At 42.5% G+C, this 72089-nt stretch overlaps 1 protein-coding gene across 1 annotated transcript; it reads right to left on the bottom strand.

The window, feature by feature from the left end:
* Nucleotides 1-24306: 24306 nt before the first annotated feature.
* On the bottom strand, nucleotides 24307-58356 carry STK40 (serine/threonine kinase 40). Its single transcript, XM_075264559.1, has 11 exons — nucleotides 58204-58356; nucleotides 49523-49641; nucleotides 48326-48411; nucleotides 44730-44873; nucleotides 41382-41609; nucleotides 40720-40772; nucleotides 37212-37327; nucleotides 34633-34777; nucleotides 32166-32285; nucleotides 31599-31680; nucleotides 24307-28891 (listed from the first exon to the last, which is right to left on the bottom strand). Exons 2-11 carry the CDS (start codon nucleotides 49632-49634, stop codon nucleotides 28646-28648), a joined length of 1332 nt encoding a protein of 443 aa, XP_075120660.1. The 5' UTR covers nucleotides 49635-49641; nucleotides 58204-58356; the 3' UTR covers nucleotides 24307-28645.
* Between the last annotated feature and the right edge of the window lie 13733 nt (nucleotides 58357-72089).

The following is a 72089-nucleotide window of genomic DNA, read 5'->3' as shown; positions in this document are numbered from 1 at the left end:
CACCCTGGAATGACACTGGGACAGCAGGGGAAGCATGTCTGGGGGCATAAAAGTCACTTTATTTCATGGAAATCCCTGTCAGTTTGCGATTTTCGCAAGCTAACTTTTCCCCATAGAAATGCATTGGCCAGTGCTGATTGGCCAGAGTACGGAACTCGACCAATCAGCGCTGGCTCTGCTGGAGGAGGCGGAGTCTAAGATTGCTCCACACCAGTCTCCATTCAGGTCCGACCTTAGACTCCGCCTCCTCCGGCAGAGCCAGCGCTGATTGGCCGAAGGCTGGCCAATGCATTCCTATGCGAATGCAGACTTAGCAGTGCTGAGTCAGTTTTGCTCAACTACACATCTGATGCACACTCGGCACTGCTACATCAGATGTAGCAATCTGATGTAGCAGAGCCGAGGGTGCACTAGAACCCCTGTGCAAACTCAGTTCACGCTAATAGAATGCATTGGCCAGCGCTGATTGGCCAATGCATTCTATTAGCCCGATGAAGTAGAGCTGAATGTGTGTGCTAAGCACACACATTCAGCACTGCTTCATCAAGCCAATACAATGCATTAGCCAGTGCTGATTGGCCAGAGTACGGAATTCGGCCAATCAGCGCTGGCTCTGCTGGAGGAGGCGGAGTCTAAGGTCGGACCTGAATGGAGACTGGTGTGGAGCGATCTTAGACTCCGCCTCCTCCAGCAGAGCCAGCGCTGATTGGCTGAATTCCGTACTCTGGCCAATCAGCACTGGCTAATGCATTGTATTGGCTTGATGAAGCAGTGCTGAATGTGTGTGCTTAGCACACACATTCAGCTCTACTTCATCGGGCTAATAGAATGCATTGGCCAGCGCTGATTGGCCGAATTCCGTACTCTGGCCAATCAGTGCTGGCCAATGCATTCTATTAGCTTGATGAAGCAGAGTGTGCACAAGGGTTCAAGCGCACCCTCGGCTCTGATGTAGCAGAGCCGAGGCTGCACAAGGGTTCAAGCGCACCCTCGGCTCTGATGTAGGAGAGCCGAGGGTGCACTTGAACCCTTGTGCAGCCTCGGCTCTGCTACATCAGAGCCGAGGGTGCGCTTGAACCCTTGTGCACACTCTGCTTCATCAAGCTAATAGAATGCATTGGCCAGCGCTGATTGGCCAATGTATTCTATTAGCCTGATGAAGTAGAGCTGAATGTGTGTGCTAAGCACACACATTCAGCTCTACTTCATCGGGCTAATAGAATGCATTGGCCAGCGCTGATTGGCCGAATTCCGTACTCTGGCCAATCAGTGCTGGCCAATGCATTCTATTAGCTTGATGAAGCAGAGTGTGCACAAGGGTTCAAGCGCACCCTCGGCTCTGATGTAGCAGAGCCGAGGCTGCACAAGGGTTCAAGCGCACCCTCGGCTCTGATGTAGGAGAGCCGAGGGTGCACTTGAACCCTTGTGCAGCCTCGGCTCTGCTACATCAGAGCCGAGGGTGCGCTTGAACCCTTGTGCACACTCTGCTTCATCAAGCTAATAGAATGCATTGGCCAGCGCTGATTGGCCAATGTATTCTATTAGCCTGTTGAAGTAGAGCTGAATGTGTGTGCTAAGCACACACATTCAGCTCTACTTCATCGGGCTAATAGAATGCATTGGCCAGCGCTGATTGGCCAGAGTACGGAACTCGACCAATCAGCGCTGGCTCTGCTGGAGGAGGCGGAGTCTAAGATCGCTCCACACCAGTCTCCATTCAGGTCCGACCTTAGACTCCGCCTCCTCCAGCAGAGCCAGCGCTGATTGGCCGAATTCCGTACTCTGGCCAATCAGCACTGGCTAATGCATTGTATTGGCGTGATGAAGCAGTGCTGAATGTGTGTGCTTAGCACACACATTCAGCTCTACTTCATCGGGCTAATAGAATGCATTGGCCAATCAGCGCTGGCCAATGCATTCTATTAGCGTGAACTGAGTTTGCACAGGGGTTCTAGTGCACCCTCGGCTCTGCTACATCAGATTGCTACATCTGATGTAGCAGTGCCGAGTGTGCATCAGATGTGTAGTTGAGCAAAACTGACTCAGCACTGCTAAGTCTCTGCATTCGCATAGGAATGCATTGGCCAGCCTTCGGCCAATCAGCGCTGGCTCTGCCGGAGGAGGCGGAGTCTAAGGTCGGACCTGAATGGAGACTGGTGTGGAGCGATCTTAGACTCCGCCTCCTCCAGCAGAGCCAGCGCTGATTGGTCGAGTTCCGTACTCTGGCCAATCAGCGCTGGCCAATGCATTCTATTAGCCCGATGAAGTAGAGCTGAATGTGTGTGCTTAGCACACACATTCAGCTCTACTTCATCAGGCTAATAGAATACATTGGCCAATCAGCGCTGGCCAATGCATTCTATTAGCTTGATGAAGCAGAGTGTGCACAAGGGTTCAAGCGCACCCTCGGCTCTGATGTAGCAGAGCTGAGGGTGCACAAGGGTTCAAGTGCACCCTCGGCTCTCCTACATCAGAGCCGAGGGTGCGCTTGAACCCTTGTGCAGCCTCGGCTCTGCTACATCAGAGCCGAGGGTGCGCTTGAACCCTTGTGCACACTCTGCTTCATCAAGCTAATAGAATGCATTGGCCAGCACTGATTGGCCAGAGTACGGAATTCGGCCAATCAGCGCTGGCCAATGCATCCCTATGGGAAAAAGTTTATCTCACAAAAATCACAATTACACACCCGATAGAGCCCCAAAAAGTTATTTTTAATAACATTCCCCCCTAAATAAAGGTTATCCCTAGCTATCCCTGCCTGTACAGCTATCCCTGTCTCATAGTCACAAAGTTCACATTCTCATATGACCCGGATTTGAAATCCACTATTCGTCTAAAATGGAGGTCACCTGATTTCGGCAGCCAATGACTTTTTCCAATTTTTTTCAATGCCCCCAGTGTCGTAGTTCCTGTCCCACCTCCCCTGCGCTGTTATTGGTGCAAAAAAGGCGCCAGGGAAGGTGGGAGGGGAATCGAATTTTGGCGCACTTTACCACGTGGTGTTCGATTCGATTCGAACATGGCGAACACCCTGATATCCGATCGAACATGTGTTCGATAGAACACTGTTCGCTCATCTCTAAAAAACAAATCTCTACCAAACTGGAGCACACGTGTGGTGACTGCTACTCCACAGCCAAGTCCAACTGCTCAGCTTTGCATGGCTAGACCTGGCTCCCCTTCCCCCCAGGTAGCTGCTGATTATTTTGACTACCCAGGACCATTCACTGATGAGCCTCCTTGGGGTGTACTTGTTGTAGCCCATACATCACAAAGTGTGTGAAGTGTTGTGATCCAATCACCAAAACTAATTGAAAAGGATGAGAGGGTAAAAAATTCAGGGAGATGTTCCACATTTACTTCTCATACAAATCCACCCTTTATGCTATTCTTGCTCTCTGATCTTAGGGAGCGTTCACACTACCGTCATTGTCCGACAGTTAGTGTCTGCTGATAGTGTCCGTTCAAAATCTCGCACGGACATTAGGAACAGACACTAACTGTGTCCGTGACACTTTTCATTCATTTAAATGGTGATCGGGTGCGTTCTTTTGCACTCCGTGCCTGTCCTTAAGTGTCCGTTTGTAAAGATGTCCGACTTTTCAAGTGGACAGAAAAAACCTACATGTTGAAAAGTCAGACATCTTTACAAATGGACAGTTAAGGACAGGCACGGAGTGCAAAAGAACGCACCTGATCGCCATTTAAATGAATGAAAAGTGTCACGGACACAACTAGTGTCTGCTGCTAATGTCCGTGCAAGATTTTGAATGGACACTACCTGTCGGACACTGACAGTAGAGTGAACACTCCCTAACATTTTATTTGCACTCAGACTTCCCTAGAGCCATTAGTCATGTGTCAGTTTAACATACTTCTCATGTCCAAGAAGTGTGGTGGTACACAACCCCCTTACGACTCCTCACTGAAAGTATCCTCAGTATATACCTTTTATCTTGAATTTTAGGCCTGGTTCACATCTGCGTCCAGTATTCCGTTCGGGAGTCCACATAGTGACCCCCTGAACGGAAAATGAATGCATTGACCAGCAGTGAGCTTATGAAAGCACACGGACCTCATAGACTTCATGAAATACTTTCCTCTCCATATGACTAGTGCGGACACCGTGTGAAAAACACAGGACCCCTTTATAGTCTATGTGGTCCGTGTGCTTTCATAAGCTCAACACTTGTCGGTATTCCGTCCACGGGGTCTCTACGTGGACTCCATGAATGGAATACTGAACGCAGATGTGAAGTAGGCCTTAGTGCGGTTAACCTCATTCTTTACTTGCAATTGTTTCATGAAGACATTCCCCGTAACTACTCCTCTCACACATCCATATTAGGCTGTATTACAGTATAGAAATATTAGCTTGTTAGTTGTGTATATTGCTCCTATGCCAATTTATAGTGTACTGTATATAGTGCCAGCATATTTACCCACGTGACCACAGGGACTGTCAGAGGCTGTTACCATTTATCTTACGCTTTGCACCCAACCGGTCTCACAATCTAAGTTCCCTATTTCGGACACACTTGCTAATGTCTTTGTTTTTGTGCCATTCCTTCACTGTTCTATTATAAGTCTTGGTGATATTTCCCAGCTGCTCTAAGTTTTCACTGTGAACTGGAAATAGATAATCGGGTTTTAAATAAACAATGAGAAGTTTAAAAAAAAAAAGTACTTTTTGATGACCAAAAATGTGTTTACTTAACAGAGTCCAAATGCTATGTCTAAAGCCTACTGAGCTCTGTTTCTGTTCAGCCTGGAATCCCCTGGCATTGTTCCACATAGCCAAATTATGCTGAAAACAGCAGAATGTGCACTGGAACTGTTAACTCTGGATGATCTGGATTTACTGACCTGTCAAAATGTAACTTAGCGACTTGTAAAGTATGGCAGCGGAGAAATAGTGTTTACTTTCCAGGAGCGCATACCAATTGTTTTACAATAAAGAAATAAGAATTTGTTCAACTTGGCAAATCTATTTTCTATAATATATCTTTAGATCTACATTTTATTAAGGGGGTTAGGCCACTAAACAGGTTTATCCGTGGAGATATGATCACCGAGATCCTAACCAATCCTGAGAAAAAGGGTCCATTATTATTTTTACCCCTATTGTGAATGCAGTCAGACTGAATGTAGGCATGCCCCTGCTGACACAAAGCACCCCCATTCAATGGAGGTGCCGGAGATACCCTAAGTACAGCACTAGGCCATTTCCAGCTTTCCCATTATTTTTTACATTTTTGAAGTTTTGCATCAAGTAAAATAGCAGCCAAGTCATGAATCTGAAGGGGGCAATGAGGACAAGTGTCCACCTTTTAAAAAAAAAAAAATCAGCCGCTATCAAATTCAACACACTTGGTCCTGACGCCATCCAGTGTTAGGAAGAAGTATTTATCACAGGAAAGAACATTCTGATATTGCCAGGGTTAGACCCAAGTTTGTGTCAACTTCCTTACTCCTGGGCTGCTCTTCATCTCTAGGAGTTAAGTACCTAAGGCTCAGGCCCTATGTAGCATGCCGCAGGAAAAAAGCTCTACAGGGAAAAAAACGCAATGGAAACACATCAAGTATTTTCACAGAGAGTCTGCAGAGTTTCCCTTATATCTATAGAAAAAACACCAGTGTTTCCGTAGGTATGATTGACACGCTGTGAGTTCCAAAAACGCAACAAATTTGGAAAACACAGCATTTCTGCTGCGGATATTTTTCTGCAATATGTGGATGGGATTTACTAGGATCCCATCCACTTTGCAGGCATTGTAAAACTGCATTTACACCATGTGGGGCCTCAGCTCAGTCTTTTCTGGATTACATTAAGTAAGGGATTTGCTCTGTGGCCTGATTTAATTAAGGGGATTAGTCTTTAGTCTTAAATTATTTAATGAACGGGTGTCTAAATTACTTTAGGGGACTTTATTTATTTGCTGAATTTTTGGAGGATTCTGGGGCCTGAGTTTATTTAGGGGTTTCATCTGAATTTACTTAGCTGCCATATAATTGAATTAATTTAGGGGTTTAGGTTTATTTCGGAGCCTGGTCTTGGGTCTGAATTTACTTAGAGGTCTCGATTAATTGGTGTTTGGGAGTCCGATTTATTTTAGAGGTCTAAACTTCAGAAGTGAGGAGCCAAAGATCAGCAGCAAACTGCATTTGTCAGGAGAAGTCATCACAGCTGTCTAGGCCAGATGGAGAAGGAGAGGTCTACAATCATTCAGGCCATCACCTATAAGTCAATGGAATAAAAAAGAAAAAGAACTAGACACTTCTTTTGAATTAACCGAATTGCTCATGAAATTACAGTTCTGAAGCATCTTCACCACATATTGTGATGTTCCTCAGGTGTAGCCCAAAACAATACATTGAGCTTCATGGAAAGTCTCTGTGTAGACCAAGCCTAGTTGAGACCTTGTTGTTACCATTTTCTTTGTCAACAGCTTTGGACGTGTATGGACATGAATTCTTGAAAAGGGGAACAGAACACAAAAGTCAATTATTTCTGCATTTTCAGAAGAAATGACAGAGCAGGGTTAGAACAAAAGATGATCCAAGTACTATGTAATTTGCAGTGTGATGAATACAGTGCAAAATATGTATGTAGCCACTTTAGGCTCAGGGCAGGATCACACCTGTGCTCGGTCTCCACTTTAGCCAATCAGGCGGGTTTCCTTCTTCTGCCCGGAGAAACTGGACAGGGGACGGAAACCCGGCAGTCTAACTTCAAACCCATTCACTTGAATGGGTTTGCAAAGTGACCGCCTGTGTGCGTCTTCTGCCTCTCCATGGTGAAACTTTTTTTTTTTTTTTTTTTTTAACCAGACAAAGTCCTGCATGTCCGACTTTGTGTCCTGTTAAAAAAAAAAAAAAGTTTAGCTGCGGAGAGGCAGAAGATGCACATGGGCAGTTACTCTGCAAACCCATTTAAGTGAATGGGTTTGAAAACCGACTGCCGGGTTTCTGTCCCTGTCCTGTTTCTCGGGGCAGAAGACAGAAACCCGCCAGATTGGCTAAAGCGGAGATCGGGCGCAGGTGTGAACCCCCATCACTGTGTTGTGACATTATTGATATTGTGCTTGGATAGACATGGCATGCAGTCATCCCTGATTGAAAAGGTCCTTCTGTCCTTCACTGCGGTGTGGGCGTATAGGAGAGAAAAAGAGCGCTCATAGGGTAATAACATTGCAGATAAATGCATATCAGTGATCCACAAAATCCTTGTGTATGGGTACTCACTTATTGTAAGATTAAATCAGCGAAATTAATCATATAGATTCCCTTGTCCATTGCGCAGCCAAAATGACATGTCTCCTGTATTCTATTAGGCCGTATAAAGTTTTGAGGATATCAAATGTTTATCTTTTTTTTCTTTACATTTTAACTCCTTTAAAAAAAACATCCAAAAGTTTGCAAAAAAAAAAAAAAAAAAAGGTCTTGGAGTTGCCATATTCTGACACCTGTAGTTTTTTTTAGACTTCTGTGTATGAGGATGCATTCAGCATTTTTTTGTTGCGGGGCCAGATGTACTTTTTAGTTATACCATTTTGGGTAATGTCTGATGTTTTCATTGCTCTTTATTAAAATTTTTAAGGGTAATGCAATATTTGGGACTTTCCTTACAGTACTGTTGAGGCTGGTCGTAAGCCTCAATAGTTATATTCTTATGGTAGGGACTGAGAGCCTTCAGAAGTTTCCTAGCTGCCATAGGAACAGGACAGCTCCCACGATCTCACTGTGCAGGAGCTTTCCTACAACATAGAGGGCATATTACAATACAGTGCTCACAATAAGAGCGGACTGTGATCACAGGCATTAGCTCCGGGTCTCCATCTCGCTTGTACTTTACAGCAGAAGCTTATTGCCTATGGTGGCACTACAGAAGAGTGGCCACCATCTTTAAAGGGATTCTACCATTAAACTACTTTTTTTTTCTAATTACCATGTCTGAATAGCCTTAAGAAAGGCTATTCGTCTCCTACCTTTAGACATGTTCTCTGCCGCGCCATTCCGTAGAAATACCGGTTTTAACCGGTATGCAAATGAGCTCTCCGCAGCAATGAGGGCGGGCCCCAGCGCTGAAAGGCCGATGAGCGCATCCCCATTGCTGCCCGAGAGCTCTTTCCTGCGCCGCCTCCTTGTTCTGCAGTAACTCCGCCTCTTCTGGCTTCTCTTGCTCTTGTAGTTCTATAGAGGACACCGCCGGCCGGCGGCCATTTTTGGGTAGCCGCTCTTGCAGTTCAATACAGGAGCCAGCCGGCGGACATTTTTGGGTAGCCGCTCTTGCAGTTCAATACAGGAGCCGGCCGGCGGCCATTTTTGGGTAGCCGCTCTTGCAGTTCAATACAGCAGCCAGCTGGTGGCCATTTTGGGGTGGCCTCTCTATGCTCCTCTATAGAACTACAAGAGTAAGAGAAGCCAGAAGAGGCGGAGTTGCTGCAGAACAAGGAGGCGGTGCAGGAAAGAGCTCTCGGGCAGCAATGGGGATGCGCTCATCGGCCTTTCAGCACTGGGGCCCGACCTCATTGCTGCGGAGAGCTCATTTCAATACCGGTTAAAGCCGGTATTTCTACGGAACGGCGCGGCGGAGACCACGTCTAAAGGTAGGAGACAAATAGCCTTTCTTAAGGCTATTCCGACGTGTTCATTAGAAAAAAAGGTGGTTTAACGGTAGAATCCCTTTAAAGACACGCCATCAGCCATAATAGTACAGCAGATGTCGGAAAGGGGCTAAAGGCATCATAAGGATAGGTAGTGCAGCACTGTGATCGGCAAAGCTATTGGGGTTGTAGGGGTGTCCATTGCTAAAGAGCCTGGGACTCGGAGAGTGATCAAAAGCTCCCTCTGTCACATAAAATACACCTCTATTATAGATGTCACAAGGTAGGCAGAAGTTCCATTACAGACTTTATTTTGGGCCCCAGGAGCTTTTATTTAATACTATACCAGTATGGTGGCAGCATGGTGGCTCAGTGGTTAGCACTGCAGCCTTGCAGCGCTGGAGTCCTGGGTTCAAATCCTGCCTGCGAGCCCTATATGGGACAGTAACTGTCAATGTCTGTAAAGCGCTGCGGAATATGATGGCGCTATACAAGTAAGCATAATAAATAAAGTGGTCTTCTAATATTAGATCAAACGAAGGGAATAGTAAATAAATGTGGTTTGTATGTATAAAAAGAAAAAAAAAAAGAAAGCAACCAGATTTGGCTTAGATATATAACTACATGTTTCTTACCGACACAGTAGACAATAACGAGTTCCACCCTATCTAAAATTCATAAGAGTACTTTCACAATTGAAAGACAATGCTCTCATTTCTGCGCCTAAAAAACAGTTAAGTTCGTCGGTTCAGGGTTGTTTTCGCTTGAAAACCCATTCTGAGTAATGGAATAGTCATAGAAGTTTTGCTGTGTGCTAATTTACCAAAATAGCCAACAAAGAAGAACTACTAAGCAATCACTGGGATTGGTGTTCAGTTTTTTGTGTATTTTTTGTGTATTTTTGGGTAAATTTTGTCTATGTTTGAGGGAGAACTGAGAATATTTGCTTGCCATTTAAATTAGCAGTTTATGATGACCAAGGGCTAAGTCCATCTTATAATCTTCTCCCAAAATGCTTCTGGGCCAGAGAATGATTTTATTGGAAACTCTAATCATGCAGATAATTTTACAAAGAACTAATGAAAAGCAGCTTGCAGAGACACTGTGTAGAACTATTTGTTTGCATACGCAAGGCAAATGGAATAAAACTCAGAAGTGCTATTAGACATGCCCTTGGATTTATTCTGTGGCTATCCAAAAAGTAGAAAAATCGCAGCAAAAAATAAATTGGATAGAAATTATCCAAAAACTGTGTAGAGAAAAAAAACTTTATTCACATCTACACATTACTTGAGGCCATCGTTATAGCGGCAAGGCTGTGGAGTTTGACTCATGGCAGTTTTGGGTGGAGTCATAAAATAATTCATCAATTTATTTCTAAGCCAGAGTCAGTAACTTTTTTTTTCTATTATAGACTTATTGATGTTGTATAATTGATTAATTAATTGTAAATAATGTTTTGCAAGGGGCTAAAACATAAATAAAACTATATCAATTTGGTATCGCTGGAATCATATTGACCCACACAGGTGACATTATTTTGGCTGCACATTCATTGCCGTAACAAAAAAGCCCATAAGTACTTTGTAGAAATTCAGTTTTTCTCAAAATTACACCCCATTCTGATGTTTTTTTTCCAGCTTCCCAGTACATTAAACTGAACATTACATGGTACCATTACGAAGTAAAATTTGCCCCACAAACATTAAGCCTTCATATTGCTCTGTGAAGGAAAAATAAAGTTATGGCGTTTGGAAGGCAGGGAGTCAAAAATGAAAATTGAAAAATACCTTCAGCAGGAACGGGTTAAGAAGTTGTCATCTTTGGATTGGCAGGGATTTTGCCTGTCCCTGTGTTAGGTCATAATTTTTTTTGGCTTTGCTTAGAACACATCATTGACCATCTTGCTTATTTTTTCATCTCTGCCAAATATATCACTATGTATTCTTCAACACCATTTTTCCATGATTTGTAGGCAACTACAACTGCATTTTCTCATTATTTGATGCACATTTGTAGCTAACTTTCCATCAGTGCCTTCATCAATAACTGACTATCACTCTAAAAACTAACAATTTTTAGGGTTTTTAGAATTATCCGTTGCTAAAAGCAGTCTGTACATGGTTAAAATCAGTTCCTACTGTTTTACTGGCGATAAACTACCAAATGGTAATCTGCACAGAGGCTAATATTGACATGCCTAAACAATGATTCAATGATCCTTTATGCCTTGCGGTTTTCCTTTTTTTCTTTTACTACAGTATATGTATCACATGTCTTATAATAGAGCAAATGTAATATCTAAGTAAAATTTCTTTGATAAAAATTCAGTTTTTGACCATTGCGCAGGCCAACATACAAAAAGCCTGCCTGGGGCAGACCTAGAGGAAGCCTGTGCGGTAGAGCTGGTTGTAGCAGACATGTTTTTACTGCTGCTGATGGTCGTCTCCCAATAAATCAAAGGCAATGTGCTAGATCTGCTGGCACAGTTTGCCATGAAAGTTTTACCTTGTATGGCCGAGAGGGTGTTCATTGCTGCCAGTGGCTGATGAAAAAATCCATCATATAGAAATATTTTATGTTTTTTTTTTTGTAAAGTTTTTTTTAATTGCAATAGTAAAATCAGATGACAAAGCACTTGGACGCTCACACCTGGTCAAATCCCTTGTGGACACCATAGTTTTTTTCTGAGTATTCCATATTCCCTGCACGTAGTGTAAAGTCTATCACCTGTGCATGTGTGCTTCAATAACCTTTGACATCTTATATTCATGGTAATTTATAGAAAATAAGTAGAAAATATTCTACTTGGGTCTGTTTAATAAGTAACTAGTTTTCCATTCTATACTAAGCACTTTATCCACACAAACACATTTGTCATTCTTTATATATGGGAAAGCGTACAAGCTCATTGCTGAAACCTATTGTTCAATCAGTGGTCTACCAGGTAAGTATTAACCTGCTCACATGCTCTATAAGAAAACAAAGTCTACGGCACTACAGCTTGGAATGCAACACTTAATACACTAGTATACATATTCTGCTGGCATGAATGGACCAAGACTGTATAAAAGATAATACTGTATATAAATCAATCCTGCCTATATATTTAGGTTCATGCAGCCGATGTTATGACCCATCCAGAAACACGCATAGGAAATAAACTAGAACATTTAGTTCAACACAAGTTGTCCAGTGTGCTTCATGTATATGTAAGTGGTGCACACATCAGTCCATTCCATTCACTTCTTTGGGGCTACCAGGACAGTGATATGGAACATCCCCATAAACGTGAATAGAGCAGTTGCCACTAATGCACACCAATACCCCATCCACATGAAACAATAAGGTGAAGTTGTTGCCCCATATTGTTCTAGTGTGGGAAAGTGTGGATAGTGTAAAAAAAAAAAAAAAACGGTAAAAATTTTAAATTGATAGGGGCAGGGGCACCCATTTAGTTTTAAGTTGACATTAAAGAACTTAAGACCATGACCTCCAGTGTATAGCAGTGTATTACCACAGCATTATGAAAAATATGTTAGACATAAGTATCTATGCCTCCATTTTTTGCTGCAGTCAGACAACCACAATGTATCCACATTTCAGTATCTGTAATACGGCCGGCAATCCCATCATGGCCACTGGTCTAATGCCTCAAAGTGGCAGCTTTTAGTCCTGCAGTCTGGACAAACAGATACTAAATTGTAGACAAATTACAGTTGCCTAAATGTGACCTAATTGTGAAATTGGTCTCGTTCTCTGGAGCTCCCAGTGCCCACCTTCCTAAGGGTAAGTTCATATGGGGTTTTTTTTGGTCTGGAACCGGAGGTGGAGGCGGAGGCTGCCTCAGGTTCCGATCCAAAAACCGGGTAGCCGTGAATGAAAGCCGCTGCACTGCATCAGCATCCAGCCGTGCACTCTGCTCCAGATTAGGCCCAATGAATGGGCCTAGTCAGGAGGAGGGAGTTTCTTCAGGCCGAATCACGAGGCGACTCGGCCTGAAGAATCAACATCTCACTTCTTGAGCGGCTCCCATTGACTTCAATGGGAGCCATCTTTTTCGTCATGGTTTTGAGGCGTGTGAACTTACCCTAATAGCTTAATTAAGGACGTAGAGTTTTTTGGGTCATGCCGCTAAGTGGAAACTCACCTTTAAAGTTTGTAAAAGAAATAAGTTTGTTGTGAACCATTTTGCAATATGCACTGTATGAAAAAATAAAATAAAATTCCTAATGTAAACCCTTCCACAATTAGGATTCCTAAAATGAACCCTCCTCTGTTCATGCTCCCACATTGCCCTACAGTATAAGATGCCATATCAGACTAACTTTATATGTCCAGGCACTATCTGCACATTAAAGGACACTGGTGACTGCCCATACAGCTTTTTTTTATGTGTAATGAAAGTACCGTAACCTCTATCACATAAGCGGCTTTGACACTGTATAAGAAATGCTAGACTCCCTGTCTATGATATTGGTGAAATGTTCTTTCCGCTATTATTAGAGGATGTCCTCTTGTTACTGTCCTGGGCGTAAAAAGATTAGAATTTTTTTTGTACTGCCCCTTTCATCTATTTGTACATTGTTATTAGATCTCCCCATATACATATTTCTTATAAACCTAAATTTGTTATTCTGTATTTGTACTCCAGTCCACCCACTACTTTAATGGTCTTGGTCACCCTCCTTTACTTGTTCAGTTGGGGCCCAAAATTGAGTGCAATAGTCTGTGAATAGCCATACTAGTGATTTGTGCAGAGGTATATGTTCTTGCCTATGCTTCTTTTGATGCATCCCATATTTATTTATTTTTTTTTGCTTTAGCTGCAGTTACCTGGCATTGGTCACTAAAGGTAGGCTTACTATCCACCAAAAATCCCGAAGTCTTTTTCATTGGCAATCTTGCCAAGTAATTTTTAGTATTGAGAACACACTCATACATTTTATTTTTTCAACCATCTTGTATAACTTTTAAATTTGTCTACATTAAACTTTATTGACCAAGTCTCCGCCCATGTTTCCAGCAATTCACCTGTACCGTATTTTGCGGACTATAAGGCGCACTGGACTATAAGGCGCATTACCCATGAGCCCCTTATAGTCCTGCCTAGGTCCATATATAAGGCGCACCGGACTACAAGGCGCAGAACTGTCTGGTGCGCCTTATATGATTGAAAGCGGCGGCCGGCAGACTTTGCCGGCGGCCGCTTAACCCCCCGCGTGCCAGCCGCTTCTATTCATTTCAATGGCACGCTTCCATTGAAATGAATGGAAGCGCTCGGCACACGAGGAGTTAAAGGGACTCTACCTTTAAAAGAACTTCCTTCTTGATCACGTCGGAATAGCCTTAAAAGACTATTCGTCTCTTACCTTTTTACCATAGCCAGCACCGCCTTCTTCCGCAGCTCCGTCTCTGTCTTCTTTGGGCCTCATGGATGACGCATGCGCAGTCGGCTGTAACAGGCTCTCGCAGCCAGAGCCGACTGCGCATGCGTCATCCATGAGGCCCAAAGAAGACGACACGGAAGGCGCGAACACAGCTCAGGGAGAAGGCGGCGCTGGCTATGGGAAAGGTAAGAGACGAATAGCCTTTTTAAGGCTATTCCGACGTGGTTAGGGGGAAGAAGTTCTTTTAATGGTAGAATCTAGAGTTGAGCGAGTACTGTTCGGATCGGCTGATCCGAACAGTACTCGCTCATCTCTAGTAGAATCCCTTTAAGCAGCGGCCGCCGGCAAAGTCTGCATGCCGCTTCCATACATTACAATGAGAGCGCGCTATTCAAATAGTTAGAGATGAACGAATACTATTTGAATAGCGCGCTCCCATTGCAATGTATGGAAGCGGCATGGAGACTTTGCCGGCGCTTAACTCCTCGCGTGCCGCCGCTTCAAGCCTTATATAAGGCGCACCGGACTATAAGGCGCACTTTCGATTTCTGAGGAAATCGAAGTATTTTATGTGCGCCTTATAGTCCGGAAAATACGGTAATATTCTATTATCATCCTAATTTTTGATTACTTTACAAATATAGACACCCTGCTTTGTAAATCCTCTACCAGGTCATTAATAAACATTAAAAAGAAGAGTATCCAAAACTGACCCCAGTGATCCAAAATGAGCATTTACCATTAACAAGTACCACTGAGCCAGTTGTGAACCCAAATGCATATATTTCTCCCCAGTCCCAACATTCTCATTTTGTATACTAACCTTTTAGGTAGTACTGTATCAAAAACCTTTGAAAAGCCCAGATACACCACATCTAACACATTACCCAACTGTCATCTCAATCTCAGTTTCCTTGCTTATCCTCCATCACGATCTACACTATTCTCCCTTTCTAAACCATTTATATGCACCCCATAGTCCTTAGCTTAAACACTTCTCCAACCTTCTATCCATCTTTTCCCCAGCACGGCTGCACCTTTCCCATTCCTACTGAAGAGCTTGTAGAAAACACAAAAGTTGGCCCAGGACACCAAGAACTCAATCCCCTCCTACTTACACCAACTTTTGAGCCACTTCTTTACCTGCCTAAATTCCCACTGCCTTGCCTGTGTTGCCTGTGTTACAGGTAGCATTTCAGAAAATACCACTTTTAAAGGTCCTTCCATAAACTTTCTGCCCAAGTACCTAAAATAATTTTTAGGACCTACCTCTAACCTTGTCATTAGTGCCAATGTGTAACATGACCACTGGGTCTTCACCAGTCGTTCCCAGAAATCTATCAGCCCAAACCATGATATGCTGAACCTAAGCACCCAGAAGACAATCCACTGTTTGGTATTCCCAGTCTTTAAGACCGATTGATTCATTATTCTTTACATTATTATAATGAGCCTGATTTCGATAGTAGTAAAAAAGTGTGAGCATTACACTGCGCATGGAGTCTCTATGGGCCCAGACATGTGCCCCAACAATGTATACATTTTGCTGGGAATGTTCTTAATTTTAGTGCTAAGTAGTTAAATGCCTAGAAGTGAGAGCGTAAATATATAATGCTTTACCAGAAGAAGCCTTAAAAGGAATCTGCAAGGTGTTTTTTTTCCCCACCATAAACTGGCCCCACCATGTGCAGGATGAAGTCGCTCCCCATTAGTTCCCCCTCTGTAATCCTTCTGTTGCAGACAAGTGAAGTTAGAAATGTCTGAAAGCATAAAAAGTTATATGCAAAGTAACCGTAGTAGGCACGGTGGCTGGGGAGCAGCTTTTACTACTTCGTCCTGTACATGATGGGCTCAGTTTACGGTGGAAAAACCATCAGACGGTCCCATTAAGTTGTTGGCATTTAAAGCACTAAAAATGCTCTAGTTATCGTACGCAGACAAATTACAAACTTTGCATTCAATATGTCTGACAAACATTACCTACCAAGAAACGCAGCAGTGAAGCTTTTGATGCATATAGGTTAAAAAAAGAGAGTCAGCACTATGTTTGAAATTTATCCTAAGGCCCCATTCACATCTGCTTTCGGGTTGGGGACTCTTCTCGCCACATGATTTGTGCGGAAACAGAGCGGTAACCACATGGACCCCTTTACAGTCTATGGGGTTCTTGTGGTTTCCTTAGGTAACTGCTTATTAATGCATATAGGTTTCCGTTCGGGAGGTCCCCAAACGGACTCCCTGAACAGAAACCCAAACGCAGGTGTGAACCGGGCCTAATAGTTTTCATGACTAGGTTACCATATTTTAGCTAATCCATTATGTACTGGAGTTCTGAATGTGCCACAAACATGGTGAACTTATGAGGGCACACTATCTGGATACTATTCAATATTCCAATAATTTATTTTGCCTCTTCAGAACAATAACACCACTTATCTTATTGGTTTATTAAAATGTGGAAACATCTTCATACTAAATATCCAGTTTCAGCAATGGTCGAGGATTGATTCATTTGGTACACATGGACTACCACAAAAATGTTTGAAGAGATTGATTTTTTGAGAAAAATCTTGAACTCTGTATAGTTCCTATCCAAAATTGACTATACCTCACACACCAAGAATAGAACCAAGTTTAGAAGGTCCTCAATACAGAGCTAACGTTACTGAACATGAATAGAAGATTATAAACAAGTAAATAGATAAAACGTAAACTCAAGTGAAAAGTAAAAGTGAGGGCATGTTCACACAGCGGAAGAGGAATTCATCTTCATTTTCTGCCGCCGGCATTCTCGCCACTGTCTAGCCGCGGAAGGATACTGATGCATTGTATCAGCATTACGTTGCGGCATTCTGCTGTTGTTTAGGCAAGATCCAGCAGGACTCTTATTTTTACGTGTCCTGCTGCAATCTCTGCCTTCCATCGAAAACAATGGGAGGTGGATTCGGGGGCGAAATCTGCCCCCAGATCCTCAGCAAATTTCTTTGTGTGAACACAGCCTAACAGACTGATAGAGTGAAAGGAAACCGTATACGAGGGCTGAAGATGCCTGTATAGTTGTACAGTGGAAGCACTGTCGCAGGATGTTAACTTTACCAAGAGATGGGTATTCAGGTTACTTTTGAAAATTTGAAGGGAGAGTGTCTGATGTGTTGGGAAAGAGTATGGATGATGGACTACAGAAAACCAGCACATAACACAGATGTGAACAGCAATAAGTAGCCATTAAAGAAACAGATAGGCTGTCATCACGTCCAAAGATGGGAAACACTGACAACACAAAACTTTGAGGCAGTAATATGGCCGTATTATGGATGTCAGCAGTGGCCAGCTCCTTTCCATACTTGAAGCAGACGGACCCAGAGAAGAATGTTACCACAAATAAGCCATACTTATGAAGCTTATTACTGACAGCAATGTGTACTTCTAAAAAATGAAAATCCTACACAGAATTTTGCCTGTATTTTTTAAGCAAAAGTGAGGCCATCTAGTGGCTCAATATAAAGTTACACCAGTATAAATAACACTGGTCTACAGCCAAATTGGTTCAGACACGAAAACAGTTGATCTCAACTAATTTTGGGGTGCAGAGTTTGAAAATGATGCAGTGCCAATGCAAGAGATCATGAACCATTTACTTCACACGAACAAGATTTCCTTTCCGCAATCTCCACCGAACCACACCTTATATCGCAAGGTGAACTGAACAATCTTGTTAGAGATCTAGATCTGCCCAAGAGTAAGGCAGAGCTCTTGGGTTCTAGACCAACAGCGGAATCGCTTTGCTCCAGGACCGTCAAAAGCAATTCTTCAAGGAGGTTGATCTTGTTTCATACAATAACCTCTGCAGTTTAATGGAAGCTCTCAACATCAGCTATAACCCAGATCAGTGGAGGCTATTTATCGATCCATCCAAGCTGAGTTGTCTTACTGCACAATGGCAATGCACTACCATCAGTTCCAATTGGTTATGCAGTTCAGATGAAGGAAACAAGAACATGAAACAGCTTTTGAGATGCATACACTATGATCAACATCTGTGGTGACTTGAAGGTGGTTGCGCTAGTGCTTGTCTCCAGGGTGGATACACAAAGTACTGCTGCTTCCTATGTGAATGGGACAGTCGTGCAAGATCAGACCAGTACAAAAAAAAAAAAAAAAAAGGAAGATGGGCCACTCCGACAATCACTGAAGCCGGGGACTAAAAATGTCATGTATCCAGCGCTCATTGAACCAACAAAGATTTTGCTACCTCCATTGCATATCAAGCTGGGTCTTATGAAGAACTTCATAAAAGGCAATGGATAAAAAATAAGAGGCATTTAATTATCTCATATGCAAGTTTCCAAGGCTGAGTGAAGCAAATGTACCCAATCTAAAAGCATCTTGTAATCATAATAAAGACCAATCATGATGGTAAAAACATGAGAACATATAATAATCATAAATTGTAAATATTTAAAACTTATGACAAAATAAGCCATCAATCTCTGAGTGTAGATATAAATCATAAAACAAAAAAAAAAATATGCATGGGACATCTATCTGAGGTATGAAGATTGACATGCATCATGAGTATATTAAGCCTACTAAAAACAGAGTATCACAGTTTGATTCCTTAAAACCTTTGTACCATAAACAGTCATGTTAGAAGATGACCACTCAGACATTCAGGAAGACCCTCCTCCAAAGATACTATAAAAACTGTATGGGTTATTGTCTTAGCTTCAATTGGGACTATGTGAGAAAGGTGTGCCCAGCATCTCCGCAAATCAAAGGATGGGTACATATCGGGGCATGATATATATTGGGCTCCCCATCCATTGAACCATTGCATCATTTTTTAACACAGTATTATCCCTTTTCATTTATTAAACACTTATTTTATCATATCTTGGTGTACTTATAGTCATTCTTTGGCAATCTTTGAGGTAATCTCTGCCATCACATACAAGGGACTGAGACAACATCCTTGTCCTTGAGCCATCATCTCTGTAAATGCTTTTGGGACCTGTGAGGGCCCAAAGGGCAGAACCCAAAAATGAAAATGGCATACTAAATTCTCCCATAGCCAGTGTCACTCCTAAGAATTTTTTGGTGATCCATGTGGATAGGAATGTGGTAATATGCAACATGCAGATCAAGAGTGGCCAGAAAACAACCTGGGGAAAAAAAAACGGTTTACCTCAGAGGCAATTGCTTCCATTCTGAACCTTTTTGTAAGTAAGAAACAGAACTACTTTAGAGTTGGAAATGTTTCCTTATTAGAAACAGCGTGGAAATATAGACTCATTTTTTCCTCTCAGGTACTGGAGCCAAAACCCTATGAAATAGAGATTTTACCTCCACTTCCAATGCCCACTGCTTCTCTGGATTTGCACAGATTGTCATGAATCTTTCTCCCAGAAGAGAAGAAAATGTTATCTTTAGACGCTCTCAAAACAAAAGACATAACTCAGGAGAGGTTTGAAATGTTCTCCCACCGCCTCAATTCCAGCCTGAACACAGAACCTACTGGAAGACAAAAATGCCCCACTTTGTGCCCAAGAAACCTACGGCCATAGCCTGCCACTGCAGGAAAGGATCTCCCCAAGGGAACACAGGCAAAATTCCCCCACAAGAAGCAGACCCTCAGAGAACATCCCTGTTGGCCCTCATACATAGGTACAAACCACGCCCTATCCTCTGAACAAAAGTTCAGAGCACAGCCCACCAAAAACCAACTGGACTGCACCCAGGAACTACAAAAGGGTGAATCCGGATACAGTTACAGACGAAGGAAGCATTGACTAGGCTTCAGCAGTGACTTCCATATGTAATCTATGGTGGGGCACCAAGTACGCTCTGAAATGACTCCTGTTCAAAGGAAGCAGCGGTGACACTGCTGTTAGAGGGGCCATATATTTACTGGTATACATTTAAATTATAATATATATTTTATATACACGCGCACACACAAATGAACACTACATTAAGTTCATAGATATCCGTGCCAGTTTATTTTAGGATTATTAAAGATGGTGGTAATCAAAGTCCATTTCAAACATGGCACATCATAGGCACTGGCCAGCTTGACATTTACAGTGGAATTAAAGTAACAAAACTATAGCTAAAACAAAGGACAGTCTGTATTTGTACACCTATATAAAAAAAATAAAAACCAAAAATACCCTTAGTGCAAGGAGTTGAGTAAGTTAGGACATACTAGGTTCTTTCTCAATATTATTAACTAGCCAGGATTCAATATATGGAAATATATTTGAACCATGATGGTTCTCTGTTGCATGCTGTGCATAAACTGAAACAAAACTATAAACAGAGGTGCAGTCATAGGGGTAGCAGTAGCATTTGTCACCAGGCCCAGGACCCTGAGAGGGCCTCAAAGCTCCCTCTGCTACATAAAATATACAACAATTCTAAAGGACACAAGGTAGGGGCCCCATTACAGATTCTGCACTGTGGCTCAAGAGCTTCCAGTTACACCTCTGCCTGTAAAGAAAGGCTTCTATATTAAATCAACCCGAGCATGACAAATCTGAAAGTTTATGCAAAGTATGCAGCAGAAGAGTATATCTTCAAAATTAAAAAAGAAAAAAAAAAAAAATAAGGCTAATCAGCCACATGGGAAAAAGAAACAAAACGACAACTAACTGCATGTTTTTATTTTTTTATTTAACTGAAATGGGAGGTACACCAAGTATTTTCAAAGGACTGCTGAAATCTGTTTTAAAACTGACATTTTATATCATTTCCTTTATTACTAGATTTGATTTTTTTTTCCTAAAGAAGCAATTCCAGAAAAATGTAGGTTTTGTCCCATCCGCAAAATGTAGTGCCAATAATTTGGTACAAATAACTATTTCTGATTTCTCAGCTCTGTTCCTAAGTAATATGACACACTTTCTCACCAAATTCTGCAGTGTGTGTGCACTAGAAGTCAGTCTCTTGCTTGAGATACTGACTAGGAGTTTCATATCAATATACAGCAAGACTTGTCTTCTGGTCCATAAATGTGTGGTGAACACGAGGACCAAACAGAGCCAATAAGTTAGTCAGAAAACCACTGGTAGAAAGTTTAATCTCACGAATTACTAAATATTTTTTCTGTGAGTGCTTCTTGAAAGTTTCTATCCTAGATTTTCAACTGATGGGTACTTTATAATGTATACACTTGCCAAGTTGAAAGTTTATTAACAGTTCTAGCCAGATATACTATCATGTATTTAGCATTACAGAAGTTTCTGCAAGTCTCTCAAGTCAACGTAAGGTAGGAAAACAAGAAGGTGCTAAACAAAAATAGTCAAATTCCTTAAGGCTAAGGCGCCACTGGGCGGAAATACAGCGCTGAAGCGCTGCAGGAAGATCCGCGGTGTGAACGCATTGTGTTTCTTCCCACAGCGCTTTTAACAGAAAGTTCACGGAGTCTTCCTCCACGGACTTTGTTACAATTAAGGTGCATTCACACAGAGGAAAATGGTGAGGAATTTAGTGTGGAATTTCAGCGCTGGAGGAGGAGAAAGAAAAAAAAAAAAAAAAAAAAAAAAAAAAAAAAAGCTTCCCATTGACTTCAATGGGAGGCTTTTTTTCAGCGCTGAAATTCCACACCATTTTTCTCCATGTGAATGCACCCGTGTATCTACAGGAAAGCCGCCCGCGTTTCCATAGATATAATTGACATGCTGCGATTTTCAAAACCGCTACGCCAGTCCGGACTGCGATTTTTTCCACAAAGTGGGCATGGGGTTCTTTCCGTAGATGGGCAAGAATTTCAGCAACTTTGCAAATACTGTAAAATGCAATGATTTTTACTGCAGCATTTCTGCTGTATCGCAGCGTTTCCGGCCAGTGGGGCCCCAGCCTAAAACTGTTTTCTGGGTTTCACTATAAAAATGCATACACAAAGAAGAAATAGAAAACACTGATCGCAATTCTCCTTTTACAGTCATTGATCAAGCGAGCTGACTACACACTGTGATAATGTGGGCTGACATTGATGCCCCAGTGGAACAATAGCGAGACTTTGGTACAGGAGAATTTCAATGCCAAAAATTACAAAGGTATTTTTATCTACTCATTCAGTTGTCGCTGAAATTCACTTTAACTGCAGGAATATTTACCAGCTGTCACTGGAAACAAGCACTCCTAACGTATATTTAGCTGGATAGGTATCAGTATTACTTCTACTAGCACATACCGGTCAACTAAATCTGCATACCTGCACTCCACGCGCTCTAATGGTAGTGCAAAAATATAGTTTTACTGATGATACCTTCCATGGGCTGAGCTATTTAATAGATATTGTGTGTGTTTTACCTAAAACCAGAAAAAAAAAAAAATTACATTCCATTTAAAGGGAGTCTGAAAAGTCCTTTATAGCTATATACCTCTACCGATTGGCCTTAAAGGGATTTCTATCACTAGAATCCCTTTTTTCAGTACTACCATGGCAGGATAGCTTTAAGAAAGGCTATGCTTCCTCTATCTTTAGAATTCTTCTCCGTGCCGCCATTCCAGTGATATTCCTGGTTTTCTCCGTATGCAAAGGAGTCTCCAGACAGCACAAGGGGTATCCCCTGTGCTACCTGAAGACTCTCCAACGTCGTCTTCTGTGTAAGTGCTGCCAATACAGAGCTACTGAGCATTCTCAGTATGCTCTGTAGAACTACATGATCATACTGTGCATGCGCAGTACGCTCATGTTGCCGCCACAGAAAAAATGGGCAAGGCATAAGCAGAGCCAACTGCACATGTCTTGTCAGCCATCTTTCTGTGGCTGCTACACGAGTGAACACAGTCTCGCCGGAAGACGACCCAGGAGGACGCAAGCGGCTGTAGAAGGAGGGCATCATTGTAGAGTCTTCAGGCAGCACAGTAGACAGCCCGTGTGCTGTCTGGAGACTCATTTGCGTATAGAGAAAACGGGAATATCACCGGAACGGTGGCATGGATAAGAATTCTAAAAGGTAGGGGGAAGAATAGCCTCTCAAGGCTATTCCGCAATGGTAGTACTGAAAAAAAGGGAGTCTAATGATAGAAATCCCTTTATTAGTTTAGTAAACACATGCTAAAATATGCAATTGTCAAATAGAACTTTGATGGATCGATTATGCAAATAAAATCTCATGTCATAAGGGCCCAACACCACACTTCTGGCATTGATTGATGGCTTCACCATACACACGTGTCATATTGTCCTGTCCTACTGGATGCGGACTACTCTTCCTGCTGTGAAGTACATCAATGAGGCTGTTGACCTCAGCAGGGAGAGTACAATTTCCAGGCCAGGACATTATGACTCACTCGCAAGGTTTCAATAGTGGGTTCAATCAAGGCTGCACTGGGCAGAGTTTACCAAGCAGAGCACTTGCCAGATTTCTGACCACACCCTTAGGGTACTCCTGATCTCATCTGCATAATGGATCAAAACTTCTTATTCTAGCATCATAGTTAAGTATACGAAGAGCCATTGTTTCCCAGTGACACTATTCTGAAGTGATTATAGTAGGGACAGTATGTCACTGGGATGCAGAGACTTCTAGTATACATCACTATGTTAGGAGTCCTTCTGCCAGGATATTGTACAGGAAGACAAGTTTAGCCCTCACACGGACCAAGTCTCACATCCAAGATTTGGTAGCATAAAAGCACCTCAGATGAGGGAGGGGGGGATTAGATAAACTGTATTGCTACTCTGCATTCATGTACCATACCTTGCGATATTGCTGGCTGTGAATACAACTTTAACAATGAAAATAAGGGTCTACATAAACAAGTTACTACTTTTAATTAAAATAGCTAAACAGCTTTATTAAACAAGAAGGAAAAAAAAAATTAGACATGTATTCACTCCGTATCTGAGAAGACTACAAATAAAAAATAAAGTAAAATTCCAGTCCACGATGTATTTCAGCAACACTCCATTCTCTCATTGCAATTCCCAGGTCTTCATAGTGGAAGGGAATTACCCTGCCCTCCACCAGGTAATAGACTAGCATTAACTCTGCACAAACTACAGTGCCCCAAGGTGCAGACAGTGCAACATGAATATGCAATACAATATTATGTTTCTATACCTTATATTTTAGCTATAGTTTTCTTGTTATATGTAATGTACACCTCAGAAGCCATCAAATGGTAGTTTTTAGCTTAATTTCAGACAGTAAGAAGATGCACATAGAACATTTCAAGGGATATGGTGTTGCAAGTTTTTCCACATAAAACTACATACTGCCATAGGACTATGGTCAAAGTCATTATATTGTACATAAGTTGAAGTAGGCATGCAAGCCATAACAATATATGGTCGTCTGTTATTACAATGGCGGTGTGGCCTTTTCTTTTGAATAACTAAACTCTGAACACTGTACATATTCTTATATATTAAAAGTTTAATGCAACCTTTCGCAACTATTGCTCAATACATGACAAAAAAAAAATCCTGAAAAGAAAATACATATTACTGTACAGAGATGTAGATTCATGATGTATCATATGCTCCAGGCCTCAGTCATGTTTCCAGTATCATTTCCATACCTGCATGCCATAAATGGGGTATAAACCCCTTTTATTTTTTTATTTTTTTTTTAGAATGAGAGTTTAATTTATAGACAATGATTTTAGGTACAATACTAAGCACATAAACAATATACCTGACAAAATGGCTCATCCAATACTAATCAGGGTGGTACAGCAAAATGGCATAAGATGTGGATCTTTGTGGTCATGTTGCGACAAAGCAGTGACTTTCAGAAGGTACCCACTTAGGAGATATTGCTTTGGAATAACAAAAAAAAAAAAAAAAATGTAGTGACTGAACCAGACTAATTCCTGCGGTAACATTCTAAAACCATTAACGATTACACAAAAGCAAGGAGAAGAAAAAAAAAAAAAAAAGGGTTAAACAATCAAAATTTTAGCTACCAGAGGGGCAAGTTTGCGTGACCCCAGTTTACTACTTGCACACACACACACACACACACACACACTGAAATGTTAGACTAACTTGGGGGAGGGGGATTGCTGAAAGTGGGACTCAGTTCACGACAGTAGCATAAGACCTAGCACTTCCTATATGGGTCAGGTTTAGGTCACATATGCAACAGTATATGGCGGCAAGAAAATGGCAATGGTAATGGCTCAGTCATGGAGAAACTTCTTTCAACCCTAAACTTGAGCAGTATGTGGCTGAAAAGCTAGATCAACCTATTGAGATAATTAAAAGAGAAGCACAACAGGAGGTAAAGCAGCACAACGTGTACATAGAAACATTTGCCAGCAAATCACAAATCCTATACAAGAATTTCCACATTAGAATGTGTTAATGTAGCAATGCAGAAGTAAAAACCTTTACCCATCACCACATTTCACTATAGACATACTTGTATAAGACATGGTAAGATGGTCTACAGATTGAGAGATTAGTTATGTATGAGGGAGTAAAATACTGAGATTGATAGATGTCAATTTCATAGCCGTGTCCAATTCCACACACATAAAAAGCCAAAACAAACGTTCACACATGGGACTTGTTATTAAAGGGGGGTTGAGATTATTTTTATCGTCTGACGGCTACTATAAGTCAGTTCAGTGACTGACCGCTGCTCATAAAGGGAAGGCCATCAGTAACGGTAGGACACCCTTAAAGGGATTCTACCATTAAACTACCATTTTTCTAATGAACACGTCGGAATAGCCTTAAGAAAGGCTATTCGTCTCCTACCTTTAGACGTGGTCTCCGCCGCGCCGTTCCGTAGAAATTCCGGTTTTAACCGGTATGCAAATGAGCTCTCCGCAGCAATGAGGGTGGGCCCCAGCGCTGAAACACCAATGAGCGCGTCCCCATTGCTGCCCAGAACCCTTTCCTGCGCCGCCTCCTTGTTCTGCAGCAAGTCCGCCTCTTCTTGCTTCTCTTGCTCTTGTAGTTCTATACAGGAGCATAGAGAGACCTACCCAAAATGGCCGCCGGCCATCTCCTGTATTGAACTGCAAGGGCGGCTACCCAAAATGGCCGGCTCCTGTATTGAACTGCAAGAGCAAGAGAAGCCAGAAGAGGCGGAGTTGCTGCAGAAGGAGGCGGCAGCGCAGGAAAGAGCTCTCGGGCAATGGGGATGCGCTCATCGGCCTTTCAGCGCTGGGGCCCGCCCTCATTGCTGCGGAGAGCTCATTTGCATACCGGTTAAAACCGGTATTTCTACGGAACGGCAGAGACCACGTCTAAAGGTAGGAGACGAATAGCCTTTCTTAAGGCTATTCTGACGTGTTCATTAGAAAAAAAAAGGTAGTTTAATGGTAGAATCCCTTTAAGCCTAAAGAGAAGGGATTTTGATCTGCATGTTATCTGATCAGTTTCTCCCACTCTAACATCAGACTGAATTTATGACATATCCTTTACAAAGTGTCTAATGAAACATACTGCAACTTCCCAAAATCGTCAGTGAATGGAAACTTAAAAGGCCAAGACGCAATGTAGCAGGCTCAGAGGAAAGGCACTGCAAGAAAAATCGAAGCAGAAACATTGCTGTTTTTCCCACAGCACTTTGAAGCAGAGAGTCCACAGAGGAAAACTCTGCGGGCTTTCTGTGAAATTATATCTGTAAGAGAATGCTGGCGGTCTCCCATATATAATTAACATGCTTCGATTCGTAAAGACTTTAATGTTTTGGAAATCACAGCATTTACGTTGCGGATATTTTTCTGCAATATGTATATGGGATTTGCTTTGCAGGGACTGTAAAACACTACGATTTTTGCCACACTTTTTGCATAACATGGGGACCCAGCCTATAAAGAAAATATTGGATTTATATACATATGACCTATTTTCTATTTTTACAAAAGGTTATCAATATCAGATGCATGATGTGGACTCTAACCAATCAGCTGGATACTGGATTGGGGAAGGAGGTGGGGGTCGGCGTGGCTGCATGAATAGCACAGTGTAGGGACACAGGTCTGTACTCTGCAGCGGATATAGATCCTCAGCTCCCTTTTACGTTCATCAATTTCTAAATGCCAGAAATCTCCTTTAACAGTTGATTTCGCTGAGAATTAGAAGTTGAACCCTCACTTTGTTCTCGCTCACACTTCATTACAAAGCGATGAGTATATTTTCAGCCTGTGGACATAAACCGAATAGGTTTCCATTCACCGACAAAAGATACCCTAATGTGCACACAGTACATTAGCATTCCAACAATGAATACAATCTATATATGACAATCCTTTCAACAAATTTCTTCAGAAAATGCCACATTTAAACATAAAGCCTGTATTTATTTAACCCATTCTAAACAACCACGTTACCCCAACTTGGTCCAGGAAGTGAACTTGTGAGCAGCGGTCTGTCCATGCTAACCCATGGGCCTGTTAAGGGGAAAAATCTTTGCCCACTTGGCAGTAAAGGTTTTACAGTGCACCAATGACCATATTGCACCCTTATGTCATGGGTAAGAACATAGACAGAAAACTACTCCAATGTGTGGACCTAGCCAGACAGCTAAGGGAGTGTTCACACTACCGTCGGTGTCCGACAGCTAGTGTTCACTGCTAATGTCCGTTCAAAATCTTGTGTGGACATTAACAGCAGACACTAGCTGTGTCCGTGACATTTTGCATTGATTTAAATGGACTCTTTAAAGTGACTGTAGGAGATACCCTTATGCGTAACAGCGATGTAGGATAAGAATTGGTGGAATTGTCATGATCAATATTTCAGACAGTAGATCTAGATTCAATAACTGTATTTTTAGGCACAAGGGAAATTATGTTTGACTATCAATTCAATTTCCACACAAGATGAGCATGCAGAACAATTCCTACTGTGCTTTATAATGGAACCACAGCATATATGGAAAAAAAAAAAACAAAAAACGCACAAATTCTAATAAATATGAAAACCCAAGAAGAAAAAAAAATTTGCTTGCAGGTATAGGGGATATGGGATGTTATATACCTGATGGTTATAACACAGCTTATTCTTTCTACACGGATATTGCAATCCAGCGGATATTCAATATCAAATATATATCTCTATATAAGGATATATATATTTATATATGTACACACAATATCTAGATTATACCACCCCGTTATTTAGAAGGGGGGGCTAACTTTATGAACAAATAGCAAATTAAAAATGAATCTGTTCCACAGCAGACTCCTTCTAAAGCTGCAATTCTCAACATTGTGGAACTATACTTTATATAAAAAACAAAACAAAAAAACAAAGGAGGTAGATTTAATGCCTATTTATAGATATCTCTCTCTATATATGTATATATAAAAAAAAAAAAAGGCTGATCGGAAAATAATTTTTCAAGGTGGTAGGATGCATTGGGGATAAAACAAATATGTAGTTATTGATACTTAATGCTGCAGTGAAGTGCTTGCTATGTACGCAGCTAAAAACTAAACCCTGTCAAACAGAAGATTGCTACATTAGTTGAGATTTCTTGTGCTGGAAAGTATTGCTATAGGATTTTGAAGAAGGATCAACAACAAGACTTATGTGCAATGGGAGTTTCATACTGGAATAGGAAGGAGCAAAAGGGAAGTGGGTTAGCACCATGTGACCTTTCAAAACTGAAAGGATTTATCCACAAGTTTTTTTTCGCCCCCAAAGAAAATAAATCCAAACGACATAAAAAGGGGTTAGTGAGCACTGGGAAGAGACAGGTGAGGTGGAGGAAGGTATCGCTGGGCCAAAATTGCAGCGTCCAAAGGGCTCATTGGCTGAGCATCATATCCCAGTCTTCTAATAGGGGGAAAATTGCCAAAGTGACGTTTTTGAGGAAAGTTTTTGGCTTCATGAATTGTGTTCTTCTCTTCTGCCAAAAGTAGTTGCTGCCGCATATAGTTTTCAAACTCGTACTGCGAGGACTCTTCTGTCACTTTTGCCTAATGATGGGGGGGGGAAAAAAAAAAAAAAAAAAAAAAGGATTACAATTTTTCTGCCAATATTGTTTCTATTGGTCTGAATCTTATGACTCAACGCCTCACCCACATACTAAGCATTAAACAACTGTGGGGGTTGGGTGGGGAACATGCCAAATGAAGGTTTCAGAATCTGTATATGAACAAAATTATACTCACTGGCCCAGATTTAGAATTTTACCCCGCACACCAGTATTGTGGCATAAAAAGTCACCACTGCAACCAACTCTGAAGTCTTTGCCACTTTCCGTAAAAAGGGGGCACAGCGAGAAATCTGGCGTAAATATTCCACAGGTGCACAAGCTGGCAGCGGGTGCCTCTCATTTATAAGGAGGCGTGTGCCTTGTCATATGAGGTGTACAGATCTCTCCAAGTTTAGAGGTCAGTCCTTATAAATCTGCCCTTTTGTGTTTTGACTCCTTTAATAGGAACACAATTCACATTTCTCTGTTTGATCGTGTAAAATATGCATTAAAGGGGCTCTATCACTGGGAAAAGTCATTTTTAACTAAACACATCCTTTCGTAGCCTTTAGAAAGGCTATTCCACACCTACCTTTTATATGTAAATTGCCTTAGTGGTTTTTGAATGAGTCTGTTTTTATTCATATGCTAATTAGCCTCTTGGTGCACCCCAGAAGTCTCATCGTGCACCATCTACCTATTCTTTCCTGTGTATGTGTACAGCACAGGCTGCTGCTGATGACTTCCTGCTTCCTGTTTGCACACACAGATAGGTGAGAATAGCAGAGATGAGTGCTGCTGGGAACTTCCTGTGCTGGCTGGAAGCTCATTAGCATATGAATAAAACCGGACTCATCCAAAAACCTCTAAGGCAATTTACATACAAAAGGTAGCTGTGGAATAGCCTTTCTAAAGGCTATGCATGTATGTGCTTAGTTAAAAATGACTTTTCCCAATGATAGAGCCTCTTTAACCGTTATTTTGCTGTGCATGCATGCCCAATGGTTCAGTCTCACGGTCTTACCCATGTGGCTATTGTGCAGGCCGAGCAATAGTCTCCACAGAACCAGTTTACAAACTGGTATTTAAAAGTTTTAAAGTGTAACAACATTTTCGGACAACTTTTATTTATAACTCAAACACTTCCAGAAAGTCTAATTTTGTAATATACTTTAACACATTTTGTCTTTCTGTGAAATCCTGCATTTTCTCACTCTTGCCCTTGTTTCTATATGGAGTGCAGTTTCTGCCTCTTACTGAGGGTTACTATGTATGGGAGTATAGGCTGTGAAAAAAAAAAAAAAATCCCAATGACATTAAGATTACAGTGCTATCTAAATAAATATAAATAGCACACAAATTCTCTAATAACATATGAAATAAGAGAACCACCTCTTTCATATGACACCAATAGCAAGTTTATACATTTTCTAATGCCACAGATATAACGGTGAAGTGATCCCTCCACCTCTTTTTCTCTACAAGTTACAAAGCCCAGTACCCCCGCACTCAGGAACATTCAGTGAAGGGGGAAAAAAAAAAAAAAAAAAAAAGTTAAAATGTTGTCTCCTTTCTGTAAAATCCTGCATTTTTTAATTAATGTATTTTACATACTGCATTAATACAAATGTATTAATACTAATGGGGCAACACGGTGGCTCAGTGGTTAGCACTAGAGCCCTGCAGCTCTGGAGTCCTGGGTTTGAATCCCGCCAGGAACATCATCTGCAAGGAGTTTGTATGTTCTCTGTGTTTGCGTGGATTTCTTCCCATTCTACAAAGACATTCTGATAGGAAAAAAAAATGTACATTGTGATCCCTATATGTGGCTCACAATCTTCATTTAACAAAAAAACAAAAAAAAAACCCACACATTACAAATGATACAAATACTGCCAAAAAAAAAAAAAAAAAAAATGTATCAAAAGTTGTTCAAAAGTTTGGTTAGGCTTTAAAGCGAATGTGATTAATTACCTTTAGGCCAAGTCATCTATAACAGATTAGGGAAGCCTGACACCCAGGACACATGCTGATCAGCTGTTTGAGGAGGCTGTCACTGGCCTACGAAGTCATAAGACCACAGCCCTGTTTCCTAACAGCGATCGGCCAGGGTGCTTGGTTTGGAACCACACAGTTCTAAAACAGCTGAACTATTGTAAAACACATATCAATATTCATCACCCCCAAAAATAATATTTGTACAAGCATGTTTCATGTCTTTAAGGGCTCGTTCACATCAGTGTTCTCCTCTCCGTAGTTCAGGTTTCCGTTTCCTGCCTAAAACAGAGGCAGGAGACGGAAACCTGCAGGAGGCTCTCACACCCATTCATTTGAATGGGTGAGAAAGCTGTCCGGTCGTGAGCGGAGGTGAGCGTTTTATGCTCTCCGCCGCGAAACTGGGTTTTATAATCCGGACACAGAGTCGGACATGCAGTACTCTGTGTCCGGATTAAAAAATCCGGTTTCGCGGCGGAGAGCATAAAACGCTCACCGCCGCTCATGGCTGGACCCGGTCTGAGCTTTCCGACTTCTGGCATGCAGAAGACGGAAACCACAGAACGGACAGGTGAACGCTAGTGTGAACCTAGCATCAGCAGCATTTGTGGCAAGTTTTACTAAGAAGTAAACATTTTTGTGTTTCTCACTCGCCAAGATTTACTGCACACAACAAATCAACATTTTTAAAATAATAAGAAAGGTTACTTTACCTCTTGTGAGTTCTCTGGACTGGTAACATGATCAATATCAGGCACAACCTGCAGGGGGCCACTTAGGGAGGACATAGATTGCCTGTAAGTAAAGATATACTTTATTAAAATAAATATTACTTCTCAAATAACATTTGCTACTACTGTATTAGTGGCAGAGGTATAAAGAGGGCTGAGGCTGGAGTACACACAGATTTCTGCCTGGAACTAGAGCAATCATAACAAGCAATGAAAAGAGCAACTGATTTACAGAATTGTCATCTAAGTAAATGGTTGAGGGTTGTGTCTATTATTACGACTGCAATAAAACAAAAAATCCCTGCGAACAGAGTCAGCAAGGAATCCGCCAGCCTGTGGGCAGGGTATATCCCTTTAGAGTGTATGCAGCTGTATGGTACGAGAGTGAGATATAGAAGAGAGATCAATGAAATCATATATATATTTAATAGAGAGCTATATCTGTACTTTATGCTATACTGTAAAGCACACAAAGCATTATTTGTCTGATGTATAGATGTGACATGGGATGAAGGCAGCATTATTTTTACCAAGACAGGAGTCACTCACCATGAGGATATGATGCCTCCGAGAGACTCCAGAACGTCTGATGCAGTCAAACGCTGTTGTGGGTCCAAAACCAACAACTTTCTAATGAGGCACACTGTGCTCTCCGACACCCTGCCGTCTCTATTAAAAACACACAATAGTTCATATAAGTAAAAACGAACAAAAACAATTTGTTTGAGATAGATAGATAGATCCCCACACAATTTCCATGGCTATAGGTATTGATATGACAATGTCAGACCAAGAAGCCCTTGTGTAATGCACTGTAAATATTCACATCAAAATCCCAAAGCCAGATCGATAGAGTGAACGGTACAGAATTTAGTGTTTGACACGTCATTTAACAGAAGGCCTGCAGAGCCCCTTTTCTACTGCATGGTACCGGATTGCCTCAGCTCAACTTGGACCACTTGTTCTACCAAAAGGTACGACAAAAAGAACCTGGTACTTTATTAGTACCAGTTTTAGGCTAGGTATCAAGTAAGTGTTGACCAGCCAGCTACAAGAACTTTGGTACCATATCATTTGTTTTTTCCACTGCACAATGATGAAATGAATCGAACCAAACTGATCCAATAAATAAGCATTGGAATAGTGATCAGATTTTCTACAATTGATACTTTCACCTTTCTCCCATGTGTTACAAAAGTACAGTCAGACCAACTGCCTTCATACTTGGTAACATACTATTACAGAAATAAAAGCTAACATATGCTGCAGCTGTGGTTACATGATCAGGGAGGGGAATGTAGCAGTCAGGAGTAGCCACAGTCCTCCTGCTTAGACCAGAGAAACCATTCCACTCCATATGCACTGCAATCCAAACAGATTGCGCTGTACATAGGAGAGAGGAAATAGGAGGGGGAAAACACGGGTGCTGCCATTTTGATTGTATCTCAAGACATCCTTACATGCGCAGAAAGTACAAGGCCAACTGAAAGACCCATGACAAAAACCTTGTGCAGCAGTTATCAGATTACAGGATTTACACGGATTGGTGAACGCTGTAATTTTTTTTTTTTTTTGCCATCGGTCTTTGTAATAATGCCAAGTTTCACAATAAGCTTTTATGATACTTAAGGTGGTCTAAATTTGTGCTACAACGCTAGTATGTGTACAAGTGTAAACAAGGGAGGAGACTACTCGTGTGTATGGACAACTTTAAAGGAGCCCAAATATCTAAAAATTTGAAACTGGACGTGGATGTTCTTTAGCGCCATGCTTGTGTTGCCAAAACTATTTGGTCGTAAACAGTAAAACAGTGTGCCACTGAGTGGAACAGAAAGCTCCCCAAAACATGGTCTTAAATAAAAGCAACACTTTTACAGCAGGTAGGGCAAAACTAATTCCATTCTCCTCAAAGATGCTTAGCACAGGGTCAGGCAAAGCCATTGAGAAATCTGTGCCAGAATATGGTACTAAAAAGTATTACAGAATTGCTTTGCGTACCCTTAGCCCCAGGGACTGCATGTATGAGACCTTTTTGTCATTGCCTCCATCTCCGCAGTTCTAAAGCTTCCAGAGTCTGTAGGCCACAGGCCTGCAGCTTAAAGGCTCAGAAGAGCTTGAGTGCAGATACTTACCTCCCTGGTCCCCAGCACCTCCTGCGATGTATGTGCAGCTGAAGCATGGGAAGAATGCATGCACAGGAGCAGTGAGGCAAGTACTGGCTGAGGGCCACTGGTGGATTCATCTATCAAATTTATATTGTATCGACTTTGAAATGAATGAGGTCAATCAACTTCACATTTTTTGGGGGAGAAGGGGCTTCTCTGAAAATGGAACCTTTTCAGAGGTTCCCCCCATAGGAATTAATCGGATTAAATACTTCTTGCAATGTTTACCCCTTTAAAAAGATTTCCATGCCCCAAATGCATTTTCAGACTAAATGACCTATCCACAGGACTGGCCATAAGTATGTGATTTGTGGTGGCCAACACCTAGACTCTGCTCCAGAGATGAGCGAATAGTACTCATCGAATACCTCGCTCCCATAGGAATGCGTGTAAGCGGGCGAACACCAAGGGGTTAAGCGCAGTGAATATTTGATGCGCTTACCCCCTTAGTGTTTGGCCGCTTACACAAATTCCTATGGGAGCGAGGTATTCAATCGAATACTATTCACTCAACACTACTCTGCACACATCCACTAACCTGCTTCCACTTCATGTGCTCTGCTCTAGGTTCTGGCACCTGGTTGCGGATCTGTGCAGCTCCAGGTGTCAGACCCCACAGGTCAGATACCAATTTTTACAAAAAACATTTGGAGATGGAAAAACCTTTGATCCACCAGAAACTATACAATGAAGAATGCAGGTAAAATCATGGGCAAATTGACCCATTTATTTATTTATTTATTTATTTTTTTATAAATCTGGAGGAAACAAGTTATGCTACCAGATGTGCATTAGATAAACTTTAAGATGTCATGTGAAATAAAAATTGTGGAAAGATTGCACCCACTCACTCTGGGATAGAATATTCTGCCGCCTTAATTTTGCGAAAGAGTTCCTGAGGTATGCTGTCATAGAAGGGAAATTGGCCATACAACATAGTAAAAAGAACAACTCCAAGTGCCCACATGTCGCTTGGCTTTCCACGGTAAGGACGACCTTGATACAAGCGGAGACAGCAGTTAACACAAGTACAGGAATAGCAGATCTAAGCCTAAATCTAGTTCAATGACAAAAAGGTTTACTAAAATCTGTTGCTTTGGGCCAATAGCAATTATTGCAAGTACATCTACATTAGTGGAATGAAGAGAAAAACACAGTGGAAAGATATTTACCCCTTTCATGTTTGGGCTTACCAATACTAATGCAAAATGTTCACCCAATAAACCTGTAGAGTAGATGTAGTGTTGTTCAAAGTTAGGGAGCCGGCATACGTGCGCTCCCCATAGAAATGAATGGGCTGCTTTATTTCCCTATTGGTTTCAATGTATTTCGCGCATATCACATTGAAACCAATAGGGAAAAAAGCAGCCCATTCATTTCTATGGGAAGTGTACGTATGCCGGCTCCCATTGAAATGAATGGGATCTGCTTTGTACACGCTGATTCTGAACGTGTTTTAACGTTCAGAATCAGTCAGCGTATACTCAGTGTGAATACACCCTTAGAAAACAGGGGTGGTTTTTTATTAAAACAATACAGGGAATTTGTGGTATTGCAGTTAAGTCTTTATTCACTTCCATGGAGTTGCAATAATGCACACAATCTGTAGACACCGTGAAGTGCTGTATGTAGGAGAAAGCAGCCATGTTTTTCTATTACACTGGGTTCACACCAGCGTTCGGCAGTCCGTTTTCAGGTTTCCGTCTTCTGCATGCAGAAGACGGAAACCTGTCATGCCGAGTCCGGCCATGAGCGCCGGTAAGCGTTTTATGCTCTGCGTGTCGAAACCAGCTTTTTTAAACCGGACAGAGCACTGCATGTTCGATTCTGTGTCCGGTTTAAAAAAAATAAAATAAAAATAAAAAAATCAGTATCGCCACGGAGAGCATAAAACGCTCACAGCCGGAGACTTTTCAAGCCCATTCAAATGAATGGGATTGAAACATGCCGGCAGGTTTCCATCTCCTGCCTCTGTTTTGTCCAGGAAACGGAAACCTGCAGAATGGAGTCCCAGGTGCAGATGTGAACGAACCCTAACCGGCAAAAAAAAAATCTTTAACCATTATTTTAAAGTAGAAGAACAATTTCAGTGTGTTGGAGAAGGTTTCTTGACAGACCCATCAATAAAATATTTGGATATATATTTACGGCATCCCACAACTTGTCTACCTAGGTTCTATACATATTTGAGAAATTTGTTAATAGCTTTGTCACTATAAAAAGTAAAACATGCATATCAGATTTAAGACACACGTAATTCTAGTAAATATACATCATGATACGGTCATGGGGTCTACTGATATTAGGACTTAAATACAGTATATATAAATTGAAACACTGGAGGGAGATGTAGGAATAATACAAGAAACAATGGGGAGCATTAACGGTATACTCCAATGAATCACTACATAAATTAATGTGTATGGGATATTAGATATGTACAAGATATATACCAAGATATGTATAAAAATTACTACTAAATATAACTTTGCAATATGCAACCATGCAATATAAATATAATGCGCAGCTGCAGCATACACAGATAGGAGTCAGTAAAAAGAGGGGGTCATAGCTACTGTGAACAGAAATCTTACGTTATATGTACTATTGACATTAAAGCATATATGACCTAGTGGTATAATATGGTATAGCTACATTGTGAAATAATCTAGTCAAATAGAAATGTTCAAGTAAATATATACCATGGAAAGAGCATGTCATGCTTGTGAAGGAGAGGCTGCTGAAGTGGGGTTGGCATGGGCATAAGAAGAGGAACGTCTGATGACGTCAAGGCATTGAACGTGTTACTGGCCATATGTGGGATTGGAAGCGTCACTGCAAGGCGCAGGTGCTCCACATGAAGTGGAGAGGACAAAATGGGCATAGAAATAATGAATGAGCCAGCAATGCAAATAAAAAACAAAGTAGTAAGGAGGTAAAAAGGAAAGGGGGTTTGGGCAATATCCGCAATAGAGAACAGAGGTTTATGTAAAATTGAAAAAAAGAAATTGAGTAACAGATGAAAAATTATGGAAAAAGAAAACATGGAAAAATTGTACAAAAGCAGGAGAAATAATTAGGAAGATAGTTTAATATAACGGGTGGCCAGCTATTATTCTGTTCCTATGCCTTCCATATCTCCTATGTTTGTTCTAGAAACCATTTATTTATTCTGTTTATTATAGACCTATTATGCTACGCTATATGATCAGTACTGTCTTGCATGATATAGATTTACTTATCTTAACTGCAGGCACCCGACCTTGACTTCATCCCAATTATTTAAAGTGTGAATAGTAAACAGGTAGGGACAATATTTCAGAATTCATACAAGATACATTTCACTTTTTGTGCCAACAGCAGAAGCCCAAATTTCTCTGAATAAACAATGTGCCCCCTGCAGGTTTAGCACTCAATATCAGCCACTTACCACTAAGAACATCAGGACTGATATAAGCTGGACTTCCTCTCTGATCCTTCAATAGATCATCTTCACTCACCAAGTGTTTACCAAGGCAAAAGTTAGTGATTGTTATCCTGTGTGTCCTGAAATATAGAATGGATTCATGACTATGAAGGCAGTCCAGACCAAAAAAAAAAATTACAAATCCATTAGAACTTTGGAGAAGCATTACTGTCAAAAAGTCACAAGCAAATGTTTTTTGTTTTCAATGGAGAATAAAAGCTGAATGTGACCACCGAAGCTTCCGCAAACAAAGGTAGCAATTAAAACTTTTCTACAAGACCCCCAATAGCTTCCTGCTCTACCATTCTTACCTGTGGGCTTCAAGCCTCTTCAGGCCTGTGGCCTACAAGGTTGCCTAAAAACAGCTAGGATGTCTGTTCTAGCGCAGGCGGGTACACTGACATCACTGCATGGTGCCTCCTATGGTGGGACGTAGAAGCCTAGTTCCATGGCGCCTTGTAGGTGGGCATTATTTACATCACAGTTTAAATGGGGGTAGTAGGATGGCTATATGAGGCAACAACAATATGTGGGTATAATTAACATAAGGGTCATTCAGACAGTATAAATGAAAAGGGTTCATTAGGGACCTAGAATTTTTTTAAATATTTTTTTTTACCGGCTATCCTTCAGATAGGCAGTAGGCAACTGGTGGCTTGCTTTCATTTTGTCCGCACAGATCAGCCAGTTAGGGGTGCTTCCAGTACTATGCATAGAATGGAGCCAGAAGCAGATGGTTCCATACACTACATTATCCACGATCAAAGAAAAAAAAAAAAAATCACTCCCCCATTTACTATGTATTGGCTTCACTACACAAACCAATGGCTTAAATATAGTAGTCTAAAACAGAACTTAATCACCGACATCTATTGCTTAAATTAAATTTCACGTTACTTGTACAAAGCAATATGGTCTCCTCGAAATCAACCCAGCCACTCATAATAGCGGTCTGCCAAATTACAGTTTCCTGATATATGAATGGCTGGAAGCCACAATTCTGCTGTTGCTGTGTCGCTACCCAATGCAGTGCCCTAATAAAGACTGACAGTTCCTGAAGTGCGACAACCACAGGTTAAAACTGATGTTTCGGAAGACATTTACTTTGCAGAATTTTACCCTACAAATTGCAGATATACACAAAATCTTCAGCTCAAGTCTTTTGCCACTTCGGATTCTTGATAAATACACTGTGTATTTGCACAAATGAAAAACCTACGGAGTGTAAATGCCATGTAGACATAGTGTAAAAGTAAGCAGGAAAAAACTACTTGCTCACAGTTTGCAAAAGAACCCTTGAGGCTCTGGCACGCCCCAATGCACATTTATAATAACTGTTTTTCAAAGTAATGGAGCATGCATCAGATAATCTAAAAAGCTACGATGGTGCTCAGCTTAATGTCCCCTACAGTGCACTGTGACTGGTTGGATATCAAAGTTGCTAGTGACAGTCTCCCTTTATTAAATATTTCCAGCTACTGCCTTCTAGTGACTGAGACAGTTTAGATGCAGTTCCAGGAGTCAAAGTTTATTTTTATTACTTTTATATTGCAGCCAAAAGAGTACAGTTGGCAGAGTATTAATGAACAAGATTGTGCTAAATGCACTTTTAATAAGCCCTTCTGTGTATATGCATGTGGGTGATGTACTGGACTGTGTATTACATAGACACAGGAATCGCTATTATTCAGGAGTGAACAGGCTGTACTCTTATAGATGAATCATCCTCATTAAGCCAATAGCTTTATACATAAGCCCACGCTAATCTACGGGGGAACACGCCAAAGTGCTACAAACACCAGCTTTTTTTTTCCTTGCTTTTCAGCCTGCCTCTTAAGTGTTATTAAGAATTAGCATTCCAAGTATTTGAGGAAAAAAAAATAATGTGTTTTCTTTCTGGGCAAACACACAAAAACATCTACACAGTAGAGGAAAGCCGAATTTTTTGATGCAAAATAAGATTTGTCCCAAATAAAAAGCAATTGGTAACGAAGCAATATACAAAAGCACAACATTTGTGCAAAAATTGTAGGCTCCATATGTTGTGGTGGAATCTGAAATTAACAGAAGATCTATGTAAAGTGTCCTACGGTGGAAAGAACGCCTACGGGACAAAGTTACTAGTCTGCCGGGGACCCAGTGTGCCAACTCACCAGCTCTGCCATATGTGTAGGGCGTAATGAACCAGTTATTATAAGTAGTGGCATACGCTCATCTCCCCAAATAAATAGGCAATCTAGCAGCACTACACAGGGAGATTCCCATCTATGATTTCTAACCTCTAAAGAGGCATGTGGATATGGGTCAGATGGGACAAGAACAGTAGGAATATATACCAACACTGCTTCAATCTCTATAATCTACAGAATGATGCTATGGAACAATGCCTGCTGCCTTTGCATCCAGCTGGGGAGAGGAACTAGATCATATATTTTCTACTCAGGACTGGTCTATGTCACAAATTCAATACTTTAAAGCGCTAGAAACCAAACTATGAATATTATGAAAAACACACTGCCAAATAACATTTAATCCTCATAAAAGTGTCAGGTTGAAGGAGTTAGGAGTTTCTATAGTTAGCTGCTCTTGCAGTGAAGACCTCATTCCACATGTTTTATAAATGGTCCTCTAGATGTCCATGAATTGTAGCATGTACTTTTTCTTCCCTATTCTGCAGTGTTAACCCTAATGCGTCTCCCCAGATTTACCTTTAACAGTATAATGGTCCTCGATAGTGTTGCAGGTCATACTACATTGTGCATAGTAAATCAAGATTTTACTATGTAATCTCTACATAGTTACTGACAAGTTTCCGACAGGGGTCAGCGTTAGATAGATTAAAAAAAAAGGAGAACCTAAATCACCTCAAAGCATACCCAAGAAAAACTTAAGGCAGAGAAAATGTACATGCAGATTAGCCAAACACACACACATATATAAATATAGAGAGAAATTCAAGCGGATAGAAAAACCCTACATGTCGGGTTTTTCTGTCCGCTTGAAAAGTCGGACATCTTTACTTGCGGCTAGTGAAGGAAGGGCACGGAGTGCAAAAGAACGCACCCGATCCCCATTTAAATAAATGACAAGTGTCACGGACACAGCTAATGTCCGCTCTTAATGTCTGTGTCAAATTTTGAGCGGACACTACCTGTCGGACACAGACGGTAGTGTGAACGCTCCCCTAACTGAAGTAGATTATCTTTTACATGTACATGATAGTATTGCTCAGTAACTGCTCACTCACCACTGATGTATAGAACAGTAAAGAGACTACCTAGATGTGAGTTAAACCACATCGAGCTCAGTTCACACTTCATACACTAAAAATCTGTACAGTAGTTGGTCGCTATTGGCAACAAAGACAAGCTCTCAGTTATATTAAAAAAAAAAAAAGTGGGCCCTTTTTGAAGCAATGCAGCCAGCGACATACCAGTATTACCACACCGGTCACAAATCGGAATAAACTTACCTCTTGTTCAGCACCATGTTACCCAGCTTTAAGTCTCTGTGCACTATGTTCTTCTGTGAGAAAAAAAAAGAAGCAATTCATCACAAAAAAACTTAAGTGTTGTACGAAATGCAGCTGCTGAAATGATGTGGCTTAAAAATGTGAATTACACCACTTAATATAGGTTGGAATACATCTTGACCTCTACATGTTAATGTAGTCACAGTTACAGTTATACATTTTTTTTAAGAGTTTAAATTCAAAAGGAGTTGAAAGCAGCTGAACCGCTGCTCTCAAAAATTTGAAGTGATCAAAGCAATTGATATTCCTCAAAATAGTACAACTAAAGTACATCAGGCACGGCAAAAAAAAAAAAAAAAAAATTTGCCTCAACATATACAGAAATCTAAAGTTACAGGTGTCGGAATATGATCCCAAGAAATTTTTTTCACAAAGTTTGGGGTTTGGTTTTTCTTTTGTTAAAACAAATAAAACTACAGGTATATAAATTTTGAATCCCCCGAAATCATACCATCCCATAGAATATAGGTGGCATGAAATTTTGGCTGCACAGCAAATACTGTAATCTAAAGACCATAAGTTGAACAAACAGTATTTTTCCAATTCCATCCCATTTTGAATTTTTTATTCTTGTTAAAGTCTTATTCCACACAAATATGTACCTTGTGTAAAGCTTCCACCACTCTGACCACATCATAGAATATGACCACAGTTTCTCTCTCTCCTAATCGCTTCTCCTTAATAACATAATGCTGTAAATTAATTAAGTCTGCAGTCTTGTCGCTAAAATCATGAGCACACAGGCAATCCAGGACAAGGCATATGCGCTTCCTCATCTTCCTTACTAACTTGTTGGTATCTATATCCTCTGCAATTTCACAGGTTCGATCCTAAGGAGAGAAATAAGAAGATTGTGAAAGGCATTGCAACGTGACTAAATTAAACATATCTCCTTTCATAACCAGCTGAAGTACTGAATACGCAGGTAATTTTCACTTCCCAGACAACCCCTCTATAAGGACGTAGGGTAGTTTGTATGTTCGTTCGGATTTTGCCCAAGGACGCTGTGGTCACTATTGATCACGGCATTCATGGGATTAATCCACCAGAGTTGGAGCGCTCCTTGCAGTGTGCCCAAACACCAATTTATGCCAACATATATTACATCAAGGCGCAAGTCATAAATACAGTGTGAAAAGTATCGCAATTCAGACCACGCCCCCTATTCTAAAAAAAGAAGCAAAAGTTCCGAGGGCTAAATGACAATCTCATGTGGGAATAAATGATTTGGGCACAGAAGAAAAAGATCGCCATTTGGTTTTTGGAGCACAGATTTAGACAGTTTGGTTTTTAAACACCATCCTACTTTTGCAGAGCCCCTGAAACGCCAGGAAAGCGGCACCCTGTAGAACAGGGGTTGGCAACCCCAGGCATGTGTGGCATATTTCCCTGGCATGGCAGCCAATGCCTCTGAGGGTGCGTCACCTAGGCAAAAAAAAAAAAACCTATTGATTTTTTTAGAAATTCTGTAAATTAAGAATATTGCTAGTCTTCTTCTAGGTGTCCTTAAAGAATTATTACGATATTTGGAGTTAGGCAACTGTCATTCGCCTCAACAGGGGTATTGCCTTTTACTTGATTTACCAGGATAGGATTAAAGACTGTACTTGATAAACTTGTGCCTTTTTCCAACCTTATGAACCAAGTTATAGAAGTTGGGAAAGGGTTGAACTCTTTTCAGCCCACAAATATTACAGATTAGTGAACTTCTACAGTGCCATGTGGCAGGAGCAAGTCTAAATGTGTATGGGGGGGGGTTTAAAAAAAAAAAATTGAAAAGTTACTAAATGCAGTTTAAGGGCTGATAAAGGAGAAAGCAGCCATGTTTTCTAATCCAAGAACATCTTTAAATACAATTAAAAACTTTAGGGAAAAGTCTCTCTTCTGCACAACTCCACTTCTAAAGATTGAGTGAAATCTAGAGAACAGCCGTTCCGAATAGCACTCTCCAATAGAAATGAATGGAAGCGGCCGGCACACAGACTTTGCCGGCGGCCAGTCGCTTAACCTCCCGCGTGCCGGCTACGTCCATTCATTTCTATGGGAGCGTGCTATTCGGAACGGCTGTTTCGAATAGTGTTTGCTCATCTCTAGTGAAATCGCTTTTGTGGCTCAGTTTGACAGCTGAAAGGCAACCTATGGCATACCAGTTCCCAGCACTATTAGTTAGTGCTACAACACTTCAAATGATACTATGATGGCAAAAAGCAGCCCATTTACAGATTCCTAAGTCACTGCAGTGCAGTCACTAGCAGCCAGGGAATTTTAACACTTCCCATGAGGATCTGTAATTGCCCTCCATGGAACACGCAGGAAGAAGGTTGTAAAATGAGGTAATAGTACTCAACTTGCTAAACCTCTCCAAAAGTGATACGTTTCACCAGGCTAGCAACCATTGCCTTCTCATTCCACTCTGGTGTTTGTGTTACATCTTATGAAACACTGGGCCTCACGTAACAAGTGTAAAATTACACAAAGCACTCGGAACACATTCGGGACTGCTGCATTACTTTACAACGAACAAAGTCAGTTGTAATGTACAGACAACAGTTTTTAGCAGCACTGCATTGACAAAGGCAGAATGTCATCAGTCAACAGTGCTTTCAAGGTAATGTCTAATCATGTAATTCTTCATAGTCCTATTTAGTGACATCAAGACGAAATTATAATGCCTTTATCAAGCAAATTTGGACTTGAAAGAGATTATCCACTATGTAATATTAGATTGCCAAGGGTCTCACATTCAGGACTCCCACAGATCAGCTACCAGTAAGGTTTACAAGCTGGGATTCACAATGCTCACTCGCTGTACAAATTCCAGCACAGTTTCCCCGACTTCAGTGAGGTAGCACTACAGTACCTAAAACTGTTGCTACATTTTGTTCAGCAAGTGAGCAACACGGCTCCCAGCATGTAACCATTACCAGGAACCACACTGTTCCAGAACAGGTGATCTGTGGAAAGTGTGGATATTAGACCCTTGCAGAACTAATATTGATCACCTACTCTTAGGTTAGGTTAACAATATCAGAAAATGGAAACTCCCTTTTAAAGGGAGTCTGTCAGCAGGAAAATATGTATCAGGTTAGAATTGCTTCTACACTTTCCAAAGTAGTCTTTTCTACATTGGAGATACATCTCCATAAAAAAAAAAGAAAAAAGAAAAAAAAAAAAAAAAAAAAAAGGGATTTTATTCATATGCAATTATCTGAAATTGCTTTAGGTGGCGTTTCTTCTCCTGCTGTGGCTTCATTCTCTGTTCTAGATAATTGTCCCTAACTGGCATCCAGTTCCATCTTCATTGCTTGAGTAACATCTTCAACTTTCACATACTTTGCACTAGATAATCAGCCTTAACTGCAGACAGAGAGTAAAGACCCAGCAGGAGAGGAAATACAATGTCCGTCAAGGGCAGAGCTGGATGTCAGCGAGGGGTGATTATTTAGAGTAAAGAAGCCCCAGCAGAAGAAGAAACAACCCTAAAGCCATTTTCAGCTAATTTATGTACAAATACAACACCAATTTTCATGAATAATAGAGCTGCATTGCAAAATAAGAAAGTCATCTTTGGAAAGTGTAAAAGCAGCTCTACAAGGTACTGTCATTAGCCTGATTACTGACAGACTCCCTTTAAATATACTGTGCCACATTTACAACTGTACTTACAGAAGAGTTCTGATATTTCGCACCAGAATTGACACATTATCTTATTTAGAAGTCCTTCCTTAATATTTCTAATGCCTTCAGACTCAACTCCTGATTGGGTTTTAAAAAACAGAAGAAAACCTGCCCTTTTTTTTTTTTTTTAATTATAAACCCAAAGTGGCAGGTTTTCCTCTGGTTTTTAAAACCCAATCAGGAGTTGATTCAGAAGGAATAGGAAGTATTAGGATATCTGACAGCAAATCCACAGCAATAACATTGGTGAGGAATTGGTCAATTTCTATTACCTGAAAGAGGCCATGATGATGGACCACTCCATCCTGATTGTGCAGTAATGATAACAGGGAATATTCGGTATGTAACAACATTTTGCCTTGTCGCTCTTCCTGAGTCTCTCCCGATTTATCTGGTCTTTCATCCAAACTCAGTATCTAAAGAATTAAGAGAATAGAAAGTGGGGGTGAAGACATCAGATGATAGTGTATTGATAGACAATGGCTTTGATGTTTACCCCATCAAAAACATTTTCACCTAGGCTTCAAATGGCAGTTTTATGGGTCCTTTGTGCCTGTAGCCTAGTTATGGACCCTTGATAATGTAGTCTTGTAGCATCACGTTTTTGTTCAGAGAACTACAGGCGTCAGAGGGTGACCTGGATGAAATTTTTATTTTACAACTCATTTAACAGGGAATAGCACATAATTAAAGGAGAAATCCTTGGAAACTTTGTAGGATATAAAGTTCTTCACTCTTCTATAATATGCTCAATGATTGGGGGGGGGATTTTCAGCCGTGAAACTGCGTTAGGAGCTTTTATTTTTTTTAACAGCTATACAATGTTATTCTGAATATTAGGGATGCCAATATTCAAAAAGGGTCTAAAAATGAGCCTGGAAATTATAGGCCAGTAAGTTTGACTTCTGTGGTAGGTAAGATATTTGAGGGATTTCTAAGTGATGCTATCCTGGAGTATCTCAATGTAAATAATCTTATAACACCCAATCAGCATGAGTTTATGAGGAATCGGTCCTGTCAGACTAATCTGATCAGCTTCTATGAAGAAGTCACTTCAACACTGGACATGGGTAATGTGGTAGACGTGGTGTACCTGGACTTTTCAAAGGATTTTGATATTGTTCCCCATAAAAGGTTGGTATGCAAAATGAGAATGTTGGGACTGGGGGAAAACATATGCATTTGGGTTAGCAACTGGCTCACTGATAGGAAACAGAGGGTACTTGTTAATGGTAAGTACTCAGACTGGGTCACAGTCACCAGTGGGGTGCCGCAAGGGTTAGTATTAGGTACTCTCTAGTTTAATATCTTTATTAATGACCTGGTAAAGGGTTTACAAAGCAGGGTGTCCATATTTGCAGATGATACTAAACTTTGTAAGGTAATCAATAATGAGAAGGATAGTAGGATATTACAGGGGATCTAAGGAAGCATGCAAGTTATACATTTTCGTCAAAGAAATAAAATGTATTGTGTATTTAAGCTGCTGCCAAAGCAAATAAAATTATGGGATGCTTCAAAAGAGGTATAGATTCTCTTGACAGGAACATAGTTATGCCTCTATACAAATCACTGGTATGGCCACAGACTATTGTGCACAATTTTGGGCCCCAGTATACAAGGACATAATTGAACTACAGAGAGTACAGAGACAGGCAACCAATATTAGGGGAATGGGAGCATTGGAGTACCACAGATTACTAAACTTGGGGTTATTCAGTTTATTAAAAAACAGGAGGGAAAAAAATGACTTCAATGGGGAAACCTAATGTACAAATAAATGAAAGGACAGCACAAATAACTAAGTATCTTTTTACTCTAAGGCATGGGCCGGTGACAGTGACAAGGAGACATCCTGTACATCTGGAGGAGAGAAAGTTTCACCAGCAACATAGAAGGGGATTCTTTACAGTAAGAACAACGAGGCTCTGGAACTCTCTGCCCCAGGAAGTGGTGATGGTGGATTCATTAAACAAGTTCAAAGAGGGCCTGGATGCCTTTCTCGGACAGAAAAATATTACGGGTTAAGAGTTCTAGATTTTGATAAGGACTAGTTAATCCAGGGTTTTATACTGACTGCCAGATTGGATTTAGGAAGGAATTTATTTCCACTGACATGGGGCAATTGGCATAAGACCCCTGGGGGGTTTTTGCATTCCTCTGGATCAACAACGTAGGGTTATAGGTTGGACTTGATGGACCTGTGTCTTCATACAACCTCATCTACTATGCAAACTTCTACTGCAAAGATACTGAGAGCTTTTAGGCACAAATTACATAATGTTTAAAAAAAAAAAAAAAAAAAAAAAAAAAGTAATATAAAGTAATATGTCCTGACAAACAGAATCCTACAGGTGGCAGAGCCAGAAAAAAGCTGAACTTTCAAAATATTATACAAGCAGTTCTTTCAGTTCATTGCTTGACAAAAAAATGTTTGCAAGAAAGATGCATTTTATGACATTTTGATGAAGTCAAACCATAAAATAACTAAGGGGGCGTTCACACTATCGTTGGTGTCCGATTGCAGTGTCCGTTGCTACTGTCCGTTCAAGATTTTAGCAACGGACACTAGCTGTGTCCGTTATAATTTCCATTCATTTCAATGGGATTTCATCTGTTGTCAGTTTGTGTCCGTTTGTGTCCTTAAGGGTCCGTTAACAACCATGTCCGTTTTTTCAAGCGGACAGAGAAATCACACATGCAGGATTTTTTTGTCCGTTTGAAAAAACGGACAGAAAGTGTCCGTTTTTTATTTAACATTGAGGTCTATGGGCAACGGACATATAACGGACAGTAACTGATGGCCATCCGTTACAGTCCGTTATTTTCTGTCCGTCTATTTTCTGCACATGCTCAGAAAGCATAAACAGCAAGAAGAAAAAAACGGGCAGTATAAAAAACGGACACTAACTGATGCTAACTGATACTAATGTGTCCGTTTTTTTTTAACTGATCCATTAAATGGATCAGTTAAAAAAACGGACACATTAACATCAGTTAGCATCAGTTAGTGTCCGTTAATGTCCGTTATGATAGGTGTCCGTTTTTTTTTCTTTTAAACGGACACCTTCATAACGGACACCAACGGTAGTGTGAACGCCCCCTAACAGTGCACATCTCTGGGTCATACAAGTTGGATCACAACACCTAGATTAAGAATCTGGCAGAAGAAAACAACAAAAAACAGAACTGGCTAAAATATTATAATGATGCATTTAAAAGAAGAGCATTGAACAACAATGGCCTTCAGACGCCCAAAACTAACTTCTTGCATTTTTTGAGGTTTAGCTGTTGTGATAGGACAAGGGGAAAAGTAGACGAAGGAGTATGCATTTCTCCCAGATTCATCTTTGTGTAGGTTCTCCAGTTTCCTCCTACACTACAACATGATACTATGAAACAGGCCCTAATTTGTATATACAAGTGGGCAAGAAAGGGAGATGTAGATTGTGAGTTCTGCTGTGGACAGAGACTGTTGTCCATGTGAAGTCAATGAGTAAGATTATGTTTTAGATTAGTTAGTAATGCCAGTCTTCATAGCACTTCTGCTGGCAGCAGGTCCACTTCATTTATGAGAACACACACCTCCTCATAAATTACGTGCACCCTCTGCCAACCTGTGTACTTTGACAAGGAACGTATGTCAGCTTGTATCTGGTACATATTTCCAACATAATTTACCTCAGATTTCTGGCATAAAATGATAACTCTAAAAGTTGTTTTCTTTTCCGCCAAATGCCATTTTGTGGCTTTTTATGGTCATTCTGTGTACATAACTTTGGAGTACATTCAATATGAGAAGTAGAAAATAAGTAAAAATATTAAATCTTAATCATTAGCAATATCAGTGAGCAGTAAGTGTACCCACCTTAAGCTGATAGAAGTCATCAGTGCCATCCTTCCGTGCCAAGCACTGCACAATGCTGGGCACAGGAGAGTTACCTAATCGTGGACCTTCAAAGAAAAAAAAAAAAAGAAAATAAATAATACATGAAACAGACAGCTTAGGGAGCGTTCACACTACCGCCGGTGTCCGACAGGTAGTGTCCGCTCAAAATCTGGCACGGACATTAGGAGCGGACACTAGCTGTGTCCGTGACACCTGTCATTTATTTAAATGGGCATCGGGTGCGTTCTTTTGCACTCCGTGCCCGTTCTTCCCTGTCCGCAAGTGAAGATGTCCGACTTCTCAAGCGGACAGAAAAACCCTACATGCAGGGTTCTTCTGTCCGCTTGAGAAGTCGGACATCTTCACTTACGGACAGGGAAGGACAGGCACGGAGTGCAAAAGAACGCACCCGATGCCCATTTAAATAAATGACAAGTGTCACGGACACAGCTAGTGTCCGCTCCTAATGTCCGTGCCAGATTTTGAGCGGACACTACCTGTCGGACACCTTAGTGCTGTAATTGCTATGTCAGCCACAGACCTTGAATGGTGCTTTATGATTGACCCCCAACCTGTTCCCACCCCTTCTCAATGCCATCTCGCACTGAACGGAAACAGGAGGCTCAAGACCCCCTTTTAGTCACCACTTTGTGTCCCAGCAGTCCCTCCCCCTCAGTGATCACATATCACTTAATCTGTGGACAGGTCTCCTATGCAAATGTAAAACTACCAATTTTTCTGAGTCAGGATGATAAATATGATTAGCAATTTTGTACTTTTTGTTGTTTACGGTATTCAGTGTGAAAGGCCCACTTACGTTTTTATTTATTTTAACTTAGATTACAGGGATTTTTGTTGGTGGGGGAGTTAAACTAGTCCCATACTGGGACATAACACACTAGAGGGCGAGATTGCCAATATAGTACATTGCAATACTTCTGTATTACAGTGTAGGTTACTGCACCAAAGGGAATCTATTAGACCTCTTACAAGTCACCCCCTTTATTTATAGTGGAATCTAAAGGGTTAAAGGGAAAACAAAAACGTTTTTTTAACCACTCACAGCAGACGGCTCTGCTCCTGCTCCAGCACCATAGATTAGTGTAACAATGTTCTGGCCTTGCTCTGTACATTCAAACAAACTTAATAAAACGCAGAACAGTCATTCCCACTCACCCAGAATGAATGGCCCAGCCCTCTTGGCATTACTTCCAGAGATGCTACTGCAAAGCGCCTTGGATCTGGCAGATGTCTCCCCAGAATCCCTTTCAGATGCTCTTCTCTTCATCCTCTATCTGGAAAAGGAAGCATGAAGAGATGGATGTAACAGTGAAGTGCTGGCTGCTAACTTACTCATGGCAGGCCTTTTCCTGCATAGTTTCTCCACCTACTGATTTTACAGTCAGTTCCTGGGCAGACAATTCTCCATCTGCCTTCACAGGACAGAGTTTTCACATGTAACAGGTCAGAAGTGTTTAATAAACTAGAACAATTATTAATCTGGCTAAAAACACGTTTATATGTTAAAATAATTGCCGACGTCAGCAAATTGCAGAAAGAAACCCTGCTAGTCTGAAGATGGAAACCACAAGCTTCATTTCTGTCTTCTTATAAAATGCTACAGAGAGACAAGCAGAGCATTTCTCCATCATCACCTTGTTGAGGTGCAATAGGACGGCTGAATTTCACCACAGACCATGCTGCCGTGTACATTAGTGGCAATGATGACATTATTACATAACAGCAATCCTGTTATTATGCAGTAATGGATATTGTTACCGAGAGAGTTTACCACAGAGGACATCTAGGTGCATGTTATTTATTACCAGCAGCAGAACATAATCCTGCTTCACATATTGCATCATAGAAGTGGGAAACTAAAGAGTGCACAATAGTCATTTGTACATTCTTACAGGTCCCCAAAGGACTTCTTTATTTTGGGCAAGTTGAGAAAGAAGGATCCTGTAATTCTAGGCAAAGTTACAACAGCAATGCAATGACAGTATCCTGCTGGTATGTCTGTTCAGCAGGTCATCACATCAAGCATGTCACCCAGTCATTGTTCATTAGGCCTTGTTGTATATTAAACACTTTTCATTATGAAGCTAAGGTCACACCTGCACCCGCTCTCTGCACTTTTCAGGCAGACCCATTATAGTCTGCGGATAACTGCTTTTTAATTGGGTTTACATTTTTTACGGTCCCCAGACCAGAAGAACGGAATCCCGAAACCCAGGTGTGAACCTAGCGTCAGCTGGCCATACACAGATCCCACTTAAAGCATTTAGGAGAGCTTCTGATCTCAATGAATTATTAATATACTGTATATATGGTAGAAACATCCCAATCCTGACTGTTTTCAACCAACCAGTGATGTCTGGAACAAACACAGATAATATAGAACAGTCTCACATGAAAGAATAGAATCTCCTTTCACTGGACTCCAAAAGCAGGGTAACAATAAGCCACTAGTATTACATCTGTAGCGGTTCAACAGCTTGGATCCCTGCAGATCGGTTGTTCCAGGACCAATAATGTGCACTACTGCAGTACCTAAACCTACCACTACACACTCCCAATATGTCCAAGAGGACCTTTCACCACCTACAACAATTCCAGTTCTACTAATCTGCTAATAAACGCTGCATCCCTGATTATAGCACACTATTCAAAGCGCCACATTATACTATTTCCTTGCTCCTGCCTGAAACACCACAAGGCACCAAAAGTAACTGCATTTTTTTGCACAGGAACAGTGGAGACTAAACAAAAAGTTCCAACTTTGCCACAGTAAGTGAAATAGTACCCATAAATGATGAAAAGAGCTGGACGGTTACGTCCCCAGGTTTTTTTGGGCCTTCCAGCACCCTGTGGTAGAAAGATGGAGAAGAGATGCGGCTTTCTGGCACGGCTTTTCTTCACCAATTAGGCTTAAATTAACCCAATCAATTGGGATGGGGAGTCTTGTGCTGCGGATTCTGCAACAGGATCTAGCAGGACACCTATTGTCAGCATTCTGCGTTGATCTCTGCCTCCCAGTGAAAACATTGGGAGGCAGAGTCGGGTGCGAATCTGTCCCCAAACCGTATTCCCACTATTTAGCACAGTACTTACCTCTTACCTCCACTGCTCTGAGCACATTGCTGCAGCATTCTGCCCGCCCAGAGCAACAAAGGAGGGGCCAAGGAGCAGAGAAGCAAGTACTATACTCACACTTACCACTAGCTGCCCGCACCTTGCAGGCCACAGGACTAACCTGGCCTTTGTCCTACAAGTCAGAAAGCCTATGGCTCCTCTCCTTCTCGGATAAGAGAACACAGGTATATTTTTAACAACCGGATTGACAGAACCGACTGCAACCCACCCTTGGTCATACTGTATCATGTTATATGTCATATACTCATTCTCAAGATGTTAAAGTATCTGCATAAAGTGTTATTTGTGAGCAACAAGGCTGGGAGACATCTAGAAACCCTGCTGCCTGACAAGACCTGCAGACCTAAAAAGCTTCGGATATACTCTCTGGCTAGTAAGACTTTTTATATAGAGAGATACATTACAATAAAATAATAATAAATCATAATACAACACAAGCTACACTGGTTTCCTCAATTCTAACCAAATAATGAACACAGTACCGAAAGATATGAAATACTCGGAACCTTACAATTTGTTCAGTCATATTTTCTCATTTGCAATTGCCCCAATTCATGGTGCTTATTTTTATAGCATAACAGTTAATTTTGCCACAAATAAACTTACTATAGCAGTGAAGATGTTAATAAGGTACTAAGCAGATAGATGTCAACATATGTATTGCCCGGCTAGTGAATGAATTAAATGAATGTAAAGCCAAGAGAGACAGTGTTTATAGGAGCTTTAATTGTAGAACAAAGATTCTTTTTACATTTATTGAGAGGTGCGTGGGAACACTTTTCTTCCACACAAACCAAATTCCAAGCAAGCGTGAGGGGAAAATGCCAAAGAATGCCTAGACTACAGTAATCCATATGGAAATTCACTTGATGAACTAGAGCAGCGGTAAGCATACCCCAGGAGTTACACCAAGCAGTCTCAGGGGTACACACCATGGCGGAGAACCAATGCTCTGAAAGTGGCAGATACTGTGAGCGCTCAGGGGGCTAGTGCTACCCAAACCATTTTCAAATACGGAGGCATAGGGGCTTACGTGCAGAGGCAAGTGTCAGAAGACACTGGGGTAGGTTTTTCTTACACCGGAGCTCCCATAAGTAAAAGGATTTTCTTGGCATGCTTTCTCCTCCACTTGGAAACAGGAGCAGAATCTGTCACATAAGAGACACCGCAATGTCTGTTGCAGGTACTCTGTTGGCCCTTTTTTCACGAGTGGGTACTTGGCTTGAAAAGATTGGGAAATACCGATCTAGAGGATGCAAATATTTCTAGAGTAGCTATAGCTATATATACACACACACACACACACACACACACACTAATGAGTGACATTAGATAGGGTTCTCTATCTTTTTATTGCAGTATATTTCCTCCATTTAAAGATCATGACTTTATGATGAGATTATGTTCCACTTTCTGTGACCTTCTTGATCTCCAACATAAAGAGGAAGCAAGTACTGCTGAAGATTTGCTCATTGGATGGCCAATACTTTTGTTCTCAGAGAAAAGTCGTTGCAACGACCTTCTACCCTCTGTCCGTTCAGAACATATGCACACTAAGCTAAGCCGAGTAGGAGAATGTATTGGGGAAGTCAGCTGTACAAGGCTATTGATATTAAGCCAACATCTTATAAAATGGCTGCATTGTTATGGAAACCTTGTCTAACACTGTATGTGAGTGAGGCTAAGAATGACAGACCAAAAAGCATCTATTGACTAAGGCTCCGTTCCCACAGAGTAACGCGCCGCTCATTTAGACACGTATACACCTGTCAAAGCGAAGCACTTCAAAAGAGATCCTATTGATTTCAATGGGTGCCGGCTTACGCGCGATACACATTGAAATCAATGGGAGGCTTTATAACCCACTAGCTTTTACCCGCGACTTCGTCTGCGGTGATTTGAGAATTGGGCGGACACAGACGTGTGAAACTGTAAAAGTGCTTGAAAAAGTTTGGTGGGCTAGCAGATGTGATGTGTTATATTGTGTATGTAGTGATACAGACAATGTGATGTGCTGTATTGTGTATGTATAGTGGAAAGCTATATGTAAATGTGAGTGAGTAGAGTGAGGGCTACTCCTGAGGTGACAGTAAGGAGTGTGCAGGCAGGTTGAGGCAGGAAATGCCAGGCAGTGTGTGTGAGTCTATAGCTGGGGCCAGGAGTCCTGCTTTTGTGAGTCTCCTGCTAGGAAGCCATGTTGTTTAGTGGCACCAAACGTAGCCTGTGACTCAATGCTAAGGGAAAACTATGTTTGTGGAAAATTGCACGCGAATCCGTCCAGGCGTTTTAGCGTGATTGAGGAACAAACATCCAAACTCACAAACATCCAAACACACAAACTTTCACACTTATAATATTAGTAGGATTGATTTCAATGGGTAGCACGCGTAAGCCGGCACCCATTGAAATCAATGGGATTCTGCAATTCTGGATACAGCTTTATTGGAATGCTAAGTTTTCAGTAATAGTAATTAATAGATTAATTCCTATAATACTTCAGTCAGAGGTGCCATGCATAAATATAAAAGTCACAGACAAGAACTCCTTTAAGAGAACCTTTCACTACCTCTAACAAGGTCTTTACGTCATTTAATAGCTGCTGCTCCACATATTCAGGCATAGTTGGAATTGTTTCTCTAGCCCGCACTGTTCCTGAGCAATCAGTGCTGTTAGTTTTGGTGTCTGAAATGCTATTTACGCTCTGTACTGTCAGGAGGGCGATTCTGAGCCCTGATACTGGCTGCCTCTGATTGGAGATCTGAATCACACCCCCTGCCTGACATTACACCCACCGCTTAAAAGGGGTTGTCCAGGATAAACTTATATTGTAATCTAAGCCAATCGACGGCGCCACACCACCCCTGCCAATTTTCTAAATTACTCAGTGTACCAAAAATCTTTAATTACCTGTATCGCAGGAGTGGTCATGTGACCGCCCCAGGCACATTTTACAGTGATGTTCCATTTCCAGAAGAGGGTACACAGAATGTCACCTACACCAAATCATACTTACCTGTCTTCCAGTCCGGATCTGGGAACATGACGTCACTTCTTCCGGGCAGCCAGCACCTCCTTTTCTTGACGTCTGCTCGCTGCCCATGCAATAGAGTATGATTTGGGGGGGGGGGGGGGGTTATGCAAGTTAGGAACGGCTAGTAGTCAGCAGGCTAACTAGAAATACGAGGGGAAGGGAGGCAGAAGGAGGGAGTGAGAGGGGGAGATTGTGTCAGTCATCTCTGAATGAAGCCCAAGGCACCATGGTAGTTGTAGGAAAAAACACAGAACAGGAAGATTCCCCTGTAAACAAATGCAGAAGATGCCAGGAGCTCACAGAGAAACCCAGAAATTATTCAAAACACTGCTAAAGCCATTTGGGTGCACTTATTACCCTATTAATAGCACTGACTGACCTTTTTTGAAAATTTTTTTTTTTTTTTACCTGGAAAACCCCTTTAAATGCCTCACATGGCATAAACAGTGTAGTTTGCCCTCAGTTTTAGAGTCACATCTCTGCGGACTTTCTGTGGAAAAAACCTCGACACGCTGCCGCCACAGTTTTTCTCTGCAGTGCTTTTTTGGTACGTTACACTATGTGGGGCCTTAGCCTTTAAATAGCACATCAGGCACCAACACTAACTGTGCTTGTTGCTCAGGAATAAGCGGGGACTAGAGAAGATATTCTCACTGTAGTGGAATCAGTAGAGCGGTGCCTATTAAACTGAACTAGTGTTGGAAGTGGGCCCCTTTAATACATTTTAAGACTTGCCTATTCCAGTGAAAAAAGGATCACAGGATCATACTTCTACCACCCACGGGCTCCATAGTAAAATCGAAACCAAGATCACTATATTTATGGTACAGATGAGTAAACAGAGGAAGCTGGACTGTCACCGCACACAAAGCCACTAAGTCAGCAACTTAAAATGATGTGTCATGGATTTCCATGAGAAAACTATATACAGAGACTGGCTGTATATACTCATGATCCAGATAAAACGGTCATGCCACCCAAATACTGAAACCTACTTCAGATCCTTTAGGACACACTTGCTACCCTTCAGATGTCCCCATTGAGATCACACCAAACAGTTTCCAGACAAAACACCTGAGGAAATAGTCAGGCATCCACCGCCCACAATACCCAAGTGTCAAACCTCACCACAAAACTGAGGTAGTAAGCTCAAAGTTTCTATCGCTACTATACTCTGCCTTCTTCAATGGAAATTCCAGAAGATATGAGAACAAAGTTGTACAAATCAGTCTGTAGAAATAACAAAACCATTACTATACCCATCAGCAACACAGCCATATTCAGCTAACATGGCCAATTCATCTCTCTTCTTACCCATTAACACACACACTGAGCATGCATGTTTATGTCAACGGGAAGACAGATACATTTCTGAGCAATATGTATGACAAAGTCTCATCACAAAGGGGAATATCACATATTACATCATCGGCTGACCATATCAACATCATTAAAAGAGGTGCCACGTTTTCAACCCTTTACCAAATAGTCATCTATCCCCATAGGTAAAGCAGCTCTCTAACGCAGTGTTTACATCTGCAATGCAAGCCTTCATATCATGGAGTTTGGCAAAAAACCTGGATAAAGTAGTACAGTATGCAAAGCTATTCTGTCCAGTAAACCAATGCATAATGGAATCCTAATGGGTCCCATCATAGGTAATAAGGGCCATCAGGAACTGTGAGCATTCATTTTGCCAAGGATCAGGCACTGCCATTCTCTTTGTTGTTCTGTTCCTACAATGGGTGTGAACAGAGCCATACTGTGCTGAGACATTTAGGAATTCATTAGCATAAACCTTGTAGAGTTGTCCAAACTGGACAAGAAGCAGACCCAGTGATCTCCATAAGTCCAGCAGTAGGTGAAGATGCAAGTGGGCAACTGTTTTGCTTGCAATGCACGTGGTGGTGTTGGGGGGCATGATCTGGGAGCCCCCTATATGATATCCATTTACATATAGAGGCATACAATCTATAGACAGATTTCCAAATTTAAAAAAGTCTCTAAAAGCAAAAGCCACTCACTGCTGAAAGGCTCCATTTTTTGGCATCTTTTTTCTTTTGAGCCCCAGCCAGGAGTGCATTTAGCAGAAGGGAGAAGTATTTCTTTATATTTCCCATTCCTTTTAAAATCACTGTAGGCTTTGGCTCATAAAAAACGCAGCAGAACCTGCCCTAAATAATTCTCAGGATTCATACAGCGTCCTGGATTATATGGGTATTCCAGTTTGTGACCTTTTCTATAGAAAATTTTTTCTTTATACCCCACTGTATTAACTGCATAAATTGCACAGGCATTCTCACTAACACTGACATCACAGGCAACCCAGTCATATGATAAAACCATCATTCATGGGCTCAGGCAGGCACAGATCAAATTCATCCACGAATCTGCTCCCGCACTCAAATCTGTGTGACTCATCCAGCTCTCAACGCTAGACAACTGCTATCCATTAGAAAATAATCTCATCGTGGAAGAGAGGCAGCTAGTGTAATACATGGAAGAGCCAGGTCCTCTATAAATGCTCTCTACTGTGACTAAAGCCGGACAGCTTCCACTCCATTACAATCATACAGATAGGAGTTGCAGACAACCATCTTAGCTTGAGGCCAGATTTTGCTGCAGTTTTTGAGTCAAAGCCAGGGGCGACTTCAAAAGCAATGGGAAATATAAACGAAGCAGTTATCCATCTCCTTTCTGCTAAATCCTCCGGTAGCTTTTACTCAAAAATAATAATAATAATAATAATAATAATAATAATAATAATAATAATAAAGTAAAGCAGCACAATCTACAGTAAGAACTGACCTTTTCCATAAAGTGTGGCTTGCATGAAAGCATTTTCTGTAGTGGTTATAGTAAAGGACAGTAGGTTGCTGAGTGGCAGACCAAGCATCACGGGTGACACTCAGTCATGTGAATCCAGGCTTATGGGCACATTCAGATCTCCTAAATTGCATGACTGTCTGATCAGTGGGATCCTAGACAACACTGTCCATGAGCACAATGCATTACTGGTCACCCAAAGTGCAGGGGAACTGCAGTAAAGCTCCAGTAAAAAATAGTAAAGGGGAGACAGCTAGTTCCCACTTAACATACACACTTGGCTAAGTATGCAAGTTTACTTCCACAGGCTGCTGCCAAAAAAGGCATTTCTCCAAGGACATGCACACCTCCAACATGACTGATCCTTGTTTCTACTTTGGAGACCCCCATCAGCATCAGTCTATATAATGGACAAACACTCTCAGACATCTGAACTGTACACATATGTTATTCCAGCATCAGAAAACCCCTTTAAACAGAGATCAAATGTCTCAAGTACTCCAGATTAGGAAGGAGGGGGGTTCAGCAGATTATGGAATTATTACAGCCATGCATTCATCTCCAGCCTCCATGTCTGCAGTGCTGCACAGCACTTATACTATATGGTATATGGGATTGCTATTAGCAGCAGTGCCGGTACAGGTCTGCCCCTCGTCCCCCATACATAGCCCCTATCCCACCACTACTAGGCACCCTGGACACGCATGCACAGCCATTGTTCACCTCTATTATTGTCTTCCCGCCCCAGTCTCACCTGCCAGTCCACTACCTGCAGCCGTGTATTTCCTCACCTCATACACAGCCCCCTCCCACAAAGGATTGTGTATTGTGCTTTTGGCCTCACCTGGTACGCAGCACTCGGCCCACCTCACACCGGACTCATGCCTAGTGATATGCACAGAAAGCAACACACACAGGCAGGCCTCCTTCGACCATTAAGCCCGGCTCTCCATCGCTGCGCACTTGACAACGGAAATTACGCAGGCCTGCCCGAAACCAATCAGAGCGATTGTATCATCGTCCAGTCCGCCGTCTAGCAGAGAGAGAGCTTCTCCTATTGGTTACCAGCAATCCATTTGTTGCTTATAGAAGCCACACCTACACACTCTCCTGAGTAATGACGTCATCGTGAAGCGGCGTTGTTTTGTGTTGTGAATAGAGGCGGCTGTGATTGGCTGCTGGCAGTCATGGTTTAATTAAAGCTCCTGCCATTGACGCGTCCTGAGCAGCTACACGAGGGCGCTGCAGCTCCTGAGGCCATAGTCCATGTTACTTTGTAACACTAGAATGTCCTATTATACCAGACCTAGTTCTGTTTGTCAGGGAACAGGTATATATGTTTTACTTCTGCTGGAAATCCATGTGTAAAAAAAGCAAACTTCAAGGGTATGTTCATAGAGCAGGAAAAGCTGATGTGTATGTGTGACATGGAACCACCAACAGAAAGCTCAAGGCTTAACGCTTTACAATGGTGCCATCGACCCCAGACACAAACATGATATAAGGACATAAGTTTGGCAGAAAAATTGGGTCAATAATCCAGATCTCCAAATACTTAAGACCATGTAAACCTATTTGGTAAAAGGAAAATGTTTGTTTTGGTACCGTGTTAGCCAGTGGTTATAAAATATAAAAAACAAAAAAAAACTTTGCAAGTCTTCAGTAGGTGATACCTTTTTTAATGGCTAACTCATAATGATGACAGAATATGACGTTTCGAAGCTTCCTCTGAGCTTCTTCTTCAGATATAACTTAAAAACACTCTGTAGAGGCTGCATATTTATGTACAACAGGACACATAGGGATAGGATTACAGGAGGGAGGGGGGAAGAGGCTTATTACTATATACTTATAACAACAAACAATCAATTGCCAGATCCCTGGTTCTTATCTTAATGGCTTAATGATTTGTATAAAAAGACATAAACCCAAACTTGGGTTTATGTCTTTTTATACAAATCATTAAGACAGCCATTAAGATATGTAACACAGAATGGAGTTACTCCTGCCTGTACTTCATAGTCCAATATTGTGCATATAGTGTTGTTTGAGGACCTTTGATGACATCACAGGCCCTTCAGCCGCCCCATAGGATCACGCTATGTGGTGGGCAGAGCTACACGCTAGTTTGGGGGCGGAGCTAAACAGCAGGTTGCATGTGAAACCCTGCCCACCAAATGACGCAAGAAACCAGGAAAAAAGAAGATTTTACAGCAGTGAAGACCGGTGAGTATGCAACGTGGGAATACCCCTTTAAAGCAGGTGTCTAGTCCTAACCACAATAGTAAATTTAGGCACATCACCAGACTGATTTGCAGACCTTCTTAAAGAGGACCTTTCATCAGTTTGGGCACAGGCAGTTCCATATACTGCTAGAAAGCCGACAGTGCACTGAATTCAGCGCACTATCGGCTTTCCTGATCTGTGCCGCGGGTAAAGTGCTATCGATCCCGGTACTGTAGCTCTTTACAGTCAGAAGGGCGTTCCTGACAGTCAGTCAGGAACGTCCTTTTCCACAGCAGCGCCTATAGCGCTGCACAGTGTGAGCGGGGAGGAATGCCCCCTCCCCTCCTGATAATACTTGTCTATGGGCGAGCACTGTGAGCAGAGGGAGGGGGCATTCCTCCCGGCTCACACTGCACAGCGCGATAGGCGCTGCTGTGGAGAAGGACGTTCCTGACTGACTGTCAGGAACGCCCTTCTGACTGTAAAGAGCTACGGTACAGGGACCGATAGTGCTTTACCTGGGGCACAGATCAGGAAAGCCGACAGTGTGCTGAATTCAGCGCACTGTCAGCTTTCCAGCAGTATATAGAGCTGCCTGTGCCCAATCTGATGAAAGGTCCTCTTTAACTGCATTTTCTAAGGCCTAGTTCACACGGAGTTTTTTGGATCGGAACCTGAGGCGGAGGCTGCCTCAGGTTCCGATCCATAAAACGTGTTGCGGAACTGAAAGCCGGTGCACAGCACCGGCTTCCAGCTGCGCACCCGCCTCCGGATCAGGCTCAATGAATGGGCCGAGTCCGGAAGAGGGTGTGTCTTCAGGCTGACTCACGAGGCGACTCGAAGCCGAAGAATGAACACCTCGCTTCTTTTTTCCGGGAGGTGGAAGAAACGGCTCCCGGAAAAAGCTCCTGCGCAGCTCCCATTGATTTCAATGGGAGCCGTCTTTTTGGTCCGGGTTTTGAGGTGTTTACGGCCTCAAAACCCTGACCAAAAAACTCCGTGTGAACTAGCCCTAAGCCCTACTCTTTTATACCCCTTTCCCCAACCATTACACACAGCCAATTAGATCCCTTGGACAACCCTTCTCCTAAATCGTCCTTTGTTTCTGCACACTACTTCCAGTGATGACCCAGTGCAGGTATAATCAGCCATACCCAGTCCCCAAGCTCACAAAAACATATTCAGGGGGTCACAATTATGTGTACTTATGCTGAGTTTCCAGGACTCCTGGCTCTGAAGCGGAAAAGTAATTTAAAGTTTTGCATTGGCGTAGGTGTTTTCATGGGATGGAAATATTCCACTGTGTCAATGCTGTTTTCAGAGGCAGAAAGACGTTTCTTTTTGTTTTCTTCCCTTGCAACACATGAATTGAATGCTGTACATGGGAGAGTATATATCTTATAGAAAGAGTGAGGTTGCCAATTTGAAACATTGGTAGGCCACAGCAATATATTTCTGTGCTGATTCCAACACTGAAAATGTTCCAAAATAAGTCTAAAAAACACTATGTGAACATACTTTTATATATCTGAGCTATGTTCTCCGTTGTACTGGTTGCTAGTTTGACTAATTTGCTGTTAGACAAAGCTAAGCTTCTATAACACAGTGGAATAGTTAGTTTTTCATATATATTACAATGCAAAAACCAAATAACCAGAGAAGGTTTTCAATATATAAAAAATTGTTGACCCTCTTCAGTTTTGAAAATGAGCCTATGTGTAGTGTTATGTTACTCAATAATTTACTTATGAAGTTATATGCGCCTCTCCCAATCTCCTCTCTGCTTCTCTGATGCGCATACTGTGTCCTGTATGAACAGGAGGTCGGATTCACAATGCAAGTCTATTAGAGCTTCAATCTAACTTTTATGCACCTGCATTATGAGATGAACCTTCAAACACTGTGTGCACCAGAGGCATACAAAGTAGATCACGGTTTTAGAGAGGTGCATATAACTTCACAACAAAGCGGTCAGTAAATTAACATTGAACTAAATTATACTACACAAGGGAACAAAAAATAAAAAAATACAGGAATTCTTCTTTAATGTCTCATAGGAGGCAGTATCTCCACCCTATTGGGAGAATGGGATACTATTGTACAGTAGAAGCCTGCAATGTTTTTTGCACAGTGAACACTCAACACAGACTGGCGGTCCCTCAGCACCCTAATCAGGTCTCTTCCAGCAGCTCAATCACAGAACACAGTGGTTCCATGAGACTGCTAGAACTATGCTCTTAAATGGAGCCTGTCAAAAAATTAAAAAAAAAAAACATTTCAATCCAGACACATTTTCCGCCCTTATAAATAGGTGCTTCAGTGACTGATACAGTAAATCACCTTTTTGTTAATATACAAGAGAGTCTGGAGCCACCAAGGTGTTGGCAATACCTTTGTTACTTCAAAGAGCAAATTGACAATAAGATCAATATCTCAGCAATTGAGGCACATATTGACAAGGGGAAAACACAGCTTCATTCAGGTGACCTCAATTTATCTATTTGCAGGGCAGGGTACAAGTGGCAGAATTCTTTTAAAATTACCATACGCATAAGGGGGCATTCACACAGAGTTAACTTGCACTGATTCTTACATGATAACTCGCTTAAGGATCATCACTGCTAAACAGAATCCCATTGACTTCAATGGGTTCCATTTAGCGTATGTAACTTTAAAATCAATGGATAAAAAAGCCTCCTATTGATTTCAATGTGTAGCGCGCGCAAGACGGAATCCATTGAAGTCAATGGGATTCTGTTTAGCAGCGCTGATCCTTACACGAGTTATCATGTAAGAATCAGCGCGCGTTAACTCCGTTTGAATGCCCCCTAAGGCAAAAGTCATTCTGATGTTACCAAAAGATATGTGGTAAGATCATTCATAGAAACAATCATACCATCAACAATTTAGAAAAAGAAATACAATTTTGTAAATCTGCACAAAAAGGCAAATGACCTGTCAAATATATCAGATTATGTAATACACTTAGGCTAAGGCCCCACAGCATTTTGGGCATTTCAGAAACGCAGCGAAAAAAAACGTTGCGTTTTACAGTACTAGCATAGTGCTACATATGCTATAGACTTGCAAAGCCGGCAGGATCAACCAGGTACTGGGGGCTCTTAGCAGCCTGGGGTCACTGGTCAGACCTCAGACTGCAGAAGATACTTATGGGCACCCCCCGATCTCGCCGCAGGGGGTGCCCAGGGGGCACTTTATCTTTACTAAGCCCCTTGGATACGGCGGTGATATTTCAACGCCAGCATCTAAGGCAGGGGTGGGCAATTAATTTTCCCATGGGGCCGCATAAGAAATTGAAACTATGCTAGAGGGCCGTGCCACGGCAAATTTAGCTCCACCCACTTCTACGTTGACTCCGCCCATTCCCAATCATCTTTCCATGTGCCCCCACACAGTACAATCCTCCTACAGTCACCCGTACATTATATGCCCCCACATTATAATGTTCCCTTCCAACTGCCCCTAGGTTACTGAGACACACACAGACAGACACATACAGACAGACACATATATACACACACACATATAGACAGACAGTCTCTCTCTCTCTCTCTCCTCTCTCTCCTCTCTCTCTCTCTCTCCTCTCTCTCTCTCTCTCTCCTTTATGACAAGCCTCCCTAGTCAAAGCTGTGCGGGCACTTGCTTCCGATGCCGCCCGCAGGATCATCTAACCTGCGGCCAGCATCTCATGTCAGGGAAAGTTTGTTACTCCAACAAACTTTCCCTGACATGGCCGCTGCATGTTCGGGACCTGAGTCTATCAGGTCCTCATCATGTCCTCATCATGTCTCCGTGGACCCCAGCAGCTATTAGCGCTGGGTCCACGGACATTACGACCCTCAGAGAGACCCGATCCCCATTTTAAAAGGGAAGCGGTTAAAAAAAAAAAAATTAGATGCAGCATGATAAATGTGTTGCTGAAACTCTGCAGAAAAGCATCAAAATCTGTAGACAAAAACAAGGCCCCACGGGCTGGAACCACCTCACTAAAACACTGCAGGAACAACCGCAGCGTAAACATAACATGGTTCTTCCCACAGTGCTTTGAACAGAAAGTTCACAGAGTTTTCCTACGCGGACTTTTTCTGTTACAGTTATACCTATGGTAAAGCCGTTGGCGTTTCCGTACATATAATTGACATGCTGCGATTTTCATAACCGCAACGGTTTTGGAAATCACAGCGTGTCTGTTCTGCGATTTTTTCTGCAGAGTAGGCATGGGATTTGCATGAATCTCATTCACTTTGCAAGTATTGTAAAACGCCGCAATTTTTCCTGCGGCATTTCCGGCCCCAGCCTAAATCGCAGAGGACCATAATTCCTTAGGATTTTCAACATAGCCTTTCAATTACCTTTATTGCACATGAGAAACTTGAGCAAAAACGCAATGAAAAACTCAACAGAAAACCCATATGAATTTCCGCACCACAAAACTGAAAAACGCAATGAAAAATGCATGTACATGCACGTTTTTTCCCGCTACAGAAAACGCAGTGTTTTCTCTGCAGTTTTTTACGCTGCGTTTTTCTGCTGCATTTCTGCCCAGTGGGGCTTTAACCTTAGAGTTTCAGCTGGAGCCCAGCCAAAAATTCCACAGACCAATTTTTTTTTAGAGGTAGAGGTCTGCTAACAGCTGTTGTGACAGTTAACCAAAAGGCCCATATTTAGACATTTCAGAACACCTTTATTTCATGTATATGGATAGTTTTCCTACTTTTTTTTGAGAATTAATGGCAGTTGATAGACTGAAAAGATGCCATCAATGAACAACCGTGGTCAATGTTACAAAATGAAGCTTATGGGAGCCAAACAGAACATCGCTCTAACAAACGTTCTAGAGCTCAATGGAAACTTCTTAAAAGGATTCTACCATTAAAACCTCTTTTTTTTGTGGATAAGACGTAAGAATAGCCTTTACAAAGGTTATTCGTCTCTTACCTTTAGATGTGATCTCCGCCGCGCCGTTCCTTAGAAATACCGTTTTTTACCGGTATGCAAATTAGTTCTCTGGCAGCGAAGGGGGCGGGCCCCTGTGCTGAAAATGCGATGGGGGCGTCCCCACTGCTGCTCAAGAACATGATCATGCGACGCCTCTATCTTCGGCTGGATCCTCCCCTTCTCTGTCGTCTTCCTCCTGCGTCACCTCCGACGCCTGCACAGTTGGCTCTGCCAGTGAGACACTAGTAGAGCTGACTGCGCATGCCAGCCGGCGGCCATTTTCGGGAAACCGCTCTTACTCTTGTAGTTTAATGCAGGAGCGGCCTCCCAAAAATGGCCTCCAGACGGCATTCGCACTCGGCTCTGCTGGTGTCTCACTGGCAGAGCCAACTGCGCAGGCATCGGAGGTGACGCAGGAGGAAGACGACAGAGAAGGGGAGGATCCAGCCGAAGATAGAGGAGTCGGGGATGGGGTTCTCGAACTGCAGTGGGGGCGGGCCCCATCGCATTTTCAGCGCTGGGGCCCGCCCCCATCACTGCCAGAGAACTAATTTGCATACCGGTAAAAACCGGTATTTCTAAGGAACGGCGCGGTGGAGATCACATCTAAAGGTAAGAGACGAATAGCCTTTCTAAAGGCTATTCCGACGCTTTATCCACAAAAAAAGGTAAAATGGTAGAATCCCTTTAACTGATGACATTTTCTCACATGTTACTAAAAACTAGAGGTAGACTTAATACAATTCTACTAATACAAATCAGAATATTCAGGCTTGTTTATGGCAGTAACGTATATATAAAAATGATAATCCTCATGAAGGACCAAGGTGTTTCACAGTTCTTTGCAATTACAAATGCATAAAAAGGCAAACCAAAACAGATGATTCATAAAGGAGACAGAATGAGAGATATCCCTGCCTGTAAGATCTCACAATCCAAAAGTATGTGTATATAGAAAGTGTATCACATTTGGTTACATTGTTTGTTCTATAAGACTCATAGGTCAGCCATTGACATTGTTTGCAGCTATAATGTAATGTGTGGAAAAACAGGTAATAGGGAGGTTGAGTATAAGTTGTATGTTTTCTTGTAAAACTTGGAAAAATCCCAATAAAGCGGATCTGATTCAGAAATGACAAGGTTTTCATCACTGAACTACGAGGACTTATCTAGTAAATGTATGGGCACAAATCTTCTAGCTGCATGTGTGTGGGCTGGATTCTGATATTGTTACCACAGACAACACCCAGCATGAGTCAGCCCACATCAAACATCTGCAGGCCAAACTGACTTCACGGAGGACCAGGGGCTGGCGTCTGTTAATCTAAGTTATTATTCATTGGGAAGCAAGTCTAACTACTGGTTGACAAACACGCTCATTGCAAATATACTATAGTAGCATTGTAGAGAACTTCTGCTGTATCAAAGTGGAATCATTAAGTATCAAAATTTAAGATGGTAATAAATGTCCCAATGTCATTTAGGGTTCATGCAACACAAGAAAATCCATAGGTCTGTATTATGGACTCATAGTGGGGATTTGCGGTATATACTTACCTACAGCCGATCCTCCGTACTGGATTATCTATTGCACGTGCGCGAGTTACCGCTGTCTTGCACATGCGCGTTGGCACACTTCTGGGTGAAGAAAATGGCGCCTGGGCATGCATACTGCGTTTGTGAGAGATTTCAATTCACTACTAGAGATGAGCGAGTACTGTTCGGATCAGCCGATCCGAACAGCACGCTCCATAGAAATGAATGGATGCACCTGGTACTTCCGCTTTGACGTCGGCCGGCCGCTTAACCCCCCGCGTGCCGGCTACGTCCATTCATTTCTATGCGAGCGTGCTGTTCGGATCGGCTGATCCGATCAGTACTCGCTCATCTCTATTCACTACCGCTCAGAATACACAAGCTGAAAGCGGTTACTTGCAAGGAGGAGGACTTAGAGCACAAGCAACAGAGGTGGGCGTGAGGCAGGTATGACGCTCGGGGGGGTGCACGTAGGGACTCATTAGCATATCCATTTTACCGCTAAATCATAAAAAGGGGGAGGGGTCTTTTCTAAAACGATTAGCAGCACCTGAATAGCCATTTTAAAGGCCATTAAGGCATTTGTTTATCTCAAATGCTGACAATCTAATGAGAGAGTCCCTTCAAGGAGATAGTTGAGCATGCTTTATTCTTTTACTTTACACCTCTTCCAGCTTCCACACATGGTGCTCCAATTCCTGAACAACCCCTTTAGGCCAGGGCCCCACGTTGCGTGAATGCAGAGGTTTTGCCGCACCAAAAAAATGCTGTGTTTCACAGTACCTGCAAAATGGATGGGATTGCTGAAAAAAATCTGCGGTGGAAAAGCTGATTTTTAAAAATCGCTGCATGCCAATTATACCTGTGAATTCGCTGGTGTTTTCTGTATAGGTGTAATAGGGGCAGAAAGTCTGTAGAGGAAAACTTGCAAAGAAAAACACTGTGGAAAAAAAACATGTGTTTCCGCCATGGTTTTTTTGCTGCGTCTTGCTATGTGAGGCCGTAGGTTATAACAACCTTTAATGAAGATTTAAATAAAGTTGTACATACTTTTATTGAATATTTTACCAATCCCTACATATCTCCTACTTTATATTTCAGGTAAATAGCAGCTTTCCAAATGGATAGAGTACAATAGAAAAATCTATTGAAGAACATCCAGCCAAAATAATGATATTTAGCAATGGAGAAGCACACAATTCTGAAATTTCAAAATTAGAGTTATACAAATTATTTGGTCATAAATAAGATCTCTGCACTCAACACTAGCCAGGGGTGAACCTAGCTTTTATGCCGCCTGAGGCGGATGACAGAAAGCCACCCCCCCACCCCCCCCGGAGGAGGGGGCGGAGCAGACGGGGTGGCGTTAGCAGGCAGACAGCAGGCAGGGAGAGGGCTTGCTCTCTGCCTGAGCTTGAGGGGAGGCCGGTGGAGCAGCGCTGCGTCCACAGGGCCTCCCCAATCCACTGCTCGCTTCCCGTGCCAGGCTGCCAAGATGGTGACGCTAAGCCAGTTCAGGACAGCTTGTCCTGGACTGGCTTAGGTCAGCAAAAATGCCGCCTCCCCCCCGGGGACCCGTCATAGCGCCGCCTGAAGCGGTCGCTTCAGGTCACCTCATGGGAGGTGTGGCGCTGATGCTAGCTATCTTTGATTAACTGGTGCTACATAAACTGCATCATACTTGCATATGCCCATATTGCCTTTTTGTGAAACTCACCTAATAGCTATAGGGCAGCACGGTGGCTCAGTGGTTAGCACTGCAGCCTTGCAGCGTTGGAGTCCTAGGTTCAAATCCTGCCAAGGGCAACATCTGCAAGCAGTTTGTATGTTCTACCGTGTTCGCATGGGTTTCCTCTGGGTACTCCGGTTTCCTCCCACACACCAAAGACGTACTGATAGGGAATGTAGAATGTGAGCCCTATATGGGACGGTGACTGACAATATCTGTAAAGCACTGTGGAATATGATGGCGCTATATAAGTAAGCATAATAAATAAATAAGGATTTGTCTGGGATAAACTTATGTTTCTAAAATAAGCTAAACACCATCCCCTGCCTCACTTACTCACTTTACCAAAAATGTATATTTACCCAAATCGCTGGGGCTGCACATTTTCAGATTTTTGGTCTATGTTTACGGAAGCAGAACATCACCAATATTAAACCCCCACTGCATCAAACTTACCTGTCTTCCTGTCCAGGCACGGAACATCTCTTCCTTCTGGGAGCCAGGTCCTTATCTTCTTGATGTCTGCATGCACTTCAGCTCTATTGTGCAGGCACCAACAAGAGGAGGAGGAGGAGCTGGCCGCGCAGAATGACATGATCTTCCATGCCCATAAGATCCAGACAGGAAGACAGGTATGATGGGGTGGACTGCGTTACCTAGTTAGGAAGGGATAGCTAGGTAAACAGGGAGAGCGTGTGAGGAAGGAGTGTGAGTGAAAAACAATGCATCAGGAAGCTACACAATATAAACAAATGCAGAAGTTGCCAGAAGCTCCCAAAGAAACACAAAAATCACTCAAAACACTGCTAAAGATATTTGAGAATCACATTCTCTGATCTTCGGAATGGTGCTGTACGGTCTAGGTAGATACGTAGTGCTCTTACCAGATCCAGTGTGTGTAGCTTCTCCTCCTGCTCAGTGGCAGGGGAGGGAAAGAAACCCGGTAGGGTGATCACTTGATTGGTGTTCTGAAGTGTGGGTACCTTCGGCAAGAATCCTGGGACGAACCTTAGCTGTACTCTATCAGGAAAGAAAGTTATGAAAGGTTCGGAGGCTGCTAGGGCCTGCAATTCGCCAACCCTCTTGGCGGAGGTTATTGCCAACAGAAAGGTCACTTTAAATGACAGGTACTTCCAGTCCACTTCAGATAATGGTTCGAAGGGGGGCGCACATAGCCCTTGTAGAACCGCGGCCAGGTCCCACCTGGGGACAGGGGGCCGTACCTGGGGGCGGAGCCTGGCAGCCCCCCTAAGGAACTGTTTGACAAGAGGATCTTGTGATAACCGTGTCTCCAGGAGAGCAGATAGAGCTGACACTTGAACCTTGAGGGTGGCAGGTGCTAGTCCTCTCTCCAGGCCGTTCTGTAAGAACTCTAGGACTGCATCTCTGTCTGGATCGCGGTGGCTGCCTGTACACCAATCTCGGAATATCCGGGCGATCCTTTGGTAGCTCTGATTGGTTGCCTCTGCTCTTGAATGGGCTAAGGTACTTAGCACTCCCTGGGACAATCCTCTGTCTGCGCGTATGGCGCAATTAGCCTCCAGGCAGTGAGGTTGAATTTGTCTAGGCCCAGGCACGGCCGACTGTTCAGTGACACCAGGTTCCTGACTGGTGGAAGCCTCCAGTAGTTCCCCCGACTCATAAGGATAAGGTCGGTGAACCATGCCCTTTTTGGCCAGAACGGCATGATCACTATTGCCGAAGTCTGGTCCTGCCTGAGTTTCGCCAATACCTTCGGTATCATCGGGATGGGAGGGAACACGTATGCCAGTTCGAACCTCCATGGTATTGACAGGGCATCCACCGCCAAAGGGTTGTCTTCCTGGTACAGGGAGCAAAACCTTTCTACTTTGGCATTGTGTTGGGTGGCCATCAGATCCACCTCGGGGAGACCCCACCTCCTGGTCAGGTAGTGGAAGATGTCCTGATTCAGGGACCATTCGCCTGCGGTCGGCCGGCCTCTGCTGAGTTGGTCCGCTAGGATGTTTCGGCGGCCCTAGATATGTACCGCGGCCAGCTGGGAGAGGTTTCGTTCTGCCCAGGAGAAGATCAGGTTGGTGACTTGCATGAGCGAGGGGGACCTGGTTCCTCCCTGCTTGTTGATATAGTGGACTGTCGTCAGATTGTCTGATCTTACTTTGACCGCTTTCCCTCGTAGAAGTGGTGCAAATGACAGAAGGGCTCGATGAACTGCGGTAAGCTCGCGCCAGTTGGATGAGTGCGTCCTCTCCCGCTGATTCCATGTACCTTGAACCGGGGTCTCCCCCAGATGAGCTCCCCAGCCTGTGAGGGAGGCATCTGTAGTCAACAGGGTCCAGGCGGGCTGGACCGAGGACTTCCCATCTCGCAGATGGGTCCACCAGGGCAAGGTTTGCCGGGTGCTGATGGTTAACTGGATTGGCTTCTGTAAACCTGAAGGACTGTGATTCCAGACTCTCAAGATCTCGTTCTGTAGAGGGCGCATATGCCATAGGGCCCAAGGAACTGCATCTAGGGCAGCGGACATCAATCCAAGGACCTTCATCGCCATCCTGATGGTGACCTTCCGTGTGGAAGACAAATGATGTGCTGCCCGAGCAATTTTCCTTTTGCGAGGAGAGGGTAGAGAGACCGTCATGTTGAGAGAGTCTAGAATAAGTCCCAGGAACTGAACTCGTGTTGATGGCACCATCACTGACTTCTGCCAGTTTACCAGCCACCCCAGCTTGTCTAGTAGAGCTACGACGGTCTGCACCTGCGTGATAAGAACCTCCTTTGAATGAGCCTTCAGAAGCCAGTCGTCCAGGTACGGGACTATGAATATGCCTTGAAGGCGCAGGGCGGCAGCGACCGGAGCTATGACCTTTGTGAAGGTGTGGGGGGCGGAGGATATGCCGAACGGGAGGGCTGCGAACTGGAAGTGCGCCTCTTTCCCCTGTATGTCTACGGCAATCCTTAGGAACTCTCGGTGTGCCAGAAAGATGGGTACGTGGAGGTAGGCGTCCTTCAGGTCCAGAGTGACGAAGTGATCTCCAGGGTGCATGAAAGGTAGTACTGACCTTATGGTTTCCATGCGAAACCGCAGCCTGCGGATGAAGTGATTCAGATACCTGAGATCGATGATCATACGCCACTCGCCTGATGGCTTGGGGACCAAGAAGACTGGAGAGTAGACGCCTGTGCCTTGCTCTGCGCGAGGAACCATCTCTAGCGCGGCCTTGTCCAGGTACTCCTGAATCAATCTCTCCAGATGAAGTTGTTTGGGGCCCTGAAGAGGGCGGGTTCTTACCATCTTCTCTGGCGGCTGGGAAACAAAATTAATTTATAGCCTTCCTGGATCGTCTGGATGACCCAGGGGTCCCGAATATTCTGCCGCCAGGCCTCCACATAGTGGGAAAGACGACCGCCCACCCCAGGGGAGGGGGGGGGGTGTACTGAGAGGGAATTAGAAGGGGGCATTCTTACGGCCACGAGATGAGCCCCGACCTCTTCCTTTCCCGGATCGCCGCTGGCCTCTGGTGCCTCTTCGGGTGCCTCTTCCTCGAAAGGAGGTACTCCGACCTTCAAGGGGCTGTGGCAGGTTCTTGTCCTTGGAGTCGGCCCAGCCTTCCATGATGTGGTCGAGCTCCCTTCCGAAAAGCCGTCCGGGCTCAAAGGGGAGACCACAGAGGCTATTTTTGGAAGTAAGGTCAGCCTTCCAGGGCTTCAGCCATAGGGGTCGGCGAGCCACAGTAGCCAGTGCCATGGATCTAGCCGCCAGACGGGTCTGAAAATGGGTAGCCTCTGTCAGGTGATCCACCAACAGCGTGATGTCGGACACTGCCGCGAGGAGATCATCACGATCCACGCTGGAATCGATGTCCTTGGCCAGAGATGACAGTTCTGCGCGTAAGCCAGTTGCTACCTCATTCGCGACCATGCCCAAAGAGGCCTGGGCAGAGGAGGACGAATATACACGCCTCAAAGATCCTTCGACTCGGCGATCCATGGGGTCCCTGAGGCCCGAGCCGTCCTCTGATGGAAGGATGGAGCGCCTTGATAACTTGGCCACGGCGACGTCCACCTTTGGTGGGGGACCCCACGCCTTTAGTTGACTTTCAGAGACGGGAAAAAGTGCCTTGAAGCGTGTGGATGGCGCAAAGGATCTCTCCGGGTGCCTCCATTCGCCCTCCATCAGGCGGAGCATCTCCGAAGAGGGCCTGAAGGTACGAGACCTACGGCTAGAGCCTTCCCCGCCTTCCCGGTCTCTGATTCTTAGGGTCTTGAATACTCTGGACATTTTGTCCAGGGGAAAAATCTCC

The sequence above is a fragment of the Leptodactylus fuscus genome, chromosome 2 (genome assembly GCF_031893055.1).
Source record: "Leptodactylus fuscus isolate aLepFus1 chromosome 2, aLepFus1.hap2, whole genome shotgun sequence".
NCBI classification, from domain to species: domain Eukaryota; kingdom Metazoa; phylum Chordata; class Amphibia; order Anura; family Leptodactylidae; genus Leptodactylus; species Leptodactylus fuscus.
The sequence above is the reverse complement of the archived record's forward strand: the minus strand, read 5'-3'. Positions and strand labels throughout refer to the sequence as shown.

Coding starts and splice junctions, on each gene's coding strand:
- STK40 (XM_075264559.1), bottom strand. CDS start 49,634: ATGAAGAGAAGAGCATCTGAAAGGGATTCTGGGGAGACATCTGCCAGA. Junction 48,412..49,522: donor GGCTGGGCCATTCATTCTGG/GTGAGTGGGAAT, acceptor TTTTCTTTGAAG/GTCCACGATTAGGTAACTCT. Junction 40,773..41,381: donor TGGTGGAAGCTTTACACAAG/GTACATATTTGT, acceptor TTTTTCTCACAG/AAGAACATAGTGCACAGAGA.